Genomic DNA, 72,089 nt, shown 5'->3' on the forward strand with positions numbered 1-72,089 from the left:
CTTGTCTCTGGAAAAATCAGCAGTTCTTCTGAAAGTAACCCAGAGAGAACAGGGTTGAGATAAACCTGTGGTGTCTAACATACCCTAACTGGAGCCATGCACAAACACACCAATGTTTCTTCCAACAATAACAACAATAACTGTGAAATTCTCTGTTCACTTACTCTGTACAGTCCTCTGCACATAGTAAGTGCTCCATAAAAACGATTGAATGAATGTACCAAGCTGGGCTAGATAAGTGATAGTCAGGTTAGACATAGTTCCTATCCCACAGAGAACTTTCAGTTTAAATCGGAGGGAGAAAAGGTATTGATTCCCCAACTTACAGATGAGGAAACTGAGGCCCAGAGAAGTGAAGTGACTTACCTAAGATCACACGGGGGCAAGTGCCAGAACTAGGATTAGATCCCAGGTCTTCTAAGACTCATGCTGAGGGAGAGGCGAATAAAGAGTGCAAATCCAAATGCAAGGGCAAGACAGAAGGGAGTGGGAAAAGAGGAAATGATGGACTAGGAGGGGAAGGCCTCTTGGAGGAGATGAGCCTTCAATAAGGCTTTGGAGGTGAGGAGAGTCAGTCAGTCATATTTATTGAGTGCTTACTATGTGCAGAACACTGTACTAAGCACTTGGGAGAGTACAATGTGACAATTTAAGGAACATATTCCCTGCCCACAACAAGCTTACAGTCTAGAATGGGGACAGACATTAATATAGAGTGATCATCTGTCAGAATTGAAGAGGCAGGGCATTCTAGGCCATAGGCAAGATGTGGGCAAGAGGTTGGCAGCGAGACAGACTAGATTGAGGTACAGTGAATAGATTGTCATTGGAAGAGTAAAGTGTGTTGGCTGAATTGGCGTCCAGCATGACCTAGTGGATAGAGCCTGGGACTGGGAGTCAGAAAAACCTGGGGTCAAATTCCCAGGTCTGCCACTTGTCTGTTGTGTGACTGTGGGCAAGTCACTTCACTTCTCTGTACCTCAGTTACCTCATCTGTAAAATGGGGATTTAGACTGTGAGCCCTCTGCAGGAGAGGAACTGTGTCCAACCTTTATCTTGTATCTACCCCAGCACTTAGAATAGGGCTTGACACATAGTAAGCGCCTAACAAATATCATCATCATCATGATAACTCAAGTCTTCTGCCTCCCATCCTGCGTCCTTTCTCCCAGGCCACACTGGTTCTGGACTCCTGATTTTTTTTGGTCACCGTGGGAAAGCCAGGCCCCAGGATTTTCCCATCTGTAAAATGGGGACCCAACACATAATAAACATACTCTCCTATCCTCAGGTGGTAAGGTACTACTATTAATGCCAAAAGAAAAATTCACAGCTGCTGTTCGGCTGCCTTCTTTACAACCCCTCTGTTCTAGAAGGCAGAGAGTTCTGCTGGCTTTGGGATTGAATTCTTGGCACATTGTCCGGAGCGTATTAGTGTGATTCCAGACCCGTTTTCCCCAAGTGTCTGTGTGTGTGGTGGGTGTGTGTGTGTGTGTGAGAGAGAGAGAGAGAGAGAGAGAGAGAGAGAGAGAGAGAGAGCCTGTGAATATTTACTATGTGCTGTAATCCTAAACTCTAAGAGACCCAGAGGCATTCAAGAATACTGTGGGAAATTCGGAGAGGATGCCAGAGACTCAGAACTCTTACTTCTGTGATTATTGCTTCACCCGTCCCTCCCCACTTTCTAACCCCCCTCCGGGCCCCCTGAGCTACCCCTCCCTCCCACCCCTAGCCTCCAGAGGATTCTCCAGTCTGCAAGGCAGAACAGCCCAGTGGTGGGTGAGCAAGAGACGTAAGCAGCAAACAGGATGCTGGGTGATGGGTTTTGCAATCGTCAGTTTTCACTTGGGTATTCCCCTCTTTATTTCAGGACTGGTGGATTCACACAGCCCACGCATCCTCTCCTTCCAGGGACCTAAACTAGATCCGCTACCTCCTGAGGCATCCCCAAGGGTCTGGCAGTGGTGAGGCAGAGTTGGGGAGGGAGGCAGAGGAAGTCCCGGAGGCGGTGAAGGCCGCAGAGGTGGTGGAGTGGAGGACAAGGCCTTGCCCAGTGGGTTGGGAGTTTGACTGGAGGCAGTGCAAACGGCAGCCCAGGGAAAATTAGGGAGGAACAGTGGTTGGTCTGGTCTCCTAGTTGGAAGCAGCACAGCCTAGTGGATAGAACGTGGGCCTGGGAGTCAGAAGGACTTGGGTTCTAATCCCAGCTCTGCCACTTGTCTGTTGCGTGACCTTGGGCAAGTCACTTCACTTCTCTATGCCTCAGTTCCCTCACCTGTTAATTGGGGATTAAGGCTGTGAACCCTATGAGGGACAGGGATGGTATCCAACCTGATTCTTCTGTAACTACTCCAGTGCTTAGTACAGTGCCTGGCACATAGTAAGCGCATAACATATACCACAACTATTATTATTTTTATTATTAGGCCTCTCCCTGGCTCTGAAGGCCCACTGCCATGAGTTCTTGCACTCACCCTGGGGTTTCTCATATCTCACCCCCAGCCATTCTGGATGGAAAAAGGAAGAAATTAATGGCAGGCCTCATTGGGAGCCCCATGTAGGACAGGCACTGTGTCCAGCCTGATCAACTTATATCTACACCCAGCACTTGGTGCCTGCCACCTAGTAAGTGCTTAAGAAAAAAAATTAATAGTAATGGTAATAATAATGACTCTATCGTACTCTCCTGAGTGCTTAGACTGGCAAAGAATCAGTGAATATCAGCTTTCTCTATCTACTTTGCAGCTCACACTTTTCCCTTCTCCCAAGTTCCGTTTCTAAGTTGTTCTTGTTTTAGACCCTCCCACCTCCAACCCTTCATTCACATGGTTTCCCACCTGGAAACTCCTTCCACACATCTGCCAGTCTTAGCACTCAGGAGAGTATTAAAAAGTCTTTAATATTATTATTGTAATTATTATCATTATCACTATTATTATTTTTTGTTAAGTGCTTACTAAGTGTCAGGCACTAAGCGCTGGGGATAGATACAAGATAATCAGGTTGGACACAGGCCCTATAATAATAATAATGTTGGTATTTATTAAGCGCTTACTATGTGCCGAGCACTGTTCTAAGCGCTGGGGTAGACACAGGGGAATCAGGTTGTCCCACGTGGGGCTCACAGTCTTAATCCCCATTTTACAGATGAGGGAACTGAGGCACAGAGAAGTTAAGTGACTTGCCCACAGTCACACAGCCGACAAGTGGCAGAGCTGGGATTCGAACTCATGAGCCCTGACTCCAAAGCCCGTGCTCTTTCCACTGAGCCACGCCCTATCCCATTTGGAGCTCCCAATCTAAGTAGGAAGGAGAGGAATCTGTAAATCTCCATTTTCAGATGAGGAGTCTGAGGCACAGAGAAGTGAAGTGACTTGTGTAGGCATGATGCCTTCCCTCAAACATCTGATGATCTAGCTGGGGAGGATGACACTAAAATATATTGCAGATGGGAGGAAGCCACTGAAGTTTAAACATACACCTAAATGCTCCAGGGGGTAGGGATGGGACAGAAAGGGTCTGATAATAATCAATAATGGCAATTTTCACTAAGCACTAACTATGTGCCAAGCACTGCAGTAAGTGCTGGAGTGGATATATGATCATCAGGTCCTACATGGGACTCTCAATCTAACTAGGAGGGAGAACAAGTATTTAATCCCCATTTTGCAAATGAAGAAACTGAGGCACCGAAAAATTATGTGACTTCCTGAGGTGGAGGAGCTGGTGGGGTTAGAACCAAGTCCTCTGACTCCCAGATCTTTGCTCCTTCCACTAAACCACACTGCCTTTCTGGTGTGTTTGTTTTCTGGTTCCAGCAAATCCCAGTCACCTAATCTGTAGAGTGAAGCAGGAAGTTTTTATAAGAGCATTTATTGAGTGTCCACAAATTTGAGGTACAGCACTAAGTGAGAGCTTGGGGAAGTATAAGTCAAAACAGGGATGCATTTTCTGGCTAAGAGAAGCTTGCATTCTAATGGGATAAGTAGGGATGTAACTTAATCAATCAATCCGTTGTATTTATTGTGTGGTTACTGGGTGCAGAGTTCTTGGAAGCATGTAATTCAACAGAGTTGGTAGGCACTTTCCCCACCCTCAGTGAGCTTACATTCTAGAGGGGAGCTGAAATTAGAATTCGGGTCCTCCAACTCCCAGGGCCAGGACCTTTTCCTTAGACTGGGCTGCCTGAACACCTATGTGGAGGGAAGGAATTTTAATCATATTCCCAAGAGAAAGGTCCCAGAAATGTTAGCTACTCTGGACCTACTGGACATTATTACCTACCATTTTCAGCGAGAGTTTAAATCCTCAGTCCCAAGCAGTGGTGCACTCATTCATTCATTTAACTGTATTTATTAAGGGCTTTCTGTGTGCAGAGCACTGTATTAAGTACGTGGTATAGTACAATACAGCAATAAACAGTCACATTCACAGTCACGGAATCATGGACAGTGCCTGTGATTAGGCAACCATTTCTTTCTGGAGACAGACAGTAGATGGCCAAAGATTCCCAGGCTTGAATCTACTTGCCTGCCCAGCTCCTGGAGGGGCAGGGTGGTCTAGGGGAAAGACCCTAAGCCCAGGAGTTGGGAGATCTGCATTCTAGTCCTGGCTCTGCCACTTTTGCTGGTGTGTGACCTTGGGCGAGTCATTTAAATTTTTTTGGCCTCAGTTGCCTCATCTGTAAAATGGTGACTCATTACCTGATCTCCCTCCCCCTTGAACTGTGCGCCTGAGTAGGACAAGAACTGTGCTCGATCTGATTGTCTTGTATCTACCTTAGCACACAGAGCTTAGCAAATACACCAAATATGATCATCACCATTAGCTCCTCACTAAAGATAAATTAGACACTTTGGGAGGAGCCTCAGCCCTTTTAGACCACTAGGGGACCAAGTGTTGCCTGAATTTTCTTTCACTCAGGTAATACACTAAATACACTAGTGGAGGCCTCTCAAAAATGCTCAATTAACAAATAATAGCAATCGTGGCATTTTTTAAGCTCTTATTTTACGCCACGTACTGTACCAAGAGCTGGGGCGGATGCAAGATAATCATATCCCACATAGAGCTGATAGTCTAAGTAGGAGGGAAAACTGGTACTGAATCCCCACTTTACAGATGAGGGAAGTGACACACAGAAAAGTTAAGTGATTTGCCCAAGGTCACACAGTAGGTAAGTAGTGGAGCTGGGATTACAACCCAGGTCCTCTTTCCACTGGCTCACACTGATTCCAGTAGAATTAGGACAGTATGTAGGTGAAATATAATTCGACTCTATCTTTCCAGAATAACGGAGACTGAATTGATGCAATTTAAAAGGACTGAATTATTTGGGCAAAATTAGCTCAATGTGCAGCGTGGCTAAGTGGAAAGAGAGAGGGCTTGGGAGTCAGAGGTCGTGGGTTCTAATCCTGACTCTGCCACTTGTCTGCTGTGTGACCTTGGACAAGTCACTTAACTTCTCGGTGCCTCAGTTACCTCATCTGTAAAATAGGGATGAAGACTGTGAGCCTGATGTGGGACAACCTGATTACCTTGTATCTCCCCCAGTGCTTAGAACAGTGCTTGGCACATAGTAGGTGCTTAACAAATAGCAACATTATTATCATTATTCAGGTACCCTGCTGCTTGAAGCAGCCTGGCTCAGTGGAAAGAGCCCGGGCTTGGGAGTCAGAGATCACGGGTTTGAATCCCGGCTCTGCCATTTGTCAGCTGTGTGACTGTGGGCAAGTCACTTAACAATAATAATAATAATGCTGGTATTTGTTAAGCGCTTACTTTGTGCAGAGCACTGTTCTAAGCGCTGAGGTAGATACAGGGTAATCAAGTTGTCCCACGTGAGGCTCACAGTTAATCCCCATTTTACAGATGAGGGAACTTAGGCCCAGAGAAGTTAAGTGACTTGCCCACAGTCACACAGCTAAGTGGCGGAGCCATCTGTGCCTCAGTTACCTCATCTGTAAAATGGGGATTAAAGACTGTGAGCCTCATGTGGGACAACCTGAATACCCTGTATCTACCCCAGCACTTAGAACAGTGCTCTGCACATAGTAAGCGCTTAACAAATACCAACATTATTATTGAACATTTAAATGTGTAGGCTCAGAACAAAGCTTGTTCAGGTATAGTTTGTTGATTCTTTCCCTGACTATAAAGTCGTCCTCTAGACTGAGAACTAGTTGTGGGAGGGAATGTTTATTTGTTGTCATATTGTACTCTTCCAAGCGCTTAGTACAGTGAACGCTCAATACATACGATTGCATCAAAGTAGCCACACAGCTAAGCAGTCTAGCTTTCTGGAACAAGTAATACCCTCTACGGTCCCCTGGTGATCAGTAGAGAGAATGAACTTTCCTTCGTATCTCCCTGTTACCGTAAGCGCTCTGGAAATATCATCGATCGATTGCTTGGCATTAGCCCTGGTCTCTGCAGGAGTGGTGAGAGTTTGACTGAATCATTCACACTGTCTTACCAGGTCCCCTTGCACCCAGTGGTGTGCATTCCGAGGTGGCCGGTAGGTTGGAGAGTTGCAGGATTGTGGTCACTGAAGGGGTACTTGCATCCATGAGTACAGTTTCGCCACCCACAGTGCCCGCTCTGGGGAGAATGGGATGTCTGATTAAAGGGAATTGCTAATTTCAGGAACCAAGTATAAAAAAATACCCTTCGGGTGGTCCATTCAGCTGTGAGCAGGGACAGAGCTGGTGGGATAGTGTGTGGGGCGGGGGATTCATCCTGATGACCCTCACTCTTCCTCGTAATGTCTTCCCCACCTGACTGTAAGCATCTTGTGGGCAGAACTGAGTCTACTGCCTCTTGTCCTCTTCCAAGCACTTAGTATGGTGCTTTGAACACAGTAGGAGCTTAGCCAATGCTGTTAGATTTTTAAGTTCACTGAGGGCAGTGATAGTGTCTGTTTCCTCTTGTACTCCCTCAAGAGCCTAGAAGAGTGTTTTGCACTCAGTAGATGCTCAATAAATACCACTGATCGACTGACTGACTGATTGATATCTGCCCCCTTTTGGAACCCTTTATCCGATTCACAGTTCTGTCCCTCTCTTCAACTTTGCTCCAGTCACCCATCCACAAGCCCAAAGAGCATGGGCCTGGAAGTCAGAGGAGGTGGCTTCTAATTCCAGCTCCACCACATGTCTGCTGTGTGAGCATGGGCAAATCACTTAACTTCTCTGTGCCTCAGTTACCTTATCTGTAAATGGAGATTAAGACTATGAGTACCATGTGGGACAAGGACTTTGTCCAACCCTACTACCTTGTACCTATCCCAGTGCTTAGAACGGTTCTTGGCACACAGTTTTTAAGCACTTAACAAGTACCACTGTTCTTCTTCTTATTATTATTATTAATCAACTAGCCTTCTGAGCCCTGCCCTGAGGCAGAGGTTGGAATGGGGAAAAGGGATCTCAGTGTAGTGAAGCTGTCTGAACAGAGACTAGCTAAGGTCACACAGAGAGCAGAGGGAAGTGTCTTTACCTGGTCACCCAACCTGGTCTACCAGGACTTTGGAGACAGTCGTGGATCTAGAAAATTTTCCCCAGGGACCCACCCCCAAAAGAACAGATGTTGGAGAAATTGTGGCTGTGTCCAGTGCTCCCTGTTCTGCTGGGCATCTAATCTGCCCTGCTGTTATTAAGGTTTGGGCTTCTTGGATGATAAACCCTCCCATATGGTGCTTGTATTAACATTAAATAATAGCCATTGTGTTGTGTATATTATCACGTTAGAAATATTTACTTAGCCAAACACAGGCAACCGGTCAAACCCAGGGGCGGAAAACAAGTTAATCAGAAAGATCGAGAGGGCTCGCCTCTATTTATAAAATTGACTTCATTTGTGCCCGTTAATTATAGCCTTTGTTCTAAACAAACACAGGCAACTTACTGAACGACTGGGTACAGGGAGGGGCCCACCAGCTGCCTCCCTGCCTTTCCCTTGAACCCCTTCTGCCTATCTCCGTCTCTTTCTCTCTCTCATCCTGTCTCTTTCTTGCTTTCTTTGACCCGCTCTTTCTGTCTCCCTATTTATTTCTATTAATGTTTGTCACCCCTTTTAGATTGTAAGCTGATTGTGGCAGGGAATATGTCTACCAATTCTGTAGCATTGTACTCTCCCAAGAACTTAGCATTGTGCTCTGCACCCAGTAAGCGTTCAATAAATATGATTGATTGATTTATCTCCATTTCTCTCTGTCTCTCAGTGTGTCTCTGTTTGTATCTGCCTCTGTTTTTCTCTGTGTCTCTCTGTGTCTCTTGCTCTCTGTGTCCCTGTCTCTCTCTTCCTTAGAAGCAGTGTGGCTTAGTGGATAAAGCACATGCCTGGGAGCCAGAACGACCTGGGTTCTAATCCTAGCTCTGCCACACATCAGTTGTGTGACCTTGGGTAAGTCACTATACTTCTCACTTCTCTGGGCCCTAGTTCCCTCATCTGTAAAAATGAGGACTGAGTGGAAACCCCAGATGGGACAAGGACTGTGTCCAATGTACCGCCTAGAACAGGGCTTGGCACATTGTAAGCAATTAACAAGTACCGTAATTATTATTATTTCTCTCTGTCTCTCTGTCTCTCTTGGGTTGTCTATTTTCAGGAAGCAAGGCTGTGGTGAGGAGCTGGGGCATGAAATACCACTGATGCTTTCTCAAGCTGGTGAGTGAAGAGCCCTGCCACCCTACAGACTCCTCCCCACACCCTTCTGAGGCAGAGAGAGAATTTTCTCCATCCGGCTTTCATTTTCTGGCTAAAACACATCAGCCTGGGACTCTTTACAGCCACATTTGGCTTCCCTTCTGCCTTCCAGCCCCCACCACCAGTGATTTCTTTTCTCACGCCAACCAGGATCAGGGGTGATAGGTATGTTGATGAGTGTGTGTACACGTATATACATTTATGAGTGTGTGTGCCTGTATGCACATTCTGGAGGTGGCAGGGACATCCTTTCTAGCCTGAACTCCAAACAAGCTCCATGGACTGATTGTTGGACTAATGGTCCCCAGGATCAGATTGGCTGCTTGACTATTCAGTCTGTGAAGCACAAGCCCCTTAGCATGGCAGAGGAGACATGCCAGGGCATGGGCAGTGGCTGCATTAACACCTTCCCAGCCTATAATGCCCACCTCAACTCCACCTGCATCACACACTGCAAGCTCCTCAAGGGCACATTTTGTATCTATTGATTACACTGTGTTCTCTCAGACAATTAATAGTGGTATTTGTTAAGTGCTTACTATGTGCCAGGTATTGTACTAAGCACTGGGGTAGATACTTTCATCCAAGTCATTCATTCAATCATTTTTATTGAGCGCTTTCTCTGTGCTGAGCACTGTACTAATCGCTTGGGAGAGTACAATATAACAATAAACACATTCCTAGCTCACCACAAGTTTACAGTATGTGGGGGGAGACAGATATTAATCTAAAGACATAAATTACAGTTATGGTCATAAGTGTTGTGGGGTTAGAAGGGGGAGTTGAATAAAGGGAACAAGACAAGGTGAAGTAGAAGAAAGTGGGAGAAGAGGAAAGGAGGGCTTGGTCAGGGAAGGAGTCTGAAAATTTGCTCCCAAGTCTTAGAGAGGGAATCAGAAGGCAGGCCTGCCCTGAGTGGGGTAGGGACAGGGGTTTCTGGGGAAGGGAGGGGAGTCCATTGCCCCCTACTCCTCCCCAACACAGAATTTTCACGAGCGGCTGAGGAGGCGGGGGCAGCAGAGGTTGGGGCAGGGAGGAGACCGATGATTCCAGCGGGCCGGCTCTGGCCAGCGGGGACAGGCCGTGGCCGAGGTTGGGGTCCTGTTTACTGACAAGGTCATGGCCTCTCTTGGGTATGGGCCCCTCGGGATCTCGGCACGGAAACGGGATTTGTAACGTAACCCTAACAATAACAGGCTAGGCTCGGCCGTGACAGACCCGGCGTCTCCCACACTCAGTGCAGCTGCTTCTCTGGGGCGGAAAGGCGAGCGGGGAGCCTGCAGAGAAACCGAGAGCTGAGAAGGACATGAAGGAGAGGGGGTACAGCCGATGGGCTCAGAGGTCAGAGGTCAGGATGAGGGTGCCGCTTGGGCAGAAAGATCAATCAATCAATCTATGGTATTTATTGAGCACTTACTCTGAGCAGAGCATTGTACTGAGCGCTTGGGAGAGTGCAACATAAAAGAGTTGGTAGACGTGTTCCCTGCCCACAATGGGCTTTCACTGAACCACCCTCAGCCCTGATTCCATTGCTCCAAGAACCCATGCAGGCCTCGAGGGAGAAGGTGGGAAGGGGCAATGTTTTGCATTCAAAGTCCATTTATGGCCAAAGAGACAGCAGCAGAACAAAAACAGGCTATTTCCCACCCGCTGTGATCTTCGCTATCTAATCCTGGCTCCATCACTTATCAGCCGTATGACCTTGGGCAAGTCACCTCATTTCTCTGTGCCTCAGTTATCTCATCTGTAAAATGGGGATTGAGACGGTGAGTCCCACATGGGACAGGGACTGTGTCCCACCTGGTTTGTTTGTATCCACCCCAGGGCTTAGTACAGTGCCTGGCACAGAGTAAGCGCTTAATGAATACCACTATTAGTATTAGTAATAGCATTAGCATTTATGGAGTGCCCACTTGGTGCAGGGCAGTGTAATAGGAGCCTGGGAAGTACAGAACAAAGAAATGACACATTTCCTGCCCAGAGAAAGCTTCCACTATAACGGGGGAGACAAACAGAAATATATTTACAACTTCAAGGTTTGAGATCACTCAGCCTCCGGTGGCATCCTATCCAGTACATAAGCCTCCCCAGTCAATCAGTCAGTCAACTGTATTTATTTGGTCCCTTCTAGGTGCAAAGCACTTTCTCCCCTCACCATCAGGAAGTCCTTCCTTGTATCTAAGTGGTATCTCTCCTGCTGTAATTTAAACCTATTTCTCCTTTTATTATCCCTTAGTTCAGCTGGAGAAACAAATGGTTGGGGTCCTCTACATAATAGTATGCCTTACCCTTAAATATTCTGCTCAGTCTAGGAGAAATTATTTTAATATATTTATTGTTGTTACTATTATCCCTTATCCTCTGAATTCAAGCTATTCCTCTATTCCTCATATCCAACAGACAATTACTCTCCCCACCTTCCAAGCCTTACTGAAAACATAACTCCTCCTAGAGGCCTACCCTGACTAAGCCCTCCTTTCCTCTCCAACTCCCTTCTGCATCGCTCTGACTTGCTCCTGTTATTCAACAGCCCCATCCCGCCCCCCCAACACTTATGAATATATCTGTAACATTTTTTTATACCATTGTCTGTGTCCCCCTCTTGACTGTAAGCTCTTTGTGGGCAGGTAATGTGTCCATTAGTTTACTGTGTTATACTCTCCCAAATGCTTAGTATAGAGCTCTGCACACGGTAAGCCCTCAATAAATATGACTGATTGATTCATTGACTTTTCTTTAACTGACCAAGATCTCAATATTTTACCATGAATGCTGCTTCCCCTCTGAGTCTTCAAGTTCTCCAAGTTCTTATGAAATGGTGAATGAGTCTCGCACTGATCCCGGGACTCTTGCGATCGATACCCGGACAGTCTCTAAGATGCCCACTGATGAAAGAGGCCAGTCGTGCAGGCACACATGCTGCCAAATGCATCTCGCCATGCACACAGCACAGGATAATGACCCTACCACAGCATTAGTAACATCCTACACACCATTTGTGGACTTCTCTTCATATCTCCCCAAACCTAAAGGGTGTCATCCTGTCCCTACCACCCACTTCCGGGTCCCCCCGAACAACAGCACCATGTCTGAGGCACTGGACCGGATGGCAGGGGATAGGGCTGAGGGAGGGGATGGGGCTGAGGGAGGCTGGACCTCTCAAATGAAAATTCCGGACATATAGGTGTCCAGGGCCTCATCTGAACCAGACAGGGGATGGACCAGCTGAAATCTGGACAGTCCTGTAGCAAACAGGATAAAACAATCACTCTAGCAGGGCTTGGGATCTTAATGCTGCTTCTGAACCTCATTTCCATCAGATATTTCCCTGGCTGGAATTGTTTGAGAATGGCCTGTCCCTCTGGGGCTGGTAAATCGGCGCTGCATTCCTCCCCAGAGCTGGCTGCATGTCAACAATGTCCATTATAAACCCCATAATAGTATTTATGAAGCACTTCCTAAGTGCCAAAGTTTTGCACTAGATACCAGATAATTGGAGCAGACTCAGGTCTGCATGGGGATCACAAGCTAAGAGTCCGGAGAAACATTCCTTATTTTACAGACAGGGAACTGAGTCTCAGAGAGGGTAAATCACTTGTCCAAGGACCCACAGAAGGAGCTGGGATAATAAACAGCTTCCCTAATTTGCAGACCCTTGCTGGTTCCACTAGACCACACTGTCTTCTGTGGCCATGCTCAGTCTCCCTGGAACATAGAAGCACTCATTACCTATCCACCAGCCAATCCAACAACAGAATTTACTGAGTGCCTACTGTGGGCAAAACACTGAACTGGACTGAGCACTGAGAGAATGCTCTCTAGACTGTAAAGCCTCTACACTCAAGAGACTCTAGGTTCTAGAGCCTCTAGAATGTAAGCTACTTGTGGGCAGGGAATATGTTGTTATATTGGACTCTCCTAAGTGCTTAGTACAGTGCTCTGCACACAATAAGCACTCAATAAATACAATTGATTGCTTGATTGTCATTGAGTGGGAGAAATGGTCTCTGCCCTCAGGGGAGCTTACAATCTAATGAGGATGGGGAAGCAGCATGGCCTAGTGGAAAGAGAACAGGATAGAAAGAGAGGAGACCAGAATTCTACTCTCAGCACTTGGCCATATCACTCAATTTCTCTGCACCTCAATTTCCTCATCTATAATATGGGGATTTAATGTTTAATCTCCCTCCAATTTAGTCTGTAAGGTGGGACAGGGGCTGTGTTTGACCTGTTTAACCTATTTAACGTAGAACAGTGCTTGACACTAAGTGCTTACCAAATATAATCATCACCATTCATCACCATCATCAGGTGAAAGATTTGATTCTTATCCAAATATAGCTTCCTGGCTAATGGAGAAATAATAGCTATAAATCAATTACTATACTCTGGCTAAAAGTGAGAAGCAGTATTTTCTAGTGTAAAGAGTGCTTAGTATAGTGCTCTTCACATAGTAAGTGCTCTATAAATATGATTGTTTGATTGATTGCTTGAAAGACCCTAGACCTGTGAGTCAGAGGATCTGAGTTCTCATTCCAACTCCACCACTTGCCTGCTGTGTGACCTTGGGCAAATCACTTCACTTCTTTGTGCCCATTTTACATCTGTAAAATGGGGATTAAGATTGGGAGCCTTTTGTGGGACAGGGACTATGTTCCACATGATTATCTTGTATCTATCTCATAGCTTAATACAGTGTCTGGCACATAGTAAGTACTTAATAAATACCACACTTACTATGATAATAGTTATAAAGGATGGAAGCAGTGAATAAATTTATCCACAATAACAAATCAACAAATAAACAATTCAGCACTTCGGTTACAATGGTTGAGAAGACGGGAGAATTTATCGTGGCACAATTTGTCAGGGGAAGCTTCCTCTTGGATAAAACCTGTTTCAGTGAGCAGAAGAGCTGAGTTCCTAGAATGCTCTTCTCCAGGTATATCACACCAGCTGGGTACAGAGACAAGAGGTCCTCCAGGTGGAGGGAGAACACTGTTTCTGGGTTGTTCAGGGGGAAGGGGCCTGATATCATCATCTTCTGGGGGTTCTTCCCGGATCAGCCTCTCAGAACAAGAGGGAATTCCCACCGCCCTCCTCTCTCCCAAGTCCTGCGTTCCTGCAAAGTCATTCTAGATAGGGTGGGATATGAAGAAGTGCCAGGGGTGCTTTCCGAGGGAAATGACTGAGAGTCGTGGTTCAGGGGGATCTGAGGGCAGGGGTGCTGGTTTCCTTCTGCAGGGGAATTCAGAGCATGGATTCTCTCCTTGTGCATACCCTTTAAGCCCTCCTGCTTCCAGACACTGTTCATGGGGTTCCAGGATCCCGTAAACTTCCCCTGCTGGTGCCAAGCAGGAGTAGAGGTGATTGGCCAGAACAGATTGTTCCCTCATCTCCTTTCTTCAGACTCAGTCAATATTCCCGGTAGTGCCTCAGCCTCACCCAGGGCTGTGGCACTGGTGGGAAAATGGAGGCCTCAAAATAATGTGCTACTTATTTGCATGCCATGTCAGAAGTGGCATCCATCTTGTTACCCTCTCGCAATGTCCTTCTTTTTCCCCGAGATAGTGCCCAAACTTTTGAGAGGTATTTTCCCTCTTTTTGGTGCCCATGCTCTATAACTCCTCTCAAACTCATACTCAAACTCCCCTTCCCCCTGTACCATCTCAGAACCAGTGTCCTCATCCCATCTGGAGGGCTTCCTTTCCCTGTTCCAAGATGGTATGAAATGCTGGGAGAAGAGCATTCTGGGAACTCAGCTCTTCTGCTCACTGAAACAGGTTCCACCCAAGAAGAGGCTTGCTCTGACTAATGGTGCCGAGATAAATTCTCCCGTCTTCTCAGGGGTGGTGACTGAAGTGCTGAATTGTTTATTTGATGATTTGCTATTGTGGATTAATTTATTCACTGCTTCTATCTTTCAAAACTATTATCATAGTAAGTGAGGTATTTGAGAGGAGTTATGAATGCATAAAAAGATTTAGTCCCTGATGGCAAGGTGCTGAGTTGAATAAGGGAGGGAAAACAGACTTAGTCCCATGGACACCTCCCGATCCTTTCCTGATGAGTCCAGAGACCCATGTCCCAAGTCCACCCACTGTATCAGCCAACTTTGCCTTGGAATCCCCCTCACAGTCCTTCTTCACTGCTCCCCCCATCACACAAACACACTCCTTACTTTCCCCTCTCCATCCTCATTTCTCCCTCAATAACCGAGAATGTAACATCCTACACCCCTGACTTTCCCCTCTCCATCCCTGAAGCAGTGTGGCTTAGTGGAAAGAGCACGGGCTTAGGAGTCAGAGGTCATGAGTTCTATTCCCGCCTCCATCACTTGTTAGCTGTGTGACTTTGGGCAAGTCACTTAACTTCTCTGTGCTTCAGTTACCTCATCTGTAAAATGGGGAGTAAGACTGTGAGCCCCACGTGGGACAACCTGATAACCTTGTATCTATCCCAGCATTTAGAATAGTGCTTGGCACGTAGTAAGTGCTTAACAAATACCATAATTATCACTATTATTATTATTATTATTAACCCTGGTTCTCCCTGCAATGACCCAGAATGGATCATTCAACCCCCCTGACTCTCCCCTCTCCATCCCTCACTCTCCCTAGTGACCCACCATGAACCATCCAACATTCCAGATTCTTCCCTCTCCATCTTTGACTCTCCCTCAGAGCCCAGCACGGACCACTTAGCCAAGAATATCCAGCCTCCCCTGGAAGCTTGTGCACTGCTTCTTGAGAAGTCAGGAAAACCTTCTGAAGTGAATGCCCAATTCTTGGTCAGTGTGAAATGCCACACTGACCCGTCATTCGGGCCCCCAGGCTGCCCTTGAAGTGACCAAACACACCAGGCCTACATGACAGAAGCAGCCGGCTTTGACTCCTGTCCCACAGCTAGGTTCATGGCTTTTCTGAGGCGCCAACCTGGGCGTTTCTAAATTTACTCTTTCAAGTAAAGGTAGGGTCTGAAGTTACTGGGAAAGTCACAATTGACAGACTTCAAAGTTTCTGCTAAGCACTTGACATTTGACAATGGCGTCCTCAGCTCTGCCCTGCCCCCACTGATGTCTCAAACACACGTACAAGCGTCTAGAGATCTCCCTGGCGGGAGGATAAATGAGGCTTGTTTCCTTCTCGACGTGCTTCCTCTCACACAGTGTCAGGCCCCTGCTTGGGGGTTAGGGGTGAGAGGCTCTCCACGCTCCTATCCCCCATGCTCCGCTCGGCCCTGAAGAAGCATGACGGGCACTGGGCCCTTTCCACAGGTGCAATTGGGGTCACCGGGGCTGATCGTTCCAGCAGCTCTCACTCCCTCAGCTCTCTGACAACACCCCAGAGTTTCCAGTTAGGGACAAAATGATTTAAAATGATGGCTTTCTAATCTATTCGTTTGTGGTAGCCTCTGCTCTCTCCCACCTTCAACACCCCCAGGATCCATCAGGAGTCCTGGGAAGCAGATGGAAAAATCCAGAAACATCAACAGTGGCATCAGGGCCTTGGGAACCTAGCAATCAGCCTCTACCATCGCTTAATACTATGCTCTGCATATGGCTTAGTTGATAGAACACAGGCTTGGGAATCAGATCCCTACTTTGCCACCGGTCTGCTGTGTGACCTTAGGCAAGTCACTTACTTCTCTGGGCCTCAGTTACATCATTTGTAAAATAGGCATTAAAAGTGTGGGACAGGGACTGTGTCCAACCTGATTAACTTGTATCTACTGCAGAGCTTAGAACAGAGTTTTGCACATAGTAAGTGCTTAACAAGTACCATTATTATTATCATCAATAAATATTATTTATTGATACGGCCGATGAGGGTCACCCCCTGCGGCTTAAAGGTGACCGTCAGGTGCTCTGTGGAACCTCTTGGGATCCCTGTCTGGTCCAGCCTTCTTGCCTTGTCCACCCAGAGGAACCATGTAACAGGACATATTATCTCCATCCGGAGCAAACTGATGTCAGTCTCTCAGCCCACCTTGTCCAAGAAGCTTTCCAGGATGGACATCATAGGAGGGTCAGGGCAGCTCCTCCCCTCCTGCATGAACCCTAGACTTTCTCCAATTACTGTCTCCTCATGGACCTATCGAAGGTGGCCAGCTCGGTCTTGGTTTCCCTCAAGTGGAAGCCCACTGAAGGCAGACCCAGTCCCAGGGGGCCGGGGACAGGACCTGACATGTTGCTTTTCTCCCCAACAGACTGAAGACCAGAGGGTACTGGTATGGCATCAAGTCGGGGGAGCGGGTGCTGAGTGAGGCCTGCCAAGCCCCCTTCTCTCTTCTCCTCTGTCTTCCACCCAAGAAGGCTCATCCTGCCCTGGCAGATGGCCTTGGAGAAGTGTGGGGAGGGTCCAGGAGTGGGGTTAGAAGCTCCTCAGCCTCTGCCCCACTTTGAGTCAGGACTTGGAGTGGGGCAGAGCCTGGATGAAGCTGATGTTTGAGGTACAAGAGGTCCTGAGTTAGTGTGACTTCAATCAATCTCCAGCACTAACTGAAAAAGTACTGTGTGCTGAGCACTCTATTCAGGACTCCAGATAGCATGGTAGAGTGTGTAGACACAATCCTGCCCTCAGGATGCTTTTTAATTTTTTTTAATGGTAATTTAAGTGATTACTATGTGTTAAGCAACTGTTCTAAGCCCAGGAGTAGACCCTCTAATCGGGCCTGATACAGTCCTTTTCCACTTGGGGGTCATAGTTTAGGTAGCTATTGAATCTACGTTTTGCAGTTGAGGAAACTGAGGTACAGAAAAGGGAAGTGACTTGCCCAAAATCACCCTGCAGACAAGTGGGAGAGCCAGGAGGAGTAGAACCCAGGTCCACTGGTTCCCAGGCCTGTACTCTATCTACTAGGCAATGCTGCTTCCTGAACTTTCATTCTGGCGGACATTATGATCTCCATCAAGCCTCTCCGGAGAGACCCCCTGACCGGTCTGCCCCCTGCCACTGCCCTCCCGGACTGGGGGCATCCACCTGGAGGACCTGCAGAGCAGGATCTGAAGGGGGCAGAATCTCCGATCAGAGGGGCTGCCAGAAGTTACCTCAAACTGGGGGTGTAAAAGGATGTGGGAAGCGGAGATGTGGAAAAGATGGACAAGGGTCACAGGGCCAAGGGAGGCAGGGCCAAGGGAGGCCCAAAGTCATCTTAGCACCATCTACACCCCTGACAACCAGACTCTGAGTCAGTGGCTCATTCGCTGGAGGAGGCCCAGCGGAGACGGGAACTCTCCGATACTGAGAGGAGGACTTCTGCAGAGGCTGGTGCCATCAGACCTTACATTTAGCACTAGAAAGCATCTCAGAAGGGCGCCTCTGTGACCCGGGGCAGATATTAACCAAAAATCTCCAGGGGCCGAGCCACCCCTCCCACCCACGCTCACAGTTCCTGTGTGCAATCATCTGGGGAGGGGGCAGGAAATTCTGCCGGGGATCTGATCCAAGGTATATCATGCTGCAGTTTAAACTCGTTATTTCCCCAGGCTTCCTGCTACATTGCAGCCTTGATTTGCCAACAGGGAATTACCCTCTAGTGAAAAGGGACCCCATGAACCCTGAACCTTCCCTTCCTCCTCCCCTGGAGTGGGCATTGCTTCTGAAGATGTTTAGTCTCTGACTCTGCCTAAGAAAGGAGTAGTGTGGACTAGTGGAAAGAGCCTAGGCCTGAGATTCAGAAGACCTGGGTTCTAATCCCAATTTACAGGTTAACTTCTCTAGGCCTTAGTTCCCTCATCAGTAAAATGGAGATTGAAAACCTGCCTCCTCTCTCCCTTAGATCGTGAGTTCCCTCTGGGCCAGGGACTGTGTTTCACCTATCTCATCAGTCTCCCAGTGCTTAGTACGGTGCTTCACTCATAAAAAAAAATTATGGCATTTGTTAAGTGCTTACTATGTGCCAGGCACTGTACTAAGCACTGGGAAGAATACAAGTTATTCCCTGTCCCATGTGGGGCTCACAGTCTCAATCCCCATTTTACAGATGAGGTAACCGAGGCCCAGAGAAGGGAAGTGACTTGGCCAAGGTCACAGAGCATACAAATGGCCAGAGCCAGGATTAGAACCCATGACCTTCTGCCTCCTAGGCCCGTGCTTTATCCACTATGCCATGCTGCTTTCGTATGCTGCTTTCCCGTAGTTAACAGTTACAAATATTATTATTACTGCTATTTTATTATCATCATTATTGGCCACAGAGGGACCCACCAAGGTGGTTCTATCTGCCGCTACCCGCTCAGCTCTTGCCGTCCTTAAAGGTCTTCCCCCAGAGTAGTCACCCGGGGGGGGGGCCCCGTCACCTTGGCATCTCCAAAATGCAGCTCCCAGACCCCCTGGAGCAGCTCGTGCCCCTGACAGTGGGGCGGAGTGGGGCCGGTGGAGAGGGGAGGGGGGGCTCACGACCTCAGCCCGTTTGCGTGGGTGCTTCCCAGCCAGCAGGGACAATTTTGCAGAAACATATTTTTAGCAGTGGAAACCACAAGCCTCCCAGATGGGGGTGTTTTTTCTGGGGCAAAGGCTGGGCCGCACATCGCTCTGCAGCCCGTCGCTCTGCCGCACGTCGTTCTGCAGTCAGGCAGAGCACCAAGCGGAGCACGAAGAGGAGCACCAGGAGGAGCACGAGGGGGAGCATCGGGCAAAGAGCTACGTGGGCTCTCCAAGGGACCACACTCCCTCTGGTGGGTTGCAAAAGGCAATGCAAAAGGCAGGAGGCTGGGGTCGACGGGTCACAGACAGGCTTGTTCAAAGGCTGGAGCCAGGCTGGATAAGGGGTCCCAGCAGACCCCGGGGTCGGGGGTGACACAAGGGAGGGAACCCAATACCTCCCCACCCCCATACACATACACACACACACCCTGTCCTCCCTCCTCAGTGGAAAGAGCCCGGGCTTGGGAGTCAGAGGTCATGGATTCGAATCCCAGCTCTGCCACTTAGCTGTGTGACTTTGGGCAAGTCACTTAACTTCTCTATGCCTCAGTTAACTCATCTGTAAAATGGGTATTAGCTGTGAGCCTCACCTGGGACAACCTAATTACCCTGTATCTACCCCAGCGCTTAGAACAGTGCTCTGCACATAGTAAGTGCTTAACAAATACCAACATTATTGTTATATCGTATTTATTGAGCGCTTACTGTGTGGAGAGCACTGTACTAACGCTTGGAAAGTACAATTCGGCAACAGATAGAGACAATTCCTACCAAACAATGGGATATGTCTCTTCCTCTAGACTGTGAGCTCGCTGTGGCCAGGGAATGTGTCTGTTGTTGTAGTGTACTCTCCCAAGTGCTTAGTACAGTGCTTTGCACACAGTAAGGGCTCAGTAAATATGACTGAATGAATGAACCAGTAAGCAGGCTCCATCTCCCCTCTTGGCTGGGTGGTGGCAACCCAGAACAGGGGAAGAAGTCTGCATTCTCTTACTCCAGGTGGGGTTTAACTTTTACGGTTTGTGAGTGGGCAAATGGGGTGGGAATTCTAGAGGGGTGAGGAGCTGGGACCTAGCAGGCCAGAAAGTCACCATTTTGGGACTCTGTTCCCCTCTGAGGTTGGGAGGCAGCAAGGCCCCAGCCTGTGAGTGAGGAGACAAGGGGGTTCTAATCCCAGCTCAGCCTCTGGCCCGCCCTGTGACTGTACAGGCAACTCAATTAACCTCTCTGGGCCTTAATTCCTCATCTGTGAAATGGGACTGTGTCCAATCTTAATATCTTGTTTTTACCCTACAGCCTAGCACAATGTTTGACACCAGATAAGCGCTTACTAAATACCTTTGTTATTATAATGGGACTCCCTCAGATATCGTCACAGACATGGATTGCCACTCAAATAACTGTAGGCTCCTTCATGGCTTCCATGGTGTGGCCACATCTGCTCCATCCAAACACAGGTGAAAGCTCTCTGTAAGATAAAAGAAAGAAAATCTCTCTTTAAGGTGGAAAGATTTCTATATTATACTACTGCAGGGACTTGCATGCCTTAAGTCGTTAGCTTTAAGGAGATTGGAGGCAAGAGTTAAGAAGGAGTAGTATTAGATGTAGGTGGTGGAATAATAGTAGAAATGGTATTGCACTTACTAAATGCAGGGCACTATGATACTAGTGATAATAATAATAATAATAATAGTAGTTGTTAAGCACTTACTGACTGCCAAACACTATTTCATGTTCTGGGTTAGATACAAGATCATCAGGTCAGATACATGCCCTGTCTCACAGAGGGTTCACAGTTAAAGTAGGAGGGAAAAGAGTTATTGAATCCCCATTTTACGGATGAGGAATCTTAGGCCCGGGAAAGTTAAATGACATGTCTGAAGTCAAGTAGTAGAACCGGGATTAGAAGCCAGGTTCTCTGACTCCCAGACCTATGCTCTTTCCACTAGGCCTCACTACTTCCCTAGCACTGTACGAAGCACTGTACTAAGCACTGGGAAAGACTATCCAAGTAGGAATTAGATGTGGTTCCTGGCCCTCAAAGGGCTCACCATCTTAGAACAAGGGAAAGGAGAAGAAACTGGAGAGAGGTGCATAAGCAATGAAAACACAAAAACAGTATAAAAAACAAGGGCAACAATACATCCAGTTAGAGGGAGAGGACACTGTGGCTTAGGGGAGCAGAGTTTTGGGTTCCTGTGACTCAGGGTCCTGAAGTGACAGTGGCAGCCACAGCTCACCAGGAGTTCTGGAAGTACACATGCCATCTTTTCTGGTCCGTGGCCCCAGCTTCTGCCTTTCAAACAGAAACTCTTCACCATTGGCTTTAAAGCACTCCATCACCTCGCCTCCTCCTACCTCACTTCACTACTCTCTTCCTACAACCCAACCCGCACACTTCGCTCTTCTAATGCTAACCTTCTCAGTGTAGCTCGATCGTGTCTATCTCGCCGCCGACCTCTTGCTCACAACTGACCTCTACCCCTCCTTAGATCCAACCGAAAATAACTCTCTTCCTTCAAAGACTTACTTATTGAAGGCCCCTCTCCTCCAAGAGGACTTCCCTGACTAAACCTTCCTTTCTTCTCCTCCCACTCCCTTCTACATCACCCTGACTTGCTCCCTTTATTCATCCCTCCCCTAAAGCCCCACAGCACTTACATCCATATCCATAATTTGTTTTATTTATATTAATGCTTATCTCCCCCTCTAGACTATAAGCTCATTGTGGGCAGGGATTGTGTCTGTCATACTGTCATATTGTACTCTCCCAAGCATTCAGTGTAGTGCTCTAAACACAGTAAACACTCAAAAAAAAATATCACTGACTGACTGACTTTTGGCTCCCTCAGATGGGAAGGCCCAGGGAGGAATCTCTCTGGATTTTCTCTCCTACTACTTCCTTTCTCACCAGCCCCCATGCCCATTCAGGGAAAGGGTCAGCTGAGTTAAGCTGCCCACAGGAAGCCCCAGCATAGGCCTGGAATCAGGCCATGTTTTGACCAAGGTTCATTTTGTCATGAAGGTAAAGCACATTAAGCAATATGTACATATCTGTCATTTACATTAATATCTGTCTCCGCCTCTACACTATAAACCCCTTGTGGGCAGGGAACATGCCTGTCAGTTCTGTTGTATTGCACTGTCCCAAGTGCTTAGTTCAATTCTATGCACAAAGTAAGAACTTGGTAAATATCACTGATGGACTAATTGTCAGGATATGACAAGTGCCTATTTGTAATTTTTATTAATGTTTGTCTCCCACTTTAAACTATAAGTTCCTTTCCAACAATCCATCATATTTTTTCATCAGTTAATCAATCAATTAATTAATGGTGCTTACTGAGCACTTACTATGTGCAGAGCACAATACTAAGCACTTGGAGTACTAATATAGCAGAATTAACAGAATCGTTCCCTGCCCATAATAAACTTCCAGTCCAAAGGGGATAACAACACCCAGTATTCCCAGGTTGCTTCCCATCCAAGTACTAACTAGGCCTGATTCTGCCTATTTTCCGAGATCAGATGAGATTGGGTGTGCTCAGGGTCTTATGGTATTAGGGCCACACCGAGAACAAATTCAATATGCACAAAGGAGCTTAAAGGTTAGAGGGGAGACGGACATTAAAATAAATTTTGGATATGGTCATAAGTGCTGTGGGGCTGAGGGTGAGGTGAGGTTGAGGGCAGTGAACTTGTCTACTGATTTTCTTAGATTGTTCCTTCCCAAGCACTCTGTACTTCCCAAGTACTACAGTGCCCTGCTCGCAGTAAGTTGATTGATCCAGTGATTCACTCAGGACTGAAAGGAGGGATTAGGCTGCAGGAGGAACTTGGGTCAGATATCAGAAGATATCAGATATCAGAAAAAGCTCCGGGTCTGAAAGAGTTGCGTGAGGAAGGACTTTGAAAGGATCTGTGTCCTGAGGCTGTTGGGAAAGCATGAGTTAGACCCCAGCCCCTGAAGGATCTATTTAATTTAGCTCCCAGAGCACCAGAGCATGTTCACTATTAGTGTAAGTCACTCCCTGTGTACATGCTCTGCTTTGGAGCCACTGAGTTCCAGAAATTCTGGGGTCTCCCCAACCACTGTCCAATTAGCCAAAGAGGGTGTGATTTACAGGAAGGACAATGAGAGACCTTGTTCCTGAACTCAGCTCTACCACTGACTGGGTTGTGTCCAATCTGCTTCTCTCGTATCTTCCCCAGTGCTTAATCCAGTGCTTGGCAAATAGAAAACACTTAATAAATATCATAACTATTATTATACAGGGAGAAACCCTTCGTGAGTTGGGCAGCTGTTTGTTCCATCCCTTCTGCTCTTCTCCTCTTTGCCTTGACATTCACCACCCTGCCCCCCCCCCCCCGCCCCGCCCTTGGGCTGATATCTTTGGTTTAGAAACCTCTTCCTCAACTCCAAATGGAAAAGGTGAGTCTTGGGTAGTCTTGAGGAATGAGTGGGGGGGTTCCGGGAGCCAGACTGTGGTCCACCAAAGTCTGACCGCCTCACCTCCCACTGTCTCATACCGGGGATGGGTTCATGAGGTATGGGGTGGCTGCTGCCTTTTAATCTCCATTTATGAAACCAAATCAACGTGCCCATTACAGATGGAATGTGTTGTCCGGCACAGCATCAAGATTCTGACTGAACTGAAGTTGGCAAGAGTTAAGGCCACTATTCTTTAAGATTATTAATACAAGAGGAGCAGTGTGGCCTAGTGGGGAAAGAGCATGAGACTGGGATTCAGAGGACCTGGGTTCTAGTCCCTCCTCCCCTACTTGCCTGCTGTGTGAACTTGCGTTGAGCCTCAGTTACCTCATCTGAAAAATGAAGAATGAGACTCTGAGACCCATGTGGGAAAGAGAGTGAGGCCAACCTGATTACCTTGTACCTACCCCAGGGTTTAGAACAAAGCTTGACACATAGTAAATGCTTAATAGATATTATCATTACTATTATTATGGTTGATGATAGATATGTGGAACATTGAAAACAAAAATGTAAGAGACAAGGATGGAGAGGAAGATGACAGCATCTTCAGTAGGATGCTGGGACAAAGGAGGAGGGTTTCAGAATCCCTGTAGCAAATCAGAATCCAAACAAAGGGAGCTCAATGGGTCCATTGCTCTCTAGCTTCACTCAATCATCCTTCCCCCTCACCCTGCTGGACACTCCAGAGGTTGACTAGTTCCTGAAGTTAGTGCCATTGTATTGTGAGACAGTACCCCCCTGCAGTTTCCTTGACCCTGAGGGAGCAATAAACCGAAGAAGCTCATGGGGGATGGGACCAAAGGGGGATGGTGTGGATGGGAGGGGAGAGGCACCCTTTGTCTCTCTCCAGGGGAAACTGATGCACAGAGAGGGAGGCAACTCAGGTATAAGCCCTCCTGAGATCACCTTCCAAGTAGCTCTTTGGGGATCCTGACTTCCAGGCCACTGTGGTCCTGGACTACCAGGATGGTTCTCCCCAGACATTCAGGGCTGGCTTCTGGTAGAACCAGTCAGTCAGTCAATCATATTTGTTGTGTGCTCATGGTGTTTAAAGCACTGTACTAAGCGTTTGGGGGAACGCTAGAACAATAAACAGACACATTCCCTGAAGCAAAGGGAGTAGCAGTTTCAGGGCACTCTGACAGAGTGGGAGCAGGGCAGGAAGGAGTGGCAAAGCTCCGCGAGGAAGTTCTCTTCCGAACCTTTAAGACCGGACCCCTCTGAGAACTGCCATTCATAGACAGGAAGTGTAAACAGAGTGCCCTCATCCTTCATTCACTCTTGGTCTGGGCAGGCAGACTAGGACAGTCTTTAGCACAGAGTCATTCAGTCAAATGTATTTTTTGAGCATTTACTGTGTGCAGAGCACTGTACTAAGCACTTGGGAGAGAAAACAATAATAAACAGATACATTCCCTGCCCACAATGAGCCTTATGGTCTAGAGGGGAAGACAGACATTAATAGAAATAAATAAATTATAGATATGGGGCTGGGAGGGTGGATGAATAAAGGAAGCAAGTCAGGGTGACGTAGAAGGGAGTAGAAAAAGAGGAAAAGCAGGCTCAGTCAGGGAAGGCCTCTTGGAGGAGATGTGTCTTCAAGGCTTTGAAGTAGGGAAGAGTAATTGTCTGTCCGCTATGAGGAGGGCATTCCAGGCCAGAGGCAGGCCACGAAGGAGAGGTTGAGGGTAAGATAGATGAGATGGAGGTACAGTGAGAAGGATAGCACTAGAGGAGCAAAGTGTGAGGACTCGGTTGTAGTAGAACAACAACAGGTTTAGGTAGGAGGGGGCACTGTCCCATGGTGTGCAGGCCCAGCATAGCAAAGTGGCTTCCCATGTGCCAGGGTGAACATTTTAGGGAGAGAGGGGATCATGTCTTCCTTCCTCAGGGAGCCAGATGCCTGAAGCCAGCTCTGCCAGCATCGCTAACTTGCCCCTCCTGCCAGTGGGGGAGTGGGTGGTCCCAGGAGAAGCCTCCGAGTTTCCATCCGGCAGGCGCACGTGAAGGAGAGAAGCCCGGGTTGAATATTTGCGGCGTGCTTGTTTTCCATACATATCTGCTTTTGGCAATTATCATCAGAACCATTCATCCCAGTTTATAAATGGAAGACTAAGGAGAGAGAATTCAAAAGCCTTTAGCAAGAGACCTTAAATCACCTCTTGCTGGCCCTTTGGTGCTGACTGCTTCAGAGGCAAAGCAGGCACAGAGTCCAGGTGCTCGGGTGCCAGCCCTGCATCCTCCTCTTCCAGGAAGCCTTCCTTGATTGTGAGGTTGGGGTGGGATTAGCATCAGTCACAGTGACTCTAAGATGCCCTTATGATTGCCCAGGGAGATTGTGTCTAGATGCTTAATACAGTGCTGTGCACTACCAGGGTGCTCAAAAAAAATACCAGCCATTGAGAAATTGATTAACAGTGAAGTTGGTGATGGCAATGACCAGGTGGTAGAGAAGCAGTGTGTCTCAGTGGAAAGAGCATGGGCTTGGGAGTCAAAGATCATGGGTTCTAATCCCGGCTCTGCCACTTATCAACTGTGTGACTTTGGGCAAGTCACTTAACTTCTCTGTGCCACAGTTACCTCATCTGGAAAATGGGGATTAAGACTGTGAGCCCCACATGGGACAACCTGATTACCTTGTATCTACTCAGCACTTAGAACATTGCTTGGCACATAATAAGCGCTTAACAAATACCAATGTTATTATAACAAGAGTAATAAAAATGATGGATGCTTACTATTTCCCTTATCTATAATATATTTTAATGTCCATCTCTCCCTGTAGACTATAAGGTCCTGGGAACAGGCAACATGTTTATTGTTATATTGTACTCTCCCAAGTGCTTAGTACAGAGCTTGGCACACAATAAGTGTTCAATAAATACAATTGAATGGACTCTTTTGTATTGTACTCTTCCAAGCATTTAGCATAGTGATATTCTCCCTTCTATTTAAACTGTGAGCCCCACGTGGGACAGAGAATACATCCAATCTTATAAACTTATATCTACCCTGGCCCTTAGAACAGTGCTAGATACATCACAACGCCTTAACAAATATGTAAAATAGTGAGAAGTGGGCTTCAACTGCTACTCTTCTATCCTCCCAAGCTCATTTTCTATCTCTACTTTGCACGTAATTCTCTCACCTTTGACTTCCTGTACTTTCTTTTCCTCCAGCCTGGAAATCCCTCCCACTTCAAATCTGCCAGGCTGACTGAAGTCCTTCTGAAATCTCATCTCCACCAGGAGGCTTCCATAATTATCTCCCTCCACTCCAACTGATGTCACTTCAACAGTCTTCCATAGTGTTGAAGTATTCATACCATCTTGGTCTCTCATGTAAAGCCAGTCCAATCCCTCTTATAAAACTCTTAATGTACCATCAAACCCTATATAAAGCTCTGCTTCTAGCACTCTTTGATGATGTAGCTTTTGAATTTCAATGGTGGAATTTCTTACAAATTTCCCTCACTTTGAGACAAAGCAGCAAAGTTTATTTTGGCTTAACACTTTTCTTCCCTTTCCTCAACCTTTAGACCCACTTGAATTGCGTAATTAAAGCCCATTTCAGTTTAGCACTAGAGGATGGCCCATATATTTAGCATAGATCTGGCTGATCTAAAATACATTAGCATATGGTACCGTTTTCCTAGATAGGATATAAAGTTTGCATTTTGAAAATTAGGTATTTAAAGAGGTATGTATGTAAAACTTCTAATTTAAAATATTTTATTATTGGTACATATTTTCATTTCTATTTGGTCATGTCTTCCCTGTGTTTCTTCACCACATGCCAGAGAGAAGCAGTATGGCCTGGTAGAACGAGCATTGTCTTGGGAGTCAGAAGGACCTGGGATCTAATCCTGCCTCTGCCACTTACCTGCCGTGTAACTTTGTGCAAATTACTTTTCTTCTTTGGGCCTCGGTTTCCTAATTTATAAAATGAGGATAGAATACTTGTCTCCCTCTCACTTCAACAGTGAGCTACATGTGGGACAAAATCTGGGTCTGATCTGATTATCTTCTGTCTATCCCACTGCCTAGTATAGTGCCTTGCGTATAGTAAGGACTAAAGAAATACCATAAAAAAAACCCAAACCCCAACAAAACAAAAAACAAAAAACAAGGCTTTTGTGTTTGAGGCTGCTGTGTTTAGTTTCCAAAGCTAAAATTGTAGTAAGCTGAAACTACCACCAGAGAGATACTCCCAATCAGTCACTTCATTCACGGCATTTACTGAGCACCTACTGAATGCAGAACACTGTACTAAGTACCTGGGAGTGTAACAGTTGAAGTAAAACAGGTGCTCTCTGCTCCTTCCATGGATCAAACTATCTAAAGGAGCCTACAGAAAGAAAAATGTATGGACAAATCATGGGAGCAGGGGAAAAACAAAGATATAACTGGTAATTGTACAAATAATTCAGGAAGGAATAACAGAAACAGTAACTGAATCTACCTATGTTCATAAGTGCTGAGAATAGTTGTAAATCTAGAAGTTCTAAGAGTAGGTGTTGGATCTATGGGGCTTGGGGTGTAGGGGAGTTAAACTGGGCTAACCTTCCTGGAGGAAGTGGAATCTTAAAAGGACTGAGGCCAGGAGAGCTGTGATCTGTTGGATTGGGAAGGAAAAGAAGGAGGGAAGGGAGTTTAGTCCATGGCAAAGATGTGATTTAGGTTGGAGGTGTAAGAGTTGAAAGTGAGCTACAGCTAGAAGGTAGGTTGGGGAGGGACAGGAGAAAGAGAGGTAACGGGGAAGAGAAGAACTAATGGAGAGCCTTGAAGCTAATTATCAAGAGTTTCTTCTCCTAGAAATCTTTGTGGCTCAATTGCTCAGAGAGAAGCCAGTGAACTAATGGAGAGGCTTGCAGTGAATAGTCAGAACTTTATTCTCTCAGAAGCCTTTCTGTCTCAGTTTCTTAGAGAGATACAAACACCTCCGCAGTGCACTGATCTGATATTCCCTTCCAGGTGATTTCCTTGACTGAATCTTCTTCGTTAGAGTCTCACTGTCCACAATGCCTCAGCCTATCAGAGTCAGGGCTCATTAACTTGAGCGGAATCAACTTATAGAGTGGCTGGGGCCTGAGGAAAAACTGGAAACACATTCTATTAGAGGTGATTTGTCTACTAGATCATATTTCCTGTGTTTTTGCCCCTTTCCTTATTTGTTATTACTACCACTATTTGCATGTAAACAGAATCTCTGTTGCTTAGAGATTCATCTGTTTCTGCTGATTCTTCCCTGCTCAGATGTACTCAGTTCCCTGTTCGGGAATGAGGATTAAGTCCAAAGTCTTCTCTCCCACTCTAGCCCCCGGCCCCCCAGCCAGTGCCTGTCCTATTTGCCATTGGATTCCCCAGATCTGGAATTATTCCTTCCCAACTCTGATGGACCTTCAGCTGAAACTCAACCAATGCTCAGCAGGATTAAAGTCCTGGGAAGAGAGGTAGAGGAGTTAAGGGAAGTGATGGAAAAAGAGAGCATGGTATTGACAGAGATCAGAATTTCCAGGACTGGCTATTTCTTCTAATAATTGGATTGGAGTTCTGACCAACATTGGTGGTGGAAGGTCACATGATCTGTCACATGGTAGGCCCACTGGTTGCTGATTGGGCACTGCTGTTTTAGACAGATCTGTGGAAAGAATGTGGGACTAGGAAGGAGGACGCTGCGATTTGAACCCAACTCTGACAATGACCTACTGTATCATCTGGGGAAAGTTGCCTTAATCCCTCTGAGCCTCAGTTTTCCCATCTGCAAAAGGCAGAAACATGTGTGAACCCTGAATGGGACTGGGACTGTATCCAATCTCATAGTCTTGTATCTACCCCAATGTTTAGCAAAGAGCAAGTGCTTAAAAAATGTCATAATTTTATATACAGATCCCCACACCCACACACAACCATGAATGCATATACACACAGAATAGTTGTGGTTGCAGTAATATCATTACTTGGGCACCTGTGGAGTGCAGAGAATTGCTCTGAATGCTTGGGAGAATTCCATAGAATCAATCAATAAATGGCATTTATTAAGTGCTTACTTTGCGTAGAGCACTGCATTAAGCACTTGGGAATGGACAAAATAGTAGAATTAGTGACACCTTCCCTTCCCATAATAAGAAGCACAAGATATTCCCTTATCTTTTTTTAATCACATTTGTTAAGCACTTATTATGTATCTAGCATTGTTCTAAGTGCTGAGGTAGATACAAACTGATCAGGCTGGACACAGTCCATGTCCCACATGGGGCTCACAGTCTTAGTCCTCATTTTACAGATGAGGGAACTGAGGAACTGAGAAGCAAAGTGACTTGCCCAGAGTCAAGATTAAAACCCAGGTTTTTCCGACTCCCAGGCCCATGTTCTGTTCCCTGCCGGCAAAGAGGACACATTCTACCATGATAACATTTGCATCCCTTCAAATTAGTCAAAACTGATAAGTGAATGTACTCAGGTGTGACTGTAAGATCTTTGAGGTTGGTAATTATGCCTACCACTCTTTTGTATCATAACCTCCTAATTCTGCCTCTTGAATGCTGTGTGATCTTAGGCAAGACACTTAACTTCTCTAGGTCTCAGTTTCCTCATTTGTAAAATGGAGATTAAGTCCTTCTCCCTCCCTCCTAGACTGTGCAGCCCATGTCGGGCAGGGACTGGATAGGGACTGGATCCAACTTGATTATCTTGTATTGGTCCCAGCAATTCTTGGCAGATAGTAAGGGCTTAATTAATGCCTTCCCCTATTAGAACTGTGCTTGGTACATTGTAAGCCCTTAAAAGTTATCCTAATTAATATTAAATTACACCCTCTTTCCCTTCTGCATCATCTACATACTTGGATCTGTAACCTTTAGTCACTTGGTATAACCCAACCCTCAGCCCCATAACCCTTAAATTCATAGCCATAATTCATTCATTTATTTTCATTACTGTCTCCCCTTCTAGATCAGAAATTTGTCATGGGAAGGGAATCTGTCTACCAACTCTGCTATATTGTACTCTCCCAGGTGCTTATTACAGTGCTCTGCACACAATAAACGCTCAGTAAATACCATTGATTGATTGATTCAAGGAGTGTGTAAACTCACTGTGGGCAGGGAACGGGTCTACTAACTCTGTTGTATTAGATTCTCCCAAGTGCTTAGTACAGTGCCCTGCACCGAGTAAGTGCTCAATGAATATGATTCATTGATGGATTTCATACCAGTTGGATTTACCAGAGGCCCAAAATAATAATAACAATAATGATAATGATAATAATTGTTGTATTTGTTAAGCACTTACTATGTGCCAGGCATTGTAATAAGCGCTGGGGTGGATACAGGCAAAGTGGGTTGACACAGTCCCTATCCCTCTTAGGGCTCACTGTCTCAATCCCCATTTTACAAATGAGGGAACTGAGGCACAGAGAAGTGAAGTGATTTACCCAAGGCCACATAGCAGATGAGTGGCAGAATTGGGATTAGAACCCATGACCTTCTGATTCCCGGGCCCCTGCTCTATCCATGGTGCCATGCTGCTTCCCCACAGGGATCAGCCCTTAGCTCTCCAAGCGGGACACTGACCCCAAGGCAGGATGAGGAATACCTCAGGGAGACCGTCTTTTGGAATTCCTCTGCTCCGCTGACTTTCTAAGAAAGGAGTGGCCGGAGATCATTTAATTGTAATGAGCCTTCCTAGCTAAGTGGTCTTTTATTAGACCAAATGGAGGCCAGCGTGTAACCGGAGTCCTCCTTCCCAGTCCTCTTCCGTTAAAGTGAAATATGGCTTTAATACAGTGGCCTTTGGGGGAGGGGGACTTAGAGTCAGCCCCAGCGGGGGGGCCGCGACCCCGGACAAACACTGAGGACTTCCTGTTCCTCTTCCCCCTCCACCCCTCGGTGGCTCTGACGACCTCTGAGCAATCAGAGGGGTATCAGAGGCCGGGGAGGCTCTCCCAAGGGAGCCAGGGCCAGGCCGTTGGGGGAGAGGGATGGTGTGAACACACTTTTATGGCCAGTTTCGAGTCAATGTCAAAAACGGAGAAGAAAAAATCGCCCCCACACCTCTTCCTTTCCCAGGCAGGGTCTCCGCTGGCAAATATTTAGCTCACTCGGGCCTGACAATACACTTTGGGTGTGATGATCAGCATATCTGGGGACAGAACAAAAACTGAATTGTGCAAATTGTTGAAGACCATGTGGGCATCTGGGTCAGAGAGGAGTCTGAATGATCTAGATAGTTTGTTTTAGAAACTGGCAGCCCCAGGAGGCAGAAAAATTGTCCTGTTATCCTGTTGTACTTCCCTAAGCACCTAGAACAGTGCATTCCACCTAGCTGGTGGTCAATAAATACCTGAAATATGACTATTGATTCTATTATTACTACTACTGCTACTATCACTATAACTACTATGACTACTTTGATTACTCTAACTACTACTCTTACTACTATACTATTAGTACTGTTGCTATAATTGTATTTGTTAACTATATGTCAAGCACTGTACTAAACCCTGGGGTAAATACAGAATAACCAGGTCAGACATAGTCCCTTGTTCCACACCCGGCTCACAGTCTAAGTAGAAGGGAGAACAGGTATTGAATCCCCATTTTACAGAGGAGGAAACTGAGGCTCAGATAAGTTAAGTGACTTGTCTGAGGTCACAAAGCAATCAATCGACCGACTGTAGTTATGAATGCTTACTGTGTGCAGAGCACTGTACTAAGCACTTGAGAGAGTACAATAAAATAGAGTTATTGGACATGTTCCCTACACATAAGGAGCTTATAGTCTAGAAGGGGAGACAGACATTAAACTGAATCATGGATATGTACTCAAGTGTTATGCAGAGGGGGAAAGGTGAAAACCAAATGCTTAAAGGGTACATATCCAAATACACTGGTGACATAGAAGGGAAAGGGAGTAGAGAAAATGAAGGCTTAGTCGGGGAAGGCCTCTTGGAGGAAATATGATTTTAATAAGACTTTGAAAGTGGGGAAAGTGAACATCTGTCGGATATGAATGGTGAGAGAGTTCTAGACCAGAGGCAGGACGTGGGCGAGGGGTCGGCGGTGAGAGAGACGAGATTGAGCTACAGAGAGTAGGCTGGCGTTAGAGGGGTGAGGTGAGTGTATTGGGTTGTAGTAGGAAGTCAGTAAGGTGAGATAAGAGGCGGTGAGGTGACTGAATGATTTAAAGCCACTGGTAAAGAGTTTCTGGAACTTCCTGAGGAGTGAGGAGACAGACACTGAAAATTTCTAAGAAAAAAAATTCCAGATTGAATAAGAAGCAGGGATTAGAACCCATTTCTTGTAACTTCCTGATACAGGCTCTTTCCATTAGGCCATGCTACCAACTACTACCACTTGTACAACCACCATCACCACTGTGAGCTGGTGTTTGGAGGTCTGCCCTTGAGGGCTCTGAGATGACCAGGAGAGTGATACAGGGACAGCTTCCGCTCAGAAATAACTTAGGAAGAGGTGGGTTGAGAGATGTGAGACAGGCTCAGCCTGTGTTTTCCCACACCTCCGTCTCCCTCATGACACTCAAGAAGTATGTCTCCCAGCCATGGCGTTTCAGAGATAGAGATCATTCCTCCCAACCATTTTGTTCATTTTTTCTACCAATCTATCCTACACTGGTATTTATTGAGCTCTTACTAGATGCCAAACACTACAGTAAGCCTAAGGGAGAGTACCAGAGAGTTAGAAGATGATATTTTATTAATTAGTATTTGTTAAACACCTACTGTGGGTCAGGGACTGTGTCCAACCCAATTTTCTTGTAACCATCCTGACACTCAGTCCAGTGCCTGGTGCATATGAAGTCCTTAACAAATACCGTAATTATTATTCAGCGCTTAGAAGAGTGCTAGGCACATAGTAAGTGCTTAACATATATCATTATTATTATTAGGGAAGCAGCATGGCTGGTTGGAAAGAACATGGGCTTGGGAGTCAGCGGTCATGGGTTCGAATCCTGCCTCTGCTACTTGTCAGCTGTGTGACTGTGGGCAAGTCACTTGACTTCTCTGTGCCTCAGTTCCCTCACCTGTAAAATGGGGATTAAGACTGTGAGCCTCACGTGGGACAACCTGATGAGCCTGTATCTACCCCAGCGCTTAGAACAGTGTTCTGCACATAGTAAGTGCTTAATAAATACCAACATTATTATTATGTGTCGAGCATTATTCTAAGCACTGGGTAGGTACAAGTGAATTCGGTCTTTTCCATGGGGCCTCGCTGCTTCTCACCACCATCATTTAGTTTCAGCTTTTCCTGCCTTTTTTTTCCAATTTTTAACTTTGCTCATGAGTCCAAGAGGGAAAGCAGGGAAGGGGAATGCAACACCTCTAAGCTGTAAGCTCTTCTTAGGCAAGGGATGTGTCTGTTTATTGTTATATTGTACTCTCCCAAGCACTTAGTACAGCATTTGCACATAGTAAGCGCTTAAAAAATACCACCGAATGAATGAACGATTGAATGAATACATCTGGGGAAATTCTGCTTCATAATCTCTTCCCCATACTGGTGGTCTTATGTAATATCATCCACTGGAATTGCCTCTATGGCAGTAATAATAATAATGGTGCACATTAAGCACTTACTACTTGCCAGTTACTGTACTAAGCTGTGGGAAAGGATACAGGCAAATGGGTTGGACACCGTCTCTGTCCCACATCGGGCTCACAATCCCCATTTTACAGATGGGGGAACTGAGTCACAGAGAAGTGAAGTGACTTGTCTAAGGTCACATAGCAGAAAAGTGGCAGAGTTGGGATTAAAATCCAGGTCCTTCTAACTCCCAGGTCTGTGCCCTATTCACTAAGCCAAGCTGCTTATCTGTAAGGGTGCTTCCTATATCTGGCAGCAAGCCTACATCCCGGTAGCCAAGATTGTACCCCTGGGAACCCCAAAAGGGTTAAGGAGAGGGGCAAAGGAGCATGGCTGGGGGTGCCACCTCAACCACTTCCCCCTCCTAAGCCGGTGGATTCTCACCCAACAGTGATGCACCAGAACAGCTGTGAATCCATGTACAAAAGCAAATGTTCTTCCAGGACATAGTTCAGACTCTAAGTACAGGAGGGCCTTAGCATCATGCTCTGAATGAAGTAGGTACTCAGTACAGAGTTCTATACACAGTAGGGGCTTAGTACAGTGCTCTGGTTGTAGTACCTGCTCAGTGCAGTGCTCTGTATGCAGTAGAGGGTCAGTAGAATGCCCTGCACATATGAAGTCAGTCAGTCAGTCAATCATATTTATTGAGTTCTTAGTGTGAGTAGAGCACAGTACTATACACACAGAAAAGCAAAAAATCTATTCCTACAACTTGAGGGATTTCTGCTAGTTTGAAAGCATTTTCTGCTCAACACTGGAAAGAAAGGAAAACAGTTTGAGAAACTTTCCAATGAAGTCTTGAAAAAAAAAGAGAGAAATCTACGACGATTAGTTTGGACCTAACAGAACCTGAACGCAGGCAGAAGGACTAAATAAACTTTCAAGGTCTGTTTCAGTCTTCAGATTCAATGTTTTTTTTTCTTTTTTAAGGCATTTGTTAAGTGCTGACAATATACCAAACATTGTTCTTAGAACTGGGGTAGGTATTCATTCATTCAATAGTATTTATTGAGCGCTTACTATGTGCAGAGCACTGTACTAAGCGCTTGGAAGGAACAAGTTGGCAACAGATAGAGACGGTCCCTGCCATTTGACGGGCTTACTGTCTAATTGGGGGAGACGGACAGACAAGAACGATGGCAATAAATAGAGTCAAGGGGAAGAACATCTCGTAAAAACCGATGGCAACTAAATAGAATCGAGGTGATGTATATTTCATTAACAAAATAAATAGGGTAATGAAAATATATACAGTCGAGTGGACGAGTACAGTGCTGAGGGGATGGGAAGGGAGAGGGGGAGGAGCAGAGGGAAATGGGGGAAAAGAGGGTTAAGCTGTGGAGAGGTGAAGGGGGGGTGGTAGAGGGAGTAGAGGGAGAAGCGGAGCTCAGTCTGGGAAGGCCTCTTGGAGGAGGTGAGTTTTAAGTAGGGTTTTGAAGAGGGGAAGAGAATCAGTTTGGCAGAGGTGAGGAGGGAGGGCGTTCCAGGACCGCGAGAGGACGTGACCCGGGGGTTGACGGCGGGATAGGCGAGACCGAGGGACGGTGAGGAGGTGGGCGGCAGAGGAGCGGAGCGTGCGGGGTAGGTGGTAGAAAGAGAGAAGGGAGGAGAGGTAGGAAGGGGCAAGGTGATGGAGAGCCTTGAAGCCTAGAGTGAGGAGTTTTTGTTTGGAGCAGAGGTCGATAGGCAACCACTGGAGTTGTTTAAGAAGGGGAGTGACATGCCCAGATCATTTCTGCAGGAAGATAAGCCGGGCAGCGGAGTGAAGAATAGACTGGAGCGGGGCGAGAGAGGAGGAAGGGAGGTCAGAGAGAAGGCTGACACAGTAGTCTAGCCGGGGTATAACGAGAGACCGTAGCAATAAGGTAGCCGTTTGGGTGGTGAGGAAAGGGCGGATCTTGGCGATATTGTAAAGGTGAAACCGGCAGGTCTTGGTAACGGATAGGATGCGTGGGGTGAACGAGAGAGACGAGTCAAGGATGACACCGAGATCGCGGGCCCGAGAGACGGGAAGGACGGTCGTGCCATCCACGGTGATAGGGAAGTCTGGGAGAGGACCGGGTTTGGGAGGGAAGATGAGGAGCTCAGTCTCGCTCATGTTGAGTTTTAGGTGGCGGGCCGACATCCAGGTGGAGACGTCCCGGAGGCAGGAGGAGATGCGAGCCTGAAGGGAGGGGGAGAGGACGGGGCGGAGATGTAGATATGCGTGTCATCTGCGTAGAGATGGTAGTCAAAGCCGTGAGAGCGAATGAGTTCACCGAGGGAGTGAGTGTAAATGGAGAACAGAAGAGGGCCAAGAACTGACCCTTGAGGAACTCCAACAGTTAAAGGATGGGAGGGGGAGGAGGCACCAGCGAAGGAGACCGAGAATGACCGGCCAGAGAGGTAAGAGGAGAACCAGGAGAGGACGGAGTCCGGGAAGCCAAGGTGAGATAAGGTATGGAGGAGGAGGGGATGGTCGACAGTGTCAAAGGCAGCAGAGAGGTCAAGGAGGATCAGAATGGAGTAGGAGCCATTGGATTTGGCAAGAAGGAGGTCATGGGTGACCTTAGAGAGAGCAGTCTTGGTAGAGTGGAGGGGACAGAAGCCAGATTGGAGGGGGTCTAGGAGAGAATGGGAGTTACAAATTAATTAGGTCAGACATGTCCCTGTCGCTCATGGGTCTCACAGTCTAAGTAGGGAGGAGAATGAGTATCCATTTTAGTTATGGAAACTGAGACACAGAGAATTTACATGACTTCTTCAAGGCCACAGAGCAAGCAATTGGGATATCCAGGATCAGAACAGAGGTCCTTCTGACTCCCAGGCCCGTGCTTTCTCCACTAGGGCCATTCTGCCTCTGGGTCTGTGATAGTCACTCCTCTTCCCTCACACATTTCTTTTTACTCCCTCCCCATGCCAACTCTGCCTCTCCTCCTTCGTGACTGTTTCACCATCTTTCTGTTTCTGTCTCTGTATTACTGTCTGTCTGCCCCTCCCTCCCTCCGCCCCTCTCTCTCTCCCCTTTAAAATGTTGATTTTCCTGTCTCCTATCCAAATTCATAAATCCCTCCAGTCTCTTCATTGGATTAGCCTAGCAAATCAGGTGCTCTTCTGACTCACTTCATTTATCTTCCTTTCAAGTCTGGTAAGCAGGGTTCCAGAGCAGGATTAACTGTAACAATTAACTAAGGAGTTCCAGACAGTAAAGGGAGATTTGTCGATTTTTCCAAGCTCCAAAATTTAGACTGTTCCCGCACCACCGGCACTTCCCTACCCATCCCTGGCTGCAACCAGATGCTTGTACACCAGGAAAACCAATATGATAAAAATAATTGTGGTAATTGTTAAGTGCTTATTATGTGTCAGGTACAGTGTTGGGGTAGATACAGTCCCAGTTTTAATCCCAGCTGGTTTCTAATCCCAGCCCTGCCAAATGCCTGCGGTGTGACCTTGGGCAAGTCACTTCACTTCCCTGAGCCTCAGTTACCTCATCTGTAGAATGGGGATTAAGAGTGTGAGCCCCGTTTGGGACAGGGATTGTGTCAGTGTAATTAACTTGTAACTACCCCAGTGCTTAGAACAGTGCTTGGCACATAGTAAGTGCTTAACAAGTACCGTAATTATTGTTACAAGGTAATCGGGGTGGACACAGTCCTTGTCCCACACTGTGCTGTGCTCTACGCCACGTTGCTTCTCTTGGGAGAGGGAGAGAGAAGCCTAAACATGTCCACCGCAAAGGTGTCTTCTCTGAGTGCCATCTGGCTTCCGGTCCCTCGCTTTCACCTCACTGGGCACAGAGAATATCAACTCCCTTAGTGGGTGTTCAGCAGGCTTGGAGGGCAGTTCTTCTGGAGAAAGGGATATGGGGGTGGATCTGGGGAAGGGGACGGACAGGAGGGCAGGGGAGAAGAGAAGTGACAGTTGGTGTGTTTTCCAGTGTGGTGCTCTCACGCTCCCCAGAGGCTGACTTTCCTCTGAGGAACCTGACCAAGAAACAATTTGGGTTCTTTGGGGATGCCCCAGGAACTGCCAGGCTGGCACTGAAGCTCTGTACTTCCAGATGGGGTGGGGCACTTTCTGGTCTAGAAATCCCGCTGCCTGACCCCCCTTGCTCCCTTGGGGCTGCACCAAATGTTCGATCAGGGCTCCAGAAAGGGGTCAGATGGCCCAGCTTTGGCTGTCAGGGGAGGGGGTCAGTTCAGCCTCTATGTACTGTAGGGGCTCAGCATTTCACTCTGAAAGCAATAAGCACTCAGTAATAATAGTAACAATAATAATAATAATAATGATGATGATGGTATTTGTTAAGTGCTAACTATGGGTCAGGAACTGTACTAAGCAATGGGGTGGATAGAAGCAAATCAAATTGGACAAAGTCCCTGTCCCATGTGGGGCTCACATTCTCAATCCCCATTTTACAGATGAGGTTACTGAGGCACAGAGAAGTGAAGTGCCTTGCCCTGGGTCACCCAGGAGCCAAATGGTGGAGTGGGATAGTGGAAAGAGGACAGGTTTGAGAATCAGAGGTCGCAAGTTCTCCCGGCCCCATCGTGTCAGCTGTATGACTTTGGGCAAATCACTAAACTTCTCTGTGCTTTATTTACCTCATCTGTAAAATGGGAATTAAGACTGTGAGCCCCACGTGGGACAATCTGATAACCTTGTATCTACCCCAGCACTTAGAAGTCTTTGGCACATAGTAAGTGCTTAATAAATACCATCATCATGTTTTGTTTTGCTATCTGTCTCCCCCTTCTAGACTGTGAGCCCATGGTTGAAGAGGGATTGTTTCTATATGCTGCCAAATTGTACTTTTCAAGTGTTCAATACAGTGCTGTGCACAGAGTAAGTGCTCAATAAATACCTTTGAATGAATGAATGAATGATACTCATCATCATCAATAAATGACCTACTGGCTCCCAGGCCCGTGTTCTATCCGTTCCACTATGCTACAATGTTCTGTACACAGGAGATGCTCAGTACAATGCTCTACATACAGTAGATGCTTGGTACAGTGCTCTGCATTCAGTAGATGCTCGGTGCAGTATCCTGCGCACAGTAAACGCTCAGCATAGGGCTCTGCATGCAGTAGGCACTTGCTCAGTATATACTGATGAAGACAACTAATTTAATTCAATTTATGGTATTTGTTAAGGGCTTACTATATAATAATAATAATAATAATGTTGGTATTTGTTAAGCGCTTACTATGTGCCGAGCACTGTTCTAAGCGCTGGGGTAGACATAGGGGAATCAGGTTGTCCCACGTGGGGCTCACAGTCTTAATCCCCATTTTACAGATGAGGGAACTGAGGCACGGAGAAGTTAAGTGACTTGCCCACAGTCACACAGCCGACAAGTGGCAGAGCTGGGATTCGAACTCATGAGCCAGCTGCAGCGTGGCTCACTGGAAAGAGCACGGGCTTTGGAGTCAGAGGTCATGGGTTCGAACCCCGGCTCTGCCACTTGCCAGCTGTGTGACTTTGGGCAAGTCACTTAACTTCTCGGTGCCTCAGTTCCCTCATCTGTAAAATAGGGATTAAGACTGTGAGCCCCACGTGGGACAACCTGATTCTCCTGTGTCTACCCCAGCGCTTAGAACAGTGCTCGGCACATAGTAAGCGCTTAACAAATTAACATTATTACTATATGCCAGGCACTGTACTGTAACTGAGGCACAGAGAAATGAACTGATTTGCCCAATGTCACAGAGAAGATGAGTGGTGGAAACAGGATTAGAACCCAGGTCCTCTGACTCCCAAGCCTGTGTTGCTGAGCCCAGACTTGAATCCTGTCACAGCTTTAGCTGAGTGAAAGAACGGGGAGGTTGAGGGGCCAGTTGGGATCTGGGAGGGACACCCCCCTTCCACCCAGCTTGCTGGGCTACCTTGAGCCATTTCTGTGTGTACCTGATGGCCTGTGGATCATCAGGAGCCAGTCGGCAAAAGCTGAGCAAGCACAGGCCACCCCTTGGTGGCCTGTGCTATCCCTCACCAGAGGAGGTCCAGCCTTTCCCAAGGAGTAAAAACCCATCCCTGAAGGCATTGGCCCTCCCTTCACCTCTCTGGCCAGCAGCATGGCAAAAAAGAACAGTTTATCCATTTGCAGCAACCCGAGAATCCTCCCAGTCCTTGTATAAGCACTCTGTGCAAATGCTAACCTTTTCACTGAACTTCAATCTTGTCTATCTCACCGCCGAACTCTTGCCTACATCCTGCCTCTGCCCTGGAACGCTGTCTCTCCTCATATCCTACAGACAATTACTCTCCCCACCTTCAAACCTAATTGAAGGCACATCTCCTCCAAGAGGCCTTCCCTAAGCTTTCCTTTCCTTTTCTCCCACTCCCTTCTGTCTCACCCTGACTTCCCCCTTGATTCATCCCCCCACTTGCAGTCCCACAGCACTTATGCACATATCTGTAATTTATTTATCTATACTGTCAGTCTCACCTTCTAGACTGTAAGCTTGCTGCAGGCAGGGAGTACGTCTGTTACATTGTTATACTGTTTGCTTCCAAATGCTTAATATAGTGCTCAGCACATAGTAAACACTCAATAAATATGATTGACTGACTGAATGACTGGCTGGCAAATACCGTCTCCGGACTGTGGCAGCATCTGTGAGCACTGGCCTGGGATACTGAAGAGCAACCACTCCTCTTCGGTTGTCAGGGATCTTTACAAAGTGGGTACCCCGAAGTCTGACTCTGGTCTTACTTTCTCCAAGGGCTGGGCTTACACCTCACTTCTAATCTGCCTGTTGTGTGCCTGCTGTGTGCCCACTGCATACCCACTGTGTGCCCACTGTCTACCCACTGCCTGTTCTTGGGGAGGAGTTGGGGCCAGGATCTGGCTCAGCAGCTTAGGGAATTGGCGCAGCCGCTGGTCTTCCCCATGATCACAGCGGTCTCCCATGCAAGGTGGTCACTGTCAGGCCCTGGATTCCAAACCCTGGGACAGTGGGGATGCCAGCTGTGCCACTCTCAGAAGCCTGCTCCCTGAGTCCCCTGAGCTTGGCACATGTCACCAGGTTCCCTGAACCCCCCACCTGCTCAAGAGTCTCTGCTACCTTGCTCCCTCCTCCTCCCTGAGTTGGTCCCATAAACAAGTGCACCACTTTTTTTCATGGTATTTGTTAAGTGCTTATTATGTGTCAGGCACTGTACTAAGCCCTGGGGTTGATACAAGCTAATCAGGTCAGACCCCATCCATGTCCCACTTGGGGCTCACAGTCTTAATCAGTTTTACAGATGAGGTAACTGAGGCATAGAGAAAAGAAGTGACTTGCCCAAGTTGGACCCGGGATTATTGAATGCAGGCCTTTCTGACTCCCAGGCCCATGCTCCTCCCATGAGGCCACACCGCCTCGGAGCTCTGGGGCCCAGAGGCCCTAGCTGGGGTGGAGAATATTTTCAGCTGGGCTTTAAGGTTAAAAACAGCAGACATCTAGACAGGGGACAGGGACTGGAGATGGAACAACTGGGTATCAGATCATCTCATGCAAAATAAGACAGATCGCTGTCCTGTTTCTAGGTGCATTTTTATAAGATTTGGACTGTGGACCATGAAGGTTTCTGCCTGTGTAGATCCAAGTTTGTTCCACTTAAAGAAATTGGGGAGGAAAGGGAGGCTGCCCCCTTGTTCTCTGGCTCCTGTGCCCTGGCCTGCTCTGGCTTCTGCTCTCTGTCCAGAACAGGGAGGAGGGTCTCCAGGACAGGGTCCTGCGGTTGGCTGCCCTGGATCATCTTCTAATACTAGCGCGGCTCAGTGGAAAGAGCATGGGCTTTGGAGTCAGGGCTCATGAGTTCGAATCCCAGCTCTGCCACTTGTCGGCTGTGTGACTGTGGGCAAGTCACTTAACTTCTCTGTGCCTCAGTTTCCTCATCTGTAAAATGGGGATTAAGACTGTGAGCCCCACGTGGGACAACCTGATTCCCCTATGTCTACCCCAGCGTTTAGAACAGTGCTCGGCACATAGTAAGCACTTAACAAATACCAACATTATTAAAGCCAACATTATTAATACTGGTGAGATCTGGGAAGGCTGGATGAGCCAACATAATTGCCTCTCCTGTGTCGTATCATCTGTGGAGGAAGCTGGGGAATGGAAGGGTTGGTGGGGCTGGGTTGCGGGGGGGGAACCAGAAGGGAATAAGTGGACCAGAAGAGAATGAGGGGAGCAGGAGAGAGGGGAGGACATGGGAATAGCAGAAAAAGCAGAAGGAGAGAGTCAAGGAGAAGACTGTTGTGTGTCCAACGACTCCTCTACCTCAGGAAATTTTTGAAACTAACTCAGACTGTGCTGGCTTCCCCACCACCATCCCAGACCCCCAGTCCAGACTGGTGATTTGGAGTCTTTCAAGCAATCAATCAATTATATTTATTGAGCACTGTACTAAGTAGAGAAGCAGCATGGAGTAGTGGATAGAGCACGGGCCAGGGAGTTGGAAGGTCGTGGGCCCTAATCTCGACTCTGCCACTTATCTGCTGTGTGACATTGGGCAAATCACTTCAGTACTCTGTGCCTCAGTTACTTCATCTGTAAAATGAGGACTGAGACTGTGAGCACCATGAGGGACAGGACTGTGTCCAACCTGATTTCCTTGTATCCACTTCAGTGCTTAGTTCAGTGCTGGCACATAGTAAGCACTTTACAAATACCACAGTTAGTACTAAGTTGTTGGGAGAGTACAGTATAGTAAAATTAGTGGATCTGTTCCCTGCCCATAATGAATTTACAGCCTAGAGGACCCACCAGAGGGAGGGTTACTGCCCTCTCTACCCTTGCCCAACTCCTGCCCTCTTCCTCCCTTCTGAACCCCATGGCCAGGGTTTTCCCTTGGCCCCAGACAAAGCTTGGCCAGTTATTCTGCAGACTGGCTCAAGTCCTTGGTGGGGCTCTCGGAGGCTCTGGGTGGAGGCCGAAGATGGAGGTCCAGACCAACATCTGGCTCATTCCCATCAGCTAGAAGCCTTCCAGCCACTACTTCCTCCTCTTCCAGGTTTCACCTCCTTTTCTTCCTCCATCTTCTCCTCCTCTTTCTCCATCCTCCTCAATTCTTTTCCAATCTTCTCCTTTTCCTCCACATCCTCCTCTTCCTCCAGGGTTTTGGGAAATTCTGAACTCAGACCCTTCCACCAGCCCAGTTGCCTGCAATGGCTCTTTCCTTCACCCCTCCATTTCCCTCCTCTCCACCCAGTCCCTCCAGTCTTGAATAGACAGATGAATTCCATAGGGATCACATAACATGCTCTGATGGGGTCCTTCTTTTTTTTTTTGGCCTAGCACTTTTATTTTTCCAAAGCGCTTTGACATCATCTACCTCTTCTTCCCAACATATCCCTTAGAGGTCGGGAGAAATAGACGTAATTATTTCCATTTTGCACACGAATGGACTAAAGCCCAGAGATTTTAAATTACTGCTCAGGATCACCCCAGACCTGTGGCAGAGATGGGTCTAGAATCCAAGTCTCCTGACTCTCAGTTCTGGGCTCTCTCTGTTAGTCCACACTGCAGCCCCCAGTGACAGGACTTTGTGTTGGTCTTTAGAAGCTCTATTTTCACCAAGAGAATTCTGTTTTGGGCTGCTTAGGTTACAAACATCAAAAACTCCAGTGACCATACCTTTTCCTATCAGAACACCTTGAACAATAAAGGATTAAAGAAACAGCATGGCCATGTGGAAAGAGCACGGGCCTGAGAGTCAGAGGACCTGAGTTCTAATCCCTATTCTGCCACTTGTCTGTTGTGTGATTTCAGGCAAGTCGTTTAACTTCTTTGTTCCTCAGTTCCCTCATTGGCAAAATGGGGAGGCAATCCTTGTTTTCCCTCTTACGTAGACTCTGAGCCCCATGTGGCACCTGATTATCTTTTATCTATCCCAAAGCCTAATACAGTTCTTGTCACATAGTAAGTGCTTAACAAATATTTGTTAATTAAAGCAGTTATTATGATTATCATTTCTATCACCATCCAATTTTATTATTAGTAGAGTTTGATGGTGAAAGATAAAGGACTACATATTACTAGTTGTATTTTTGTTCTTCCTACTACTTCCACTATTTATATATAAACCTTGCCTGCCTACTTTCCCCTTTAAATTTCAAGTTTCTTAGGGGCAAGGATTGGGACTTTTACTGCTACTTCACTCTCCTAAGAGTTTAAGGCATTGCTCTGCACACAGCAGGCACTCAGTAAATACCACTGATTATTTGTTGGATAGAGAGGGCCTACAAAAGAGATCCTTAAAACTTGCCATGACATTGATGGAAAATGAAACCGTCATGAATGGTGCTTTTTGTGTAAAACTATTTTACAAATCCTTCAGAAGAAGTAGAATTTATTGGGGTTCTATTGGATTGGGACCAGGGTGCTTGGTCTGAAAGATGACAGGGCTTGATCCTGGGCAGGGTCTGTAAGCTCACTGAGGGCAGGGAATGTGTCTATTGTCTATTATTGTACTCTCCCAAAAGCTTAGTACAGTGCTCTGCACACAGTAAGTGCTCAATAAATACCATTAATTGATTGATCCCAAGTCTCAATCAGACAATAGTTTTAAATTGGGCAGTCTCCCCCGGGAGCTGAGCAATATGCTGAACATGTGGGGGCACTCAGAAGTGCTTGGTACAGTGCTTTGCACCCAATAGACATTTAACTTTACTAGACTCTAGACTCTAAGCTTGTAGCAGGCAGGGAATGTGTGTTTATTGTTGTATCGTATTCTCCCCCTTAGACCAACACTCTGCACACAGTAAACGTTCAATAAATCTGATTGACTATGACAATTGATCTGGTAACTGTTGGGAGAAGAACAATAGGGTACAGAACAACATCTTAATAAGTAGCATCGTTCCCCACATGGAAGCAGGGTGACTACTGTTAGCACTAAGCCTAGCGGACACCCCTCAGCTGGCCATCAGTAAACTGGATATGCCCCGAATCCCCGCTAATCTCAGGGGCTGCACGGGAGGAAGCTCAGGGATGAGGTGGGCCAAGAGCAGCCTGAACCAAAATACCTCCTGGTGGGTTTGTTGAGTAGAAGCCACCTAACAGTCTTCTCTCTCCCTTGTCCTCTCTTTCTGAGCCCCAAAAGAAGCTGTCTTTCCCCAGCTCCTCATCTCTCCAGCCTCCAGCCTCCGCTCATTGTAGGCACTCAGTAAACACGTCTGATGGGTTGATGGGGAGATAGACAGGACCTGTTATTAGGCGCTCAGGAAGCCACCAGGACTCTGTACCACCCCGGGGACCATCGAGGTCATCTCCACCTTTTTTTTTTTTTAAAAAAAGGTATTTGTTTAACCGCTTACTATGTACCAGGCACTATAGTAAGCCATGAGATAGATACAAGATAATCAGGTTGGACGCAATCCCTTCCCACATGAGGCTCATAGTCTTAACCCCCATTTTACAGATGAGGTAATGAGGTACAGAGAAGTTAAGTGTCTTGCCCCAGGTCACAGAGCAGATAGGTGATGGAGCCAGGATTAGAATCCTGGTCCTTCTGACTCGCAGACATAAGCCCTATCCACTAGGCCAGATGAGCAGAGCAATTAAGACTTCTTGGAATCTCCAATGTTTGATTGGAAAATGGTGGCAAGGAGTGCCTTTCCTGCTGAAATGGACAGTTGTAGGCTTGGGAAAGGAGGAACCCCCATGGATCGGAGCCCAGAAGGAGGTGACCGAGCCGAAGATGGACGGCAGAAGGCAGATCAGCCGGATGTGTGGCCATCAGAAACAGGGGGTGGGGCTGGAACTGCACTGAAGCAGAGGCTCCCAGAAGATGGTGATCCCAAGAGGGAGAAATGAGAACAGCGCCAGACATTGTGGCTCACAAGCATAACAGCACAGCAGGGCCTGATCTGGCCACACAAGGGGTGGGGAAGGGACTGGCCATCAAGCTTGAGTCTCCACTGTCTCATACACACACAGCTCAAACCTAACCAAAAGTAGCCTCATCATTGACCTCTAGTGCTTTTTGCCTCCCTCTATTTTTCTCCCTCTCTGTCCGTCTCTATCTCTCAGTCTACCTCGCTGACTGTCTCTCTGCCTCTGCCTTTCTCTGCCTGTCTTGCTTTGGCTCTGCCTCTGACATCCTTTGCCTTTCTCTTTCTTTGTCTCTAGACTGTAAATTTGCTGTGAGCAGAGAACGTGTCTACCAACTCTGTGATATTGTACTATCCCAAGTGCTTAGTACAGTGCTCTGCACGCAGTAAGCTCTCAATAAATACCATTGATTGATTGAATAATTGATTTTTTCTGCCTCTATCTCTCTAACTTTATCTTCTCTTCCTGCCTGTGGCTTCAGCTTTCTCTCTTTCTTTTTTTTCTCTGCCTGCCTATTTGCCTCCACCTCTGGTTTTCTCTGCCCCCCCTCTGTCTTCCTGAGTGTCTGTCTCTCTCCCTTTGTTTCTGTTAGAGATAACCAGGAACTATGGACATGCCCAAGGTCCAATGGTCAAGTCACGTTCTGGACCCCTGACCCAGACCAGCTGGGAAGGGACCCTACCCATCTGTTGATGCCTCAGCCATGCTGCCGCCTCCCTACCAGCCTGGGAAATAACCTTTCCCCCAGCAGAGCACATGACCACACCCCTCCCTCTAGCCCCCCACCCACCAGTCTCCCACCTCCCTATGGCCTGGCAGTCCCAAGGCCTGAGGGTCCTCATTCCAAGACAAATTCCCCAAGGCCCCAAGTTCCACAACCCACCCCAGATGGGATCCAACCTGGGGCGTGATCCCCTCTCCCACAGTCTCCCCCGCCAAGGGGGGGGAAGCTGGGAACCACCACTCCGCTGATTCTGGGCGCAGAATTCCAGAGCCTTTCCCAGAATGGGAATTGAGCAAGGTCTGGCCAGCGGCATAGCCTAGCAAGAGTCTGGGACCTGCGGCCTACACAGACAGGGGCCTGGAGACCAGAGATGGAGGCTGGGGGGGACTAGACTCCCAAGGCTCTGGCAGCTTGGTCTCCCTGCTCCCGGGAGTTCTGGGGCTCTCTGTGGATGGGCTCTGGGAAATCTGAAGCAGTCGCTCGTGCTCGTGCTGTTTCTTTAAGACCCGGGGCCCGAGCAAAACCATCCATTTTCCCAGAGCTGGTCAAATGAACACGGAATTGAAAGCAGATGTGAGGGCTGCCGGCAACTGCAGAAGGGCGAGGGGGGCACGGCCAGGGAAAGGAGGGGGAGGAAGGGGAGTGCTGGGACCCCTCGGCAGCCCCACTCGAGGGGGTCTGAACTCCAGATTCCGCCCGCTTGTGCTTGGAAAATGAACTCCTAACAGAAAACAGATGGGGATGGCTGAGGGGGAAGGAGATGGAGGAGTGGGGGTTGGGGGGTGGCGGTGAGGTGGGGAGCGGCTGTGGAAAGGAAGAAAAATGCAGAGCCTAAGTCGATTCAAACAAGATTCTCTCTGGGCTGGAGAACAGGATTGCCAGTGGGGGTGTGGGGAGGAGTTGGGATGGGTAGCTTGACTTCCTATTTTGAGGGACATGATCCGTATAGGTCAGCGCAGAAGCCTGAAGATTCCGAAAAGAGAGGGCTTCAAAGATGAGGGTATGCGCCCCCCAGAAATGGAAGGGGTGTGTGCACGTGTGCGTTCCTCTCCTGGGGCTTTTCCCATCAGAACAGTCTGGGGGGGGGGGGTGCAAATGCCAAGAGCCTTGATAAATCAAATTCGCGGGTGGGGGCAGAATTCCCATGATCCTGTTCATCGGGGGCTTTGTCTCAGCTGGAGCATACCAAGCTGAGTCTTCTGGGGGTGTTGGGGGGGGTGGTTCTTCGGTCCTGATAATCATAACTCATGGAGCTTTTTCAGTCTGGGAACCAGAGTTAATCCTCTTTTATTTCCCCGGACCAACTTGGCAGAGATTTGACGAGACCCAGGCCCAGCCAAGCCTTGCTTTATTATTTTTTCCACAAACATGCTTGTTTTTCCACGAGGGAAATCTGGGGGCGAGAGGATCCGGATAGAGAAATGGAGATAAGATGCCTTGGGGTCCCGAAGCAACCAGACCCATCAGGTGCCCTGTTACCGAGATTCTGCAGATCCTGAATCTGGGTTCTGGGTAAGGGCAGGCCATAGCCTGGCCTACAAGAACAGAGAATAGATCAATGGCATCTACTAAGTGCTTAGTGTGTGCAGAACACTGTACTAAGAACTTGGGGGAGTACAACACAATATTGAACAATCCTGGGGAGAGACTAGAACCTGTCCTCAGAGATCAAGAGAGAGTGTAGATCATTGCCCCCTTTGGCTTTTTTTTATGTTTTTTGTTTAGCACTTACTATGTGTCAAGCACTGTTCTAAGTACTGGGGTAGACACAAGCTAATCAGGTTGGACACTGTCCCTGTCCCACTTGGGGCTCAGAGTCTGAATCCCCATTTTACAGATGAGGTAACTAAGGCCCAGAGAAGTGAAGTGACTTGCCCCAGATCACGCAGCAGACAACTGGAAGAGCCGGGACTAGAAGCCAGGTCCTTCTGCCTCCCAAGTCGGTGCTCTAACCACTAGGGCATAGTGTTCTTCCCTGCCCCACTCAGTCCCCAACTTATCACATAGCCCCACAGCTAGTATCCATATTCACATCTTTACAATCCATTATCTCTTCCTGGCTGAGAGGCATTCTGGGGTCCATCTTTCCCACTTGACAGGAAACTCCCTGAGGGCAGCGGATGGTGACTCTACTTTACTCCCCCAGGTGCTCAGTGCAGCGTTCTGCTCCCAGAAGGTGCACAGTAAATTTGACTGAATGATTGATGCTGGAGAGGAGTTAAAATAGTAGGGGCGACTACCAGCTTATGGGCATCATCACCAGCAGTAATAAAATTAGTTGCTGATAGTAATAATAGCAACTGTGGGGTTACCAGCCCCACAGTTTTGATAAGCAGATACTCTGTGCCAAACACTGCTAAAGGCTGGGGTAAATACCGAGCAATTAGATTGGACACTGTCCCCATCCCACATAGTGTACGGGGGAATGATGGCAGATATTTTAGCCCCAATGCACCGATGAGAAAACTGAGGTATAGAGAAGTGAAGAGACTTGCTCTAGATCACCCAGCAGGCAATTGGCAGGCAAGATTAGAACCCAGATCTCCTGCCTTCTAGGAATGTGCTCTAATCACTAGGCCTCACTGCTTCATTGGAGGGTAAAATAAATTAATTAAATAAATAAATGATGGCAATTAAGCACTTACTATGGACCAAGCACCACTCTAAGTGCTGGGTAGTGATTGCACCTTTTTTAATCAATCAGTGGTATTTATTGAGCACTTACTGTACTAACAGCTAGGGAAAGTAGAACAGAACAGAGTTGGTGGACATGTTACCGGACCACAAGGAGCTGACAGTCTCGCTTTCTGTCTGCCCTTCAAACACCGAAAGCCAGGCCAGAGGAAACATTTTTAGGAGTAATGAGCACCAAGCCTCGGATGAGTGCTAATCCCAGCTGAGAACCAGGATTCAGTGGCCCCAGACAGGCCAGCTTGGGGGCATGCCATCTCTATAGGAGCCGCTCTTTTTGAGCAAGTGCTTCGTGGGGACTGTGGGGAGAAGGTAGAAACACCACCAGGCACTGCAGATGATAGACAGAAAGGATGGCATAAGGAAAGGGGGAATTTATGTGTCAATCACTCAGTAATAATAATTGAGCACTTACTGTGAGGAGGGTTTGGGAGTCCCTCATTGGCCTTTTCAGGCACTCATACACCCATGGGTGAATTTCACTACCAGAGGTGTCTTTTTTAAATGGTACTCGTTAAGTGCTTACTATGGGTCAGGCACTATACGAAGCACTGGCTTATATACAAGAAATTCAGGTTGGACACCGTCCATCTCCCACATGGAGGTCACAGTCTTAATCCCCATTTTATAGATGAGGGAACTGAGGCACAGAGAAGTACAGTGATTTGCTCAAAGTCACACAGCAGACACGCGGTAGAACCAGAATTAAAATCCAGGTCCTTCTGCATCCCAGGCTTGTGCTTTATTTTATTTTATTTTTTTTGTCTGTTTATACATATAGACTATTTTTTTTATTTAGATGCACTCTCCAAGCTCCTTTTAATTTTTTTTATGCTATGTGTTAAGTGCTTACTATGTGCCATGCACTGCAATGTCTGCCTTCCACTCGACTGTTAGCTCATTATGGGCAAAGAACGTTTCTGCTAATTCTGTTTAATTGTAGTCTCTCAAGTGTTTAGTATAGTGCTCTGCACATAGTAAGGGCTCAATAAATACCACTGATTGATTGCTATTGAGTGTCCGCGGGGTGGAATGCACTGTACTTAAAGTTTGGGAAGTACAAAACAAAGGCCACATTACCAGCCCACAGCTCTTACGGAAGAGGCAGACCCAAAAGTATTATAAATGGAGTAATTAAAATAAATGAGTAGACAATTGAATAAGCACATATACGTCAGTTTGTAGGGTGCATTGGTACATAAGTGCTAAAGATGGCTGGGGTGTTTTTATGACTTGGATGTTGGGAATTAAGCAGGATTAAGCAGGATACAGGAGGAGATGGGCTTCCTGGAAGACTCTGAATAAGCACAGAGCCGTAACCTGTTGGATTGAGGGGTTTGAGGCAGAAGAGTCAAGAGCGAGGTTCATTCAATCGCATTTGAGTGCTTGCTGTGTGCAAAGCACTGTACTATCTGCTTACTGCACTTACTCTAAGGCACAGCTAAAAGGTGAACTTGAGAGGATTGAAGAGAGCAAGCTGGAAAATAGTGGGTGAAGAAAGCAGATCTGTAATAAAGGGTGAGTTGGTGGATGGCATTTGATATTTGCCCAATTTTCAAACCCACAGCATTAACTTTCTTACACATATTTATTCATGTTAATGTCTGTCTCCCCCTTTAGAACTGTAAACTCATCTGAGACAGGGAATTTGCCTACCAATTCTATTGTATGAAGCATTGGGGTAGATACAAGATACCCTCAAAATGATCTCAGTATTCACCAGGCTGGAGGCAAGGGTCTGGACCAGAAAACATCTCGAGTTTCCTTCAGTGATTCTCTGATAGCATTCCCTGACTCACCAATGACTCTGCTACCCTGGGTGACCTCTGAACTTTTGGGGCCTCAATTTCCACACTTATGGAATAGGGTTTAAATCTGTGCCTTCCAGGCATCATTTGAGAATTAGTGAGATGACATGGTGACAAGCTACTAGAGGAAAGACTCTTACAACTCTTCCTTTCTTTAAACCCTCAAACAAATGGCCCCTGCTTCATCTTGGTTTCAGATTAGGCCAGGGGGTGGGGTCAGGAGGATGCAGGTAGTCATATTAGCTACTGTCCTTGCATGGAGTTGCTCATCAACAGCAGATACAGGCTCCAGCTGGTGGTGTTGAATCACTTATTTCATGCCCAGCTCCATGAAGAAACATAATGAGATTGAACACACTCCCTCTCCCTCCCAGGGATCACTGTCTGAGAAGCACCATGGTCCAGTGGAGAGAGCATGGGTCTGGGAGTCAGAATGACCTGGGTTCTAGACTTGGCTTCTCCATTTGTCTGCTGTGTGAACATGGAAAAGTAATTTCACTTCCTTGTGCCTCAGTTCTCTCATCTCTAAAATGGGAATTAAAACTGTGAGTCCTATGAGGGACAGGGACTATATCCAATCTAATTACCTTGTATCTACACCAGCACTTAGTACAGTGCCTGGTACATAGTAAGTGCTTAAATACCATAAGTAGCATTATTAGGGAGGGAGAGCAAGGGTCTTCTCCCTAATATAATGATGAGTAAACTAAGTCACAGAGAGTTTAACAGCATATCAACAGCCAAGCCAAGATGAGTAGCTGGCAGTCTGCATTCTAACCTCTAGGCTATGTCTTCTTCCCGCAGGAGTTGTGGGTGGCCTGTGTTCTCTGCCCCTGCTTGCGACGTCGTGCTTGGGATTTTCCAGAGCAGGGTCCCAGTAAGAACTTTCCATTTCATGATTCAAAGCAGAGCCTGCAGACCAAGAGCCAGGCAGCTGTTCCTCCAGAGAGAGTCACAGGAATCAGTTCATTGGCTGGATTTTATGCCTTCCTCTCGCACTTTCGCTTCCTGGATAGGGATTTTCCGCTGCTCTAAACCAGAAGGAGGAATCAGTTGGTGGCCAGGTGGCTCAGTCCTGGCATCTCTCTGGGCGATTGCCCAATGGGCAACCTAGACTAGATGTGGATGGCCACTGGACCCGAGAGGTAAGTGACCTTGCCCCATGCCAGAGTGGGGACCAGAGCTCAGGAATAGGAAGGGGATCCAGGGAGCAGAGTTCTGTTCCCATTTCTTGGGTGGCAAGGGATAGAGGCCTCAGTTTCTTCACCTGTAAGGTGGAAATGAGGCAGTGTTGCCTAGTGGAAAGTGCATGGGCTTGGGAGTCAAAGGATCTGAGTTCTAATCCTGACTTGGCCAATCACTTGCTGTATGAAGTTGGGCAAATTGCTTAACTTCTTTGTGCCTCAGTTTCCTCAATTGTAAAATGGGGACTAAATTCCTGAATCCCTCCTACTTACACCGTGATCCCTCATACAGGCTAAGGACTGTGTCCAATCTAATTAATTTGTACCTACCCCAGTGCTTGGAACAGTGTTTGACACATAGTAAGCACCATTCTGGGGCCTCTTGAGCAGGACCAAACCCTCAAGTCTTCCATTCCACACCTGCCTGGGCCTGAACCCGATTTGTTCCTGGGAAACACCTTGAACCTACAGGAATGGCATGTACCCTCCTGGGAATCCAGCTGCATTTGCTGGGATCATCTGTCATGAAACTGGTCTCTTATCACTGCCAACCAAAGTGGAAGCTTTTTGTGGAAACTGGGTATTTGAAAACATCTAGGAGAGCAAGCACCTAGGCACCTAAGTCAAAGAACAGATCAATGGAAAGATGTGAGATTTTTCAAGAGCCCCTGCTTCTACCACCACCAAACAATAGCTTGATGCTTCCTAAAAATCTCTGGCACAAAAAAGTCAATCAAGATTTTTAGCTGAGCACTTACTGAGTACAGAGAACTAGACTAAGTTCTTGGGGAAGCACAACAGAGATAGTAGTCATGTTCCCTACCCACAGTGAATTAAGGACATGTTTACCCCAGGTCTTCCAGCCAGCTTTGGAACCAGAAGGTATTTGGGTTCAGTCAAACAATCAATGGTATTTATTAAGGGCTTAGTTTCCAGAGAGAAGTGAATAATAATAATGTTGGTATTTGTTAAGCACTTACTATGTGCACAGCACTGTTCTAAGCACTGGGGTAGATACAGGGTAATCAGGTTGTCCCACATGAGGCTCACAGTCTTCATCCCCCTTTTTTCAGATGAGGTAACTGAGGCACAGAGAAGTGAAGTGACTTGCCCACAGTCACACAGCTGACAAGTGGCAGAGTCAGGATTCAAACCCATGACCTCTAACTCCCAAGCGTGTGCTCTTTCCACTGAGCCATGCTGCTTCTCTAATGATGAGTAAACTAAGTCACAGAGAACTAAGTACCTGGGAGAGCACAATACAGTTGGTAGGCATGATCCCTGGGTCTTGTTCACCTCCAAATCATTAACACCCTCAACTTCAGGTCCCAGCCCTACCTCACATGTCCTTCTCCCTGCCTCCGCAGTCCTCTTTCTCTCTCCTCAGAGGCCGTTGCCTGCTTTTCTATCCCCGAAACAGGTCCAGATTTCACCTCCTCTTCCTCACTCTTTTCCCTTCCTCTTTTGCTTCTGCCCCACCCACCCCCAATGCCTCCACACCCCCTCCAGCCAATCACCACAAGATGGCCATCTTTGAGTCAATCAGGCTGGTGGTGGCCAGATGGAGAGGATCTGATCTTATCTACAAAGCTCATCTTCTCCACCTGCAGGGAGTTTCTCCAAGTTAGGGCTCAGTATGGAGGTCAGCATTAGCATCCCAGTTTCTTATGGGGTCACTAACCCTGCGGGGAGAGGGATTCTCTTAGGGGGCCATGGCTCATTACCAGTCTGCCCCTGAACCCCCAGGAACCTGGGCCAATTTCTGGGAACTTTAAAAGAAGCCAGCCAATTGGGAAAGACCAAGGGAGGGGATGGAGAGTCCATCCCATCCTATCCCTCCAGTCCTTTCTCCCCCGAGCATCCCCAGGGAATGAGAGGCCCAGAAAGTAGTAATAATAATAATAATAATAATAATGATGGTATTTGTTATGAGCTTAATATGTGCCAAAAGGTGTTCTAAGTGCTGGGGGAGAGATACAAGGTAATCAGGTTGAAGTAACTGAGGCACAGAGAAGTTAAGTGACTTGCCCAAGGTCACCCAGCAGATGTGGCAGATCCAGGATTAGAACCCATGACCTTCAGACTCCCAGGCTCATGCTCTATCCACTATGCCATGCCGCTTCCCTTTTATTCATCTCCCCCGCAACCCCACAGCACTTATGCACATATCCACAAGTTATTTATATTGTCTGTCTCCCCTTCAAATTGTAAGTTTGTCTTGGCCAGGGAATATGTCCATTTACTGTTGCATTGTACTCTCCCAAATGCTTAGTACAGTGCTCTGCACACAGTAAACACTTAAATACGATTGACTGACTGAGCAAGGGAATGAGGTTCAGACATGTGGTGGGGCCGGATTAGAACCCATGACCTTCTGACTCCCAGACTCCTGCTTCATCTACTTCACCACATTGCTTCTCTGCTGGATATGCATATCTAATTAGCTACTGAAGGTCCTGGCTAGATTTCCTACCCTCTCCCACTTTTTAAAATTTACATTATTTGTTAAGTGCTTATGATGGGCCAGGCACTAGGCTAAGTGCTAAAGTAGATGGAAAATCAACAGGTCCTTTTCCCAAGTGCAGCTCGCAGCCTTAATCCTCATTTTACAGATGAGGGAACTGAGCCTCAGACAACTACTCTCCCCAGTTCAAAGTCTTACTGAAGGCACATCTCCCCTAAAAGGCTTTCCCAAACTAAGCCCCACTTTTCCTCATCTCCCACTCCCTTTTGTGTCACCCTGACTTGCTCCCTTTGCTCTTCCCCCCTCCCAGCCCCATAACACTTATGTACAAATCTGTTATTTTATTTATTAGTATTTATGTCTGTCATCACCACTATAGACTGTAAGCTTATTGTGGGCAGGGAATATCACTGTTTATTGTTGTATTGTACTTTTACCATCTTTTTGTACAGTGCTCTGCACACAGTAAGCACTCAATAAATACAATTGAATGAATGAATGAAATGACTTGTCCTAGGTCACACAGCAGACAAGTGGTGGAGCTGGGATTAGAACCCAGATTCTTCTGATTCCCAGATCCATGCTCTATCCACTAGGCCACGCTGCCTTCAGGAGACCAGCAGGCACTGAATCAGCATAGCCACCCCGAGCTAGCCTGCGTTTTCAAGGATATTATGGGGATTAAGATCCCCAGAAAAGAGAGAATCTGGCACTTGCGGTAAGGCAGAATCCAAGCCCCAGATGTTAGATTCCTTTCGGATGGGGGAGAATGGGCCTGTCTTTTCTCCAAGGTTCTGACTGCAGCTGCGGGAGGTACAGGGATTTGCACACAGTATATATAGCTGTCTTTCATATTGGAAAAAAACAAACACTATGAAGACAAAGTTCACCCATAGAAGCAGCATTGTGTAGTGAATAGAGCACAGGCCTGGGAATCTGAAGGTTATGGGTTCTAATCCAGTTTCTGCCACTTGTCTGCTGTGTGAACTTGGCAAGTCACTTCACTTCTCTGTGCCTGTTACCTCATCTGTAAAATGGGGATTGAGACTGTGAACTCCAAGTGGGACAGGGACTGGGTTCAACCTGATTTTCTTGCATCCATCCCAGCACTTTGTACAGTGCCTGGCATATAGTAAGCACTTAAAGGGGTGATGGGGAGGGGAGAGGGAGCTGAGGAAAAGGGGCAGGCCTCTTGAAAGAGGGGTAGGGCTTTGAAGGGGGAAAGTATGGTTGTTTGGTGGATTTGATGAGGGAAGGCATTCCAGGCCAGAGGTAGGACATGGGTCAGGGGTTGACCACATACCCAGAGTACCATGGCTGGGGGGCCATGGGGGCCAGAGGATGCAGGATAAGGTTTGGAGATTCCTCTTTGCTGGCGAGCACTCTTGGATCACAGAAAATGACCCATCTCAGGGAAATGCCAGATAAACTTTCTTTAGGGAAAGCTGATCTTCCCATAAGACTCTCTGGAGACATTCTGAGGGAACCAAGATGTCAGCCTGACACGCTGGGTTGAGCATTTATAGGGCAGAGCGGAGGAACCTGACATGTCTCAAAAGGGCCCCAGAATCAAGCCCAGCCACAGCTCTCTGAGAGGTAGTGTCATGGACCAGCTGGATGTTCGGTGGGGAAAGGGGACGTTGGGCTGGTGTTGGCATGACTTTGTCCCCCGATGCTGAAAGAAGCTGGTTTGTGCAACTAGACAGTAAGCTCGCTCTACACTGTAAGCTCATTGTGGGCAGGGAATGTGTCTACCAACTCTGTTATATTGTACTCTTATAAGCACTGAATACGGTGTTCTCCGCACCGTCAGTGCTCAGTAAATACAACTGACTGATTGATCGATTGAAGACCTAAACAGCCGGCAGCCATGTGGTCTGGTGGAAAGAGAAAGGAATGAGGAGTTGCCCTCATGAGGCTTACATTCTAACCGGGGACATAAACACTAAAATGAATTACAGATAGGGATATAAATGACAGGTATTAACCTAATTAATGAAATTAATTAGGTAGGAGAATGCTTGCCAGGAGATAAAACTCTCACTCTTCTGAGCACTTAGTACAGTACTCTGTGCAGAGTAAGTTCTCAATCAATAGTACTGATTTATTGATTGATTAATTGATTTCACACAGGGAGAACTAGTGACTGGAAGGGTCCAGAGAGAGAACATTCTTCTCCTGCAGGAAAAGCCGAATGAGATTTAGGGATTTAATTTGAATCCAGGCTGGAATGGAAAAAGTACATGGCCATTAGTCTGACAAGGCAAGGAAGAAGCAATGAGGTCTACTAGAAGGAGCACAGGCCCACGAGTCAGAGGACCTGGGTTCTAATTCCAGCTCTGCTGTCTGCTGTTTGACCTTGGACAAGTCACTTAACTTCTCCTACCCTCATTTATCTCATCTGTAAAATGGAGATTAAATCCTCCTCCCTATGCTTCAGAGTTTGAGCCCTATGTGGGTTATTCATTCAGTTGTATTTACTGAGTGCTTATTATGTACAGGGCACCTTACTAAGCACTTGGAAGAGTACAATATAACAATAAACTGGCACATTCTCCACCCACAGTGAGCTCACAATCTAGAGCAAGGACTATGTCCAATCTGACTGTTTTGTATCTACCCCAGCACATAAACAGCGCTTGATACACAGAAAGCACTTAATCAATACCATAAAAAGGATGACCATTCACCTGGCTAAGCAAAAGACAATCTGGTTTGGGGCTGATCTGGCCCTGGCCAAAATGGGTCCTTTCTGGCCCCGGACCTCTGGTGTCCTCAGAGAAGTAGCGTGGCCTAGTGGTGAAAGCACAGGCTTGGGAGTCAGAGGACATGGGTTCTATTCCTGGATCCACCACTTGTCTGCTTTGTGACCTTGGGCAAGTCACTTGACTTCTCTGCTACCTCATCTGTAAAATGGGTATTTAGACTGTGAGCCTCATGTGGTGCATCCTGATTACCTTGTATCTACCCCACTGCTTAGAACAGTGCTTGACACATAGTAAATGCTTAACAAATGCCATCATCATTATTATTATGCTGTTCTCAGAGTGAAGCCTGTCTCTGATGCTGTGGCTCCGGGTGGAGTACCTGAGGAGCAAGTTGCCAGGGTGAGGGGGCGACAGGTATTTTGATCACATCTTCTAAATTCAGGAAAATTTGGGTGAGAACAGACAGGCTTCTGCCATATGGCATTTAAATGATATCACCATACATGCCATAAACCAGTGTAACTCAGTGAGGATTTGAAGGCACATTTTCCAAGAGGCTTTCCCAGACTAAGCCCCACCTTTCCTCTTCTCCCATTCTCTTCTGCATGGCCCTGACTTGCTCCCTTTGGTCTTTCCCGCTCCCAGCCCCACAGCATTTATGTACCTAGGTATCATTTATTTATTTATATTGATGTCTGTCGCCCCGGGTCTAGACTGTAAGATCATTGTGGGCAGGGGATATGTCTGTTTATTGTTGCATTGTACTCTTCCAAGTGCTAAGTACAGTGCTCTGCAGGCAGTAAGGGGTCAATAAATATGATTGGCTGAATGAATGAATAGTGAAAAGCTCCAGGACCCAGCAGCCAGGGGACCAGGGTTCTAATCCTGGTTCCACCACTTGCCTGCTGTGTGACCTTGGGTAAGTCTCTGGTCCTCAATTTCCTCATCAGTTTCCCTTAGTCCGTGAACCCGATGTGGGTCAGAGACTGTGTCTGATCTGCTTATCTTGTAACCCAACACTTGGCTCATAGTAAGAGCTTAACCAATATCATGACTGCTGGGAATGTTGCTTGTGATGTCACATATATCTCTGGGCCTGATCACTCTGGGCATTATGGCCAGCTGACCCGCTCAAACTCATGTCCCCAGACAGGACTGGTTCTGATGTAGCTGACCCACAACCTTCTAATCCCCTCCGCCATAACAATGGATAGACTAACAGGGTCAGTGATTTGGGTATTTTTGCCAATTATAACATCACCTGCCACTGGCCTGGGAGTCAGAAGGCCATAGGTTCTAATCCCAGCTCTGCCACTTGTCTCCTACGTGGTCTTGGACAAGTCACTTCACTTCTCTGTGCCTCCATTACCTCATCTGTAAAATGGGGATGAAGCATTTAAGCTTCATATGGGACAAGGATGATGTCTGATCTGATTCTCTTGTATCTACCCCAGAGCTTGGCACAAATTAAGCCCCTAATGAATATTAATAATAATTATTGTAGCAGCATGGTGCAGTGGATAGGGCACAATGTTGGGACTCTGAAGAACATGGGTTTTAATCCCCTCTATGCCACTTGTCTGCTGTGTGATCTTGGGAAAATCACTTAACTTCTCTGTGCCTCAGTTCTCTCATCTGTAAAATGGGGATTGAAACTGTGAACCCCATGTGGGACAGGGACTGTGTCCAACCCGATTTGCTTGTATCCACCCCAGCTCTTAGTACAGTGCCTGACACTAAGTCAGTACTTAACAAGTACTAAAATTCTTATTATTCTTATTATTATCATTATTATTCATTATCATTATTATTCTTTCAGTTGTTCAATCGTATTTATTGAACACTTACTGTGTGCAAAGCTCTGTATCAATACTGTTGTCATTATTATTATTAACATTATTATAAGATTTAGTCCCTGAATCTATCACAATCTAACCCCAAAATCTATAAAGGTTATTGGAATGTTGGTAATGGACACAGGTGGAAAGAAATACTATATCAATACAGAACACCACAATGATAAGGATGGTATTTATTAAGCATTTTCATTGTCCCAAGCAATGGATTATGTTCTGGGGAAGATACATATTTGATAACATGCTTACCATGGGCTAAGCGCTATGCTCAGCACTGGGGTAGTGGACGGTGAGCCCCATGTGGGACATGAACTGTGCCCAACCTGATTAACTTGTACCTACTCCAGAGTTTAGAACAATGCTTGACACATCCTAACTGCTTAACAAATACCATTAGAAAAGCAATTTTACAGCCTACAGGAGGAGCTTAGGGTCGACAGGTACCACAACAAAAATTTTAAGGCACTCAATTTCTTGCTCACCCCCTACTTATCCACCCTCTTTCCCACTACACCCCAGCTCTCACCCTTCTTTCTCCTCAAACCAATCTACTCACTGTACTTCCTTCCGATCTCTCCTGCCATTGGCCACTTGCTCACTCTCTCCCTTTGCCCCAGAATTCCTTTTTGCCTTCACATCCAGCAGACCACTGTTCTATCTTCAAAGTCCTCCTGTAATCACATCTCCACCAAGAAGTCTTCCTTGATTCATCTGTCATTTTCCCACGCAATTCCCTGCCAACTACTGCCTCCTCAACCCTTCTTACTCCCTAAGCACTTAAGTATTTGCACCTTCCATAGCTCTTAGTGTGTGCAGACCACTGTTCTATGAGCTTAGGAGAGCATAATACAGTTGTTAGACATGATACCTACCCTCGGGTAGCATATTGGATCCTGCGGCAACCACCTTAGAGACTTACTGTCTGAAGCTGATCCTGCTCGGTGTGGGGGAAGAGGGAGGGAATGCTTTTCAGTCAACATGGAATGGGCTCAAATATTAGAGAAGCAGTGTGGTTTAGTGGATAGAGCAAACTGGCCTGGGAGTCAGAAGAAACTGGATTCTAACCCTGGCTCCATCTCTTATCTGCTGTGTAACCTTGGTCATGTCACTCAACTCCTCTGTGCCCCAGTTACCTCATCTGTCAAATGGGGATTAAGACTGAGTCCCATGTGGGACATGGATGGTGTCCAATCTGATTAGTTTGTATCTACCCCAGTGCTCAGTACGCTATCTAGCCTATAGTAAGTGCTTAATAAATACCAGAAACAAATGAACAAAGAAGTCTTCCATGCAGGTTCTCAGTCCCAAAGTGTCTTAGTTTTGAAGAATCAGGTAGCAACATGCCCTGGTAGAAAGACCACAAGATTGGAGTGAGAAGACTTGCCTATTGTGTGACTTTTGGCCAGTCCCATAACTTCTCTGTGCCTCAGTTTTCTCACCTATAAAATGGATTGAAGATATCCACTCACCTCACCTCTTAGATTGTGAGCTCTTCTGTGGGTCAGGGCCCATGTCTTATCTAATAATAATAATGATAATATTTGTTCAGCACTTACTATATGCCAAACCCTGTTCTAAGCACTGGGGTAGATACAAGGTAATCAGGTTGTCCCACATGGGGCTCCCAGTTTTCATCCCCATTTTACAGATGAGGAAACTGAGGCACAGAGGTTTGCCTAAGTGACAAGTGGCTTGTCCAAGGTCACACAGCAGACACGCGGTGGGGCCAGGATTAGAACTCACATCCTCTGACTCCCAAGCCCATCCTCTTTCCACTAAGCCATGCTCCTTCCCCATTGTTTTAGATCTATTCCAGTGCTTAGCACAGTGTGGGACATTTTACTAAGAGTTCAATAAATACCATAATTATAGGAGGGCTAGGGAATTAGAGAGAGCGGAACATTAAAGGGACAATTTTCCTTCAGAATTCCCCCTTGCTTCATGGACAAAAGACTCTTGTTCATACATTTATTACCGTCACTTGACTGGCAGAGATACAGCCCGGCTCTTTCCGGGCCAAGACTCTTTGGCTGGCGCACGATGAAGCACAAATAAATAGCTCAAGTGATTGGGATGCGGGGGCTCAGCCAAGCTGAACAGATCCCCTCCTCTCCCCAAACTAGACAGCTGGGGCAGAGTTTAAATCTACTCCAGGTGAGTCAGGGAGTCCCGGGTCTATTCCACCCAAACCAAGGCTGCCTGATTTATTGGCATGGTCAGACGTCTGGGGTCGGCAGAGGAACAGCTTTCTGAACTTGGCGTTCGCCGGAGAATTAATGAAGTCAGACGGCCATTAGTCTTCAGCAAGCCCTGTCGGACGCGCCAGACTGCAGAAGCGGATTGCGGTGAGATCAGACACGGACCAACGGATGTCTCTCAAGCCTGCTTCTCTCTGGGTTTCCCCGGTCTGAGTGATGTAGTCTTCCGATGCTCAAGTATTCGGTGAAGTGCAGTGCTCGGGGAGCATGGGCCAGAGAGTCAGAGGACCTGGGTTCTAATTTTGGCCCCACCATTTTTCTGCTTTGGGACCTTGGACAAGTCGCTTAAGTTCTCTGGACCTCAGTTACCTCATCTGTAAATGGGAATTATGTTGGACAGGAACTGGGTCCAACCTGATTTGCTTAGGTCTACCTCAGCGCTTAGTAGAGTGCCTAGCACATAGTAAGGGCTTAACAAATATCATAAAAAAAATTGGGAGATCTGGATTCTGGATCCTAATAATGTTGATAATGATAGTGGTTTTTGATATGTGCTTATGTGCTCAGTGCTGGGGTAGATGCAGGATAATCCAATTGGAAACAGTCCCTTTTCTGCATCTAACAGGAGGGGGGAAAAGGTATTGAATGGTCAATTTAGAGATGAGGAAACTGAGGAACAGAGAAGTCACAACTTGTTCAATGTCACACAGTAAGCAAATGATGGAGTGAGAATTAAAACCTAGTTTCATCACCTCTAAAATGGAGATTCAATACCTGTTCTCCCTTTTACTTAAACTGTGAACCCCATGTGGAACAGGGACTGTGTCCGACCTGATTTACTTGGACCTACCCCAGAGGTTAGTTGTTTTTTTTTAAATGATATTTATTAAGCACCTATGTGCCATGCACTGTACTATAGCCTAGGCAATGGGGTAGATACAAGTTAATCATGTGGGACACAGCCCATGTCCCACGTGGGGCTCACAGTCTCAATCCTCACTCATTCAATCGTATGTATTGAGCGCTTACTGTGTGCAGAGTACTGTACTAACAGATGAGGTATCTGAGACACAGAGAAGTTAATGTCTTGCCCAAGGTCACACAACAGACAAGTGGTGGAGCCAGGGTTAGAACCCAAGACCTTCTGAGTCCCAGGCCCATGCTTGATCCACTACACCATGCTACTTCTCTAGTTCAGTGCCAGGGCACACAGTAAAAACTAAACAAATGGCTTAATTGTTATTATTATTATTATTACTAGGTCTCCTCACTCCCAATCCAATTATCAATCCAGAAGACCCTGATGCTTCTCATCCTGAAGTCCCAGCAACGCCAGAAATTGGCCAATATAGGCAAAGACCAGACATGCACCTTACCATGTGTTGCACCCCTGCCCATCTCCATGCCTGTGGCTCTCTGTGCCCTAGTGGATACATGACAGGCAGTGCCCAGAATGTGCGAGTAGCACTTCAGAAACCTCTAGAGCTGTGGAATCAGTCAAACCATTGTAGTTTTGAGCACTTACTCTGTGCAGAGCACTATATTAAGCTCTTAGGAGAGTGCAATAACATCATTCCCGCAGTCACAGAACCAGGAAATGCCATCACTCCCAACATGTACTCAATGACTAGAACTAGTAGATGTCTAAGAAACGGAGGTGGTGAGAAAATTGTTTTCACTCCTGTTTTTCGGGGATCCCAAAAAGTGAGGTAAAGTGAGGTTACTTGGATCCTTGCCAAGTGGACAGAACTGTCATCCATCCAACATTTAATCAATCATATTTACTGAGCACTTACTGTGTGCAGAGCACTGTACTAAGAGTTTGGGAGAGCACAATATAACAGAACTGATACACGTTCCCTGACCACCTCTGCATATTCTCTGCATTGGCATCTGGGATAAGTGGGTGGAAGAAAGAGGGGTGGGGAGGGAAGGAGGGAGGTGGGGGTGGGGAAGGGAGAAAAGGGAAAGGAAGAATGGGGACCCCCCCCACACACCTATTTTCCAAGAAAAGAATTGTGACTTCTCTCCCCAGGTAATGCTCTCAACTGGTTCCATGAAAGTCGATTGTCAAATCAAAGCAGTTTCCTCATAGGAAATAGTAGAAAGCATATTTCTATGTTTCTAAGATCCAGAATTTTGATCAGTCAGTCAATCACTAGCATTCATTACCCATTATGGGCAGATAGGATCTCAGCCCTCAAAGACTTTACAGTCTAACGGGATCAACTTAGAATCAAAATAGAAGAAATTATATTTAAAACAAAGATGAAAAATACCAAGGATAGCATTACATAATCAAGTAGCAAGGTGAGTCCTTTTTTTAATGGTATATAAGCACTTACTATGTGTCAGGCACTGTACTGAGTGGAGGAGCTGACACAAGATAATTAGGTTGGACAAAGTCCATGTCCCATATGGGGCTCACAGTTTTAATCTCCATTTCTCAGAAGAGGGAATTGAGGCAGTCAAGTGAAGTGATTTGCTCAAGATCACAGCAGATCAGTGGTGGGGCCAGGATCAGAACCCAGTTTCTTATGACTCCCAGGTTCCTGCTCCATCTACACAGCCATGCTGCTTCTCTAAATCTATACTAATTATGAGATTTTGCATTTGATTATTTTAGGTGGTCATAGATCAAATCTTGATTTTCAGTGTGCTTTCACATCCTAGTCAGTAAAAAGTCACCATCTGCTAAAAAACTAAAGCTCTGCCACTATCTAATGCTAAATTGAAATAGTCTTTAATCACTCTATTCTAGTTCATCAACATACTGAAAGCTTGAAAAGGAAAGTTGATTGAGAAGTGACATGAGGTAGTATAGAGAGCACACACCTGGGAGTCAGGATGACTGGATTCTAATCTCAACTCTTCCACTTGCCTGCCATGTGACTTAGGGAAGTCACTTCACTTCTCTCTGCTTCAGTTTCTTCACCTGTACAATAGGGATTCTATAGCCAACTCCCTCCTTCCACCCCAGACTATGTAGGACAGGGACTGTATCCAAATCCGACTTGAATATCTTATAGGGACCCCAGTGCTTAGCATGTAGCAAGCACTTAAATGTGCATAAACATGCACACACACCTGTGTGAAGGGGATCCAGGGAGAAAAAGAAAACTGCATCAGCTTTGTGCTTCTTATCATGGATAGTGGGAACTGGGGAGCACCAACGGTCAGGGAGTAGGACGTAGGTATTCCCTAGAAAGAAGTCACTGGAAAAAGATGTAATAATAATAATAACAATAATAATAATACAGTGCTTGGCATACTAGTAAGCTCTGGGATGGATACAAGATAATCAAGTGGGACACAGTCCCTGTCTGACATGGAGCTCACAGTCTAGAAGCAGCATGGCCTAGTGGAAAGAGCAGGATCCTGGGAGTCAGAGGACCTGGGTTCTAATCCCAGCTCTGCTACTTATCTTCTGTGTGACCTTGGGCAAATCTTTTCTGAGCCTTAGTTTCCTCATCTGTAAATTGGGGATGAAATCTCCCTCCCTCCTACCTAGACTATGAGCCCCATGTGGGTCAAGGATTGTGACTAACCTGATAACCTTGTGTCTACCCCAGCACTTAGAACAATACCAGACCCATAGTAAGCACTTCACAAATACCATAATATAGGGAGGAGGTTGTATCCCTCTTCCCCTAGCTGTGATTTATTTAAATATCTGTCTACTCCACTAGATTGTCAAGTTCCCTGAGGCTAAAGATCATGTCTACCACCTCTCAAATTGTACTCTCTCAAACTCTCTGCACATGGTAAGTGCTTGATAAATGCCACTGATTGATTGATTAATTGATCGGCTGCTGTCAAAGAATTATGGGGAAAGTCAGTCATTCAATCGTATTTATTGAGCGCTTACTGTGTGCAGAGCACTGTACCAAATGCTAGGGAGAATACACTATAATGATAAATAGGCACATTTCCTGCCCACATGAGCTTACAGTTTCGAGTTGGCTTCTGAGGTGTTGGGCACTGCTTACCAGCAGAGGTCAGAATACTTCCTGCTCACAGCCTGGATGCATCATGTCCCCAAGGGGACATATTATTGTGGCAGAGCGACCCATCTTGTCTCTTTTCTGGCTGAGACAGGGGAGCTCTTTGCATGTGCAACATATGTAGGAAACCATTGCTGAAAGTCTGGGCGATGACGAGATGTGGCAGATATGACAAGTCTGTGGAGGAGAGCCGGCCCTCCTGGACCAGTTCTAGTCAGAGCATTCATTCAGTAGTATTTATTGAGCACTTACTATGTGCAGAGCACTGTACTAAGCACTTGGAATGTACAAATCGGCAACAGATACAGTCCCTGCCCTTTGACGGGCTTACAGTCTAATCGGGGGAGACAGGCAGACAAGAACAGTGGCAATAAATAGAGTCAAGGAGAAGAACATCTGATAAAAACAATGGCAACTAAATAGAATCAGGGTGATGTACATCTCATTAAACAAAATAAACAAAATAAATAGGGTGATAAAGATATATACAGTCGAGCTGAAGAGTACAGTGCTGAGGGGGTGGGACGGGAGAGGGGATAGGAGGAGAGGGAAAGGGGGGAGAAGAGGGTTTAGCTGCAGAGAGGTGAAGGGGGGGAGGAGGGGAGGGGAGGAGCAGGGGGCGCCAGGCCTTTCCAGCCTTGGTTAGGCAGGACAGGGTCACCCAGAATTGTCGCCAGGCCCAACAGGCTCTGCCGACCACCTCCCTCACCAGAAGCCGCCGGAAATAGACATCTACAGCTTCAGGCAGGAACTCTCGCCCCTGTCAAAATCCGACCCTGCCGTATCCAAGTTGAATCAGAAGGGTTTTCAGGTCAGCATCCAGGATTAAATTCAGGACAGCGTTCAGGAGAAGATTTTGGGCTGTTCCAGTCCTGAGTTCTTTCCCTCTCTTCCTGGCCACTCCGGATGTCCAGAATTCCCTGATGCACACACCCAGGGCCCATCCTAGATTCAGACATTTTTCCCTCTACTCTCAAATCCTTTCCTCTTCTTGGGGTGCTGAGGTGTGCCAGCATTTGGGAGCTGAGAGAGCAGAGAGTCCAGTGGATCACTAGGAAGGACTTAAATCTCCACAACACCTGGAGCACTGAAAGCACAAACCTTATAAACTCTACTACTCCCCTCTACCCGTGATTTCTTTAAGTGTCTGTCTCCCTCACTAGATTGAAAGCTCCCTGAGGGCAGGGATTATCAATCAATCAATGGTATTTACTGAAAGCTTTCTAGCTTACAGTCTAGAGGAGGGAGACAGAAATTAACATAAATAAATAACTTACAGATATATATATATATATAAGTGTAGTGGGACTGAGCAGAGGATTAATGAAGGGAGCAAGTCAGAGTGACACAGAAGGGAGTGGGGAAAAGGAAATGAGGCCTTAATCAGGTAAGGCCTCTTGGAGGAGGTGCTCTACTTTCCCGCTATCATGAAACCAGGGCCAATGGGTAAACCCAGACAGTAAACTCTCAGCAGGGAAAATCCAATCAGTATGCCTACTGGCGAGATCCCGGGCTTGGGAGTCAGAGGTCAGAGGTTCTAAATCCAGCTCCGTGCTGTGTCTGCTGTGTGTCTGCTGTGTGATTTTGGGCAAGTCGCAACTTCTTTTTGCCTCTGTTACCTCATTTGTACAATGGGGATTAAGACTGTGAGCCCCATGAGGGTCAGGAACTGTGTCCAACCTCATTACCTTTTATGTACCTCAGCGCTTAGAACAGGGCTTGGCATATAGTAAACACTTAACAAATACCATTATTATTTTTTATTATTATGATTATTATTATTATTACTGTAAGTGGGAAATTGGGCTGTTTGTGTTTCTCAAAGGGCCCGAAGGGGCATTTTGGGAGGCTAGGCCAAGCTAAATGCTGTTGCCGTTCCAGCCCAGTGATTCATGGGACACACAGGCCTCTCCCGGAGTCCCATTTGGGGCACAGCCAGGTCCTACTTCCCCCAGCTGTTTCCTGTAACTGCTATGTAAGACCATGTTTGTCCTGACATGCTTCTTCTCCTCCTCCACCTCCTAGCCAGCGGCCCTGAGGTCAACAGTTCCCAACTGTACCTCACAGCAGTGATTCGTCCCAGCCCACCAGAGTGACCTGTGGAAGTAAGAAGATTTGGTGACAGCCTGGGAAGGGAAGGGCCAGGAAATTCAAACTCTAACTCGTGCTCTCCCAAGCTCTTGATACAGTGGCCCACACAGAGTCAGGGCTCAGTCAATACCATTGATTGAGTTATCAGGCAGAGGCAGTGTACTGTAAAGGAATGAGCAGAAGACTAAGAGTTGAAGACCTGGAGTCTAGTCAAAAACTCTAGGATTCACAGATTGTGAGCACCCCCGATGGACAGGACCATGTGTAATTCCCACCTGGGTATTCTCTTAATCAATGGTATTTATTGAGCACAGAGCACTGTACTAATCACTTAGGAAAGTACAACAGAGTTGAAAGAGACATTCCCTGCTCACATAGAGTTTACAGTCTTATAATAATAATAATAATAATAATAATAATGGCATTTTTAATTGCTTATTATGTGCCAAGCACTGTTCTAAGCACTAGGGTAGGTACAAGGTTATCAGGCTGTCCCACATGGGGCTCACAGTCTTAATCCCTGTTTTTCAGATGACATCACTAGACACCGAGAAGTCAAGTGACTTGCCCAGAGTCACACAGCTGACAGGTGGCGGAGCAGGGATTAGAACCCATGACCTCTGTCTCCTAAGCCCATGCTCTTTCTACTGAGCCATGCTGCTTATCTAAGTGAAATTTGTTTGTGGTAATTGTCAAGCACTTACTATGTGCCAGATGATGTATTAAGCACTGAGATAGATACATGATAATCAGATTGGATACAGTCCATGTCCCACATGGGATTCAAGGTCTTAATTACCATTTTACAGATGAGGAAACAAAAGCAGAGGGAAGTGAAGTGACTTGTCCAAGGCCACACAGCACATAAGTAGCAGAGCTGGCATTAGAATTGAGGTCCTTCTGACTCCCAGGCCTGTGGTATATACACTAGATCACATTGCTTCACACAGTTATTTAAATTATTATTTGCTCCTGAGTGGTTGGCTATATGTCAGGTGCCTTAATACTTGGAATTTGGATAACACCTTTATTTCCTAAAGGTCTTTCACATAATGTGTCTCTTTCCTGTCCTCACAGCATTTCCAGTCACTCCCATCAGATTTCCAGGTGTCTCTAGATCAGAGGCCCCCATTACTTCCCTCTGAGGCTACCCCAATCAATAAATCGTATGTGCAGAGCACTGTACTAAGCTCTTGGGAGAGTACAATACAACACAATTAGGTACATTCCATGCCCATAACAGTTTTAAAGTCTAGAGGGGTAAAGAGACATTAATAAGAATAAATAATTTCAATATACAAATTAAAGATATGTAAATAAGTGCTGTGGGATTGGGGGTGGGGTGAATATCTAATGTGCAAAGGTCACAGATCCAAGTTCAAAGGTGATGCAAAGAGTGAGAAGAGTGAGATGGGGAAAAGAGGGCTTAACTGGGGAAGGCCTTTTGGAGGAGATGCAACCTTAGTAATGCTTTGAAGGTGGAGAGAGTAGTGATCTGGTGTATACGCAGCGGGAAGGAGTTCCAGCCTAGGGAGAGGATGTGGGAAAGGGGTCCTCTGCCGGGAGATAGACGAGATAGCCCACCTCCCCTGGGCTCTCATCCAAGAGGAGACCTTTCCTGTTATCAGCCCCCTCCTCCCCACTCACTTCATTCAGGAGTGAACAGGCCTCTGGGCAACCTTCTTGTCAAATGTGGATTCTTTCAGCCTTCCAAGACTTGAAGATGGTTATCATTTATCCCATTCGCTCCTCATTCAGCCAAGCTAAAAATAGCAGAGCATATGGTGTCGGGCCTTGCTGTTGTGTTTTCGCTATCTGCTCATAAATCAAGCTTGCTGCAGGCTCGGGAAACATAAGCCTGGTGAAGGGAAGTGTGCTGGAGTTTGAAGAGGGTGAGGGAGGGGGGAGGTGGTGGGGGTGATGAAGAGGAGAGGAGGAGGAAGGGATGAGAGAGAGGACAAAGAGGACAAGAAGGAGGAAGAGGAAGGGGAAGAAGAAGAGGGGGATGAAGAAGAGGAGGAAGAAGAGGGGGAGAAGGTGGCTTAGGGGGTAGCCTAATGGAAAGGGCATGTTCATTCAGTAGTATTTATTGAGCGCTTACTATGTGCAGAGCACTGTACTAAGCGCTTGGAATGAACAAGTCGGCAACAGATAGAGACAGTCCCTGCCCTTTGACGGGCTTACAGTCTAATTGGGGGAGATAGACAGACATGAACAATGGCAATAAATAGAGTCAAGGGGAAGAACATCTCGTAAAAACAATGGCAACTAAATAGAATCAAGGCGATGTACATTTCATTAACAAAATAAATAGGGTAATGAAAATATATACAGTTGAGCAGACGAGTACAGTGCTGAGGGGATGGGAAGGGAGAGGGGGAGGAGGAGAGGGAAATGGGGGGAAAAGAGGGTTATGCTGCGGAGAGGTGAAGGGGGGGGACCTGGGTTGCAATCTGGACTCTGATGCTTGTCTGCTGTGTGACCTCAGGCAAGTCACTTCACTTCTCTGTGCCTGTTACTTCATCTGTAAAATGGGGATTATGATTGTGAGCTTCATATGGGACATGGACTGTAACCAACCTGATTAGTGTGTGTCTACCCCAGAACATAGTAAGCACTTAACAAATACCATTTTAAAAAAGGAGGAGGAAACCAGGAAGGACCAGGAGGAGGAGGAAGACAGGAGGAGGAAGGGTTTTTTCTCTCTACTCCAAGCACATGGGGGCTGGGGAGGGTGGGAGGGAGGGCAGGAGGAGGAAGAGGATGGCATAGATGTACCTGCGCTTCAAGCATATTTAGCAAGTGAGATGTCAGCCAAAATCCTGAGCTTTGAAAGAGTGTGCTGGAGTGTGTGGTAAATGGAAACCTCTGGTTCAGGCTGGAATTACAAGGACAATTTTGGCTATAACTCTTTCCTAATGATAATTATAACAGCAACAACAGTAATAATAGCAATAAAAACAACAGCAACAACAATAATGATCATCGTAATGGTATGAATACTATTGATTGATTTATAAAGCTGGATTGTAATATCCTTGCACAGCTCCTCAAAGAATGAGCAGAATGCATCAGTAGAGTCTGAAGTAATGCCATTCTCTGAGAGACAGAAGTAATAAAAATAATAATAATTTTGGTATTTGTTAAGCACTCACTATGTGCCAGGCACTGGTCTAAGTGCTGGGGTGAATACAAGCAAATTAGGTTGGACACAGTCACTGTTCTATGTGGGGCTCACAGTCTCGATCCTCATTTTACAGATGAGGTAACTGACGCCTAGAGAAGAGAAGTGACTTGCCCAAGGTCACACAGCAGATAAGTGGCAAAGTCAGGATTAGAACCCTTGACTTTCTGATTCCCAGACCCATGCTCAATCTACTAAGCCATGCCGCTTCTTGGTACAACTAGTACTAGGTTGTAATAGTGTAGTAGTAGTCATAGTAGTAGTAGTGGTAATGGTAATTATTAAGTGCTTACTGAGTGCAGAGCACTGTACTAAGTGCTAGGAACCAGTGTAACAGGTAGGAATTATACCCAGATCCTATAGTCTGCTTGATATCCACCCCTTCCGGCTCACCAGGCGGCTGGCCCTTCTGCCCTGGCTTTGAACCCACCTCGTGTCATCGCCACCAAGGTGCCTTTGGCTGATTGCCCTTGGGTTCGAGGTCAGTCTCCCCCTGTAGAATGTAAGCTCTTCGTGGACAGGGATCAAGTCTCCCATCTCTGTCGTATTGTACTTTCCCAAGCACTTAGTACAGTGCTCTGCACCCAGTAATTGAAGAGGGAGAGAGCTATGCCTCACCTAACTCTCTTTCCAGTTTCTTTTTCCTCCTCTCTGGAATTATTTTCTGCACTAAATCCACTTGCTCCCAGCTCTGAAATTTCCCCCTAGACCATAAGCTCGTTGTAGGCAGAGAATGTTTCCCCATTTAGACTGTGAGCCCGTTATTGGGCAGGGATTGTCTCTACCTGTTGTCGAATTATACACTCCAAGCACTTAGTACAGTGCTCTGCACATAGTAAGCGCTCAATAAATACTATTGAATGAATGAATGAATGTGTCTATCAGCTTTGTTGAACTGTACCTTCCCAAGCACTAAGTACAGTCCAGTTGGACTAAAAGTACCTTAAGAGCAATCAGCGATCTTGTCTTTTAATAAGAAGAAGAATAATTTTGGTATTTGTTAAACACTACTATGTGTCAGGCACTGTATTAAGCACTGGAGTGGATTCAGGCAAATTGGGTGGGATACAGTCCCTGTCCTATGTGGGGCTCACAGTCTCAATCCTCATTTTACAGATGAGCTAACTGAGGCACAG

The sequence above is a fragment of the Ornithorhynchus anatinus genome, chromosome 11 (genome assembly GCF_004115215.2).
Source record: "Ornithorhynchus anatinus isolate Pmale09 chromosome 11, mOrnAna1.pri.v4, whole genome shotgun sequence".
In the NCBI taxonomy this organism is placed as follows: domain Eukaryota; kingdom Metazoa; phylum Chordata; class Mammalia; order Monotremata; family Ornithorhynchidae; genus Ornithorhynchus; species Ornithorhynchus anatinus.